Consider the following 72,089-nt stretch of genomic DNA (forward strand, 5'->3'; position numbering starts at 1 on the left):
GATCATCTCTGAGCAAATAAAGCCATAAAAGAAAAAAGCAAGAAATCAAATAAAGATGTTGGGCAGGGATCTAGTCTTCTATGCTGTCGTGGGAAGAACACTGAATTTGGGGTCTGATCGCAGGGCTTGGTCACCATGTTGCATGACCTCCAGGCCTAGAGTTCTTGGAAAAGTCATCTATCCCCTCCTTTTCATCTCTGAAAGTGAAAACAGTAAATCCAACCTCCCAGAGCTGCTGCGACTATTAAAAGAGGGCATTTTACTGTTGGTGCCCAAGTCGGAAACAAATGCACAGAGGATCTCTCTCCGCATTCCAGGGCACAGAGCACTGTGGGAGAGAAGCGCCCTCCCCTCTCCTTCCAGCTTTCAGGCCCAGGAATGAGCGAGGCAGTGGGCGGGAAGACAGGCATGGGGAATCTGGGGACAGATAAAGGAAACTCGTGATGGGGTGAGGCTGGGCTGAAGAGAAACAGATTGGGGAAGAGCTACAAAGGGAGGGGTCCACGCAAGGGGAGGGGGGCCCGGCGGCGAGGGAGGGTGGGAAAGCAGAGAGATGGGAGGGCAGTGTGAGAAGAAAAGCAGGCCGGGGGAAGAAGGATTGGAATGCAGAAGGAACTTGGGAATGGAGGAAGTATTGAAGGCGGGAGGTAAAGAAGAGAGGGGAAAATGGGGGTGCGGTGGAGACAGGGGGACCAGGCCTCCAAAGGGAAGAGGACTAGGGAGCAGACCGCGGAGAAATGAAGTGTCAGAAGCTATTGGGCACTGCGAGAGGAGAGGCCCGGGCCTGCAAGACAGCCAGCAGTTTTTAGCATCCGTCCAGACTCTAAAGACGCGTGGCCTTTGCCTGACCTCGAGGGTCAGGAACAGACGCCCTGTCTTTGTGGAGAGCGGTACCCCACAGAGAGAATGGGCCTCTTCGGAGCTGGGGCCTGCGCAGGCCGCACGGCAAGGCTTCTCTGGCCTTGGACTGAGCCCCTGAAGGCAGCGAACAGCCCACCTGGGTTTGGGGTCACGGAAGTAAAGTGCCACCGCAGAGCCAGCACAGACTGCAGCAGAGGCGCCTGCTCCCAGCTGTCTCTGGGGGGCGCCTTCGCCAGTTTCCTCCTTCTGGGGCTGCACGGTGGCTGGAGAGTGCACGGTCGCTGGAGAGGGCAAGGTCGCTGGAGAGTGCAGGCAGCTGGTCAAGACCCAGAGCCGGTGCAGCGCAGCGCAGCAGCGACGCAGAGTTAGGAACAGCGCGAGGGCTACCCTGGCGCTGCGGAAGACCCTTGCTCCCTCGCCGCGGGCTGACGGCGTTCGCTCTCCCCAACCCGGCTCCGCGCCCGGGTCCAGGCGCACAGCCCGCAACCCCGCGGGGGCGCTGCGTCTCCCCGCCACACCAGCGCCCGCGGCCCTGCTCCCCCACACCTCCTGCCCGCACCACCCGGCTTCTCCTCCCACCCTCTCTGCTCCCCTCCCCTCGGCTCTCACCACTCCCCTCGGCGAGGGGCGGGAGGGGGCGTGGCGGGGCCGGGGTTTGTGTGGCTGGGACCCGGCTCCTCGCACTCCTAGTCCACGGGAGGAGCCGGGCCCCGGCCGCTGTCCAGCCGCTCCGCGCCCCTCGCGCCCTGCGCCGCCGCTTCTGGGGAGACGCGGTCCCCCGCCAGCCATGGATACGCCCAGGGTCCTGCTCTCGGCCGTCTTCCTCATCAGTTTCCTGTGGGATTTGCCCGGTTTCCAGCAGGCTTCTATCTCGTCCTCTTCGTCCGCTGAGTTGGGCTCCGCCAAGGGCATGCGAAGTCGCAGGGAAGGGAGGATCCCGCGGGCGCAGCGAGAGAGTGGCACGGCCCGGGTGCCCGCCGAGCGCCAGGAGCCAGGGCCGTGGCAGCGGGAGGATCCCCGGCGGCGGCCGCCGGAGCAGCCCCAGGCGCACGAGTCGCCCGGACGGGGCCCGCGCGTGGTGCCCCACGAGTACATGCTGTCAATATACAGGACCTACTCCATCGCTGAGAAGCTGGGCATCAACGCCAGCTTCTTCCAGTCTTCCAAGTCGGCCAATACCATCACTAGCTTTGTAGACAGGGGGCTAGGTAAGTGGCAAAGAAGATGCCCTGCTTCTCTCCCCCTGGAGCTCCTCCGCCCGGGCGCAGCTCCGGCGCTGGCAGAAGCCTGCGTTGGTGCATTACCTTTCCGATCTGGACGCCTCCCCCTTTCCTTTCTTAAATTCTGGTTTTGTTCTTTTTTTTTTTTTTTTCTCCTGAGCCCTAGCACGTTTCTGAATGCACTGCCGAGTTTATGCCGGTTTGCAGCTCTGCCTTCCTCGCTTTCTTCTTCCCCGTCCTTTCTTTCTCCCGGTCTTCTTGCTCTGTCTACTGCAGAAAGCAGCTGGGTGGCCGCTCATCGGGCGGCTCGTGGACGGGAGGTGCAGGCAAATGAGCAGGGCTGGAGAAGGGTCTCTGCAAAGACCCACGGAATATGTGCCACAGGGCTCGGGGTTGCGCGGGGTCCGCAGTCCAAGTCCTGAGCAGCTGGGACCGAGCGGGTGGGGTCTGAGACAGGAGTAAGCGTTGGAAAATTCAGAATTCCGCTGCGCTGCAGGAAAAGCCTGCAGGAGCAGGTCCCGCGGCTGGAGGAGCGAATCCGCTGGCCGAGCCTGGCAGTGCCCAGGTCCCGACGCCCAGCGGGTTCTGGCTCCGCCAGTCCGCGCGCCGGGTGTGAGCTTTGCCAACCGGACGGGAGCCCGGGGCCCTCGGTGGTTTGGTTTTGTTTTTCTCCCTCTTAGCCGCTTTCAGGTCTCAACCGATTCTCTTCTGCAGAGGCAGGGGCAGAGCTTGCAGCGTGGGCGCCGGGTCGCGACAGCACAGTTTAGCGCGGCGGGTTTTATAGCACCTAATCCACAAGGGTGCACGGGGGTGCTCAGCCACCCTTGTTAGACAACACTCCTTTCTCTGCACTTCCACCAGAGCCTTTTCCCTCTCCCCGCTGCATGTGTGCGTATCTGCGGGAGGGAACCCCAGCGCCCCCTCCTTGCTAGTCGTCGCTTAGGTCCTCGGCGAGGCGAGTGCCCACAAAACTACCTCGCGCTCGCCCTGGTCCCAGATACTTGGGGAGGGATCCCTGGGCGCCAGAAGCTCAGCGCCTACAGAAAGACAAGGTGGAAGGAGGCAGGAAAGGCAGGGAGCTAAAAGAAAGGAAAGGTAAAAGGGGTGGACAGCGGGAGAAGAATGCAAGGGGAGATAAAAGAGATTTTAGACAGCGAAACCCTCCACCGTCCTCCTCAGACTTAGCTCTGCGCCTTTGACCTGTGCCTCGACTCCCCCTTCCAGTGAAAGTGGGGCCTCCCAGGAACCTGGGAACAGGAGGATCAGGCTGAGGGGGGTGCGCCGGTCGGGCTGCTTTATTGTACTTGCACGTTCTGGAAGCTTTTTTCCGAGCAGGCAAGTGCCTCGCGATCCCGCGACTCCTAGCGGCCTCCAGCCCCCGGCCTCCTCCCTCGCGGCAGCCTTGGTTTCGGGCATGAGTCCTGCCCACGCTCGGCTCGCCGCTGCAGTCAGAGGTCAGCAAGGTTCATGAGCTGCTGAAAGATCCCTAGGGCAAATTAACGCCGGGTATTTTATGGTGGTTTTAGGACGGCTAAAGTCACCTTTGCAAATACACGTGGCTTCCTCACAGCGCTGCAACTGAGTCCCGGCCCCAGTTCCGCCAGGGCAACTCACGAGCCAGCACCTCTCCAGGCCAGCGTCCTGCCTCGGTTGCGCCCTCACGCCGGCCCTTTACAGTCCCTTCTCTAATTCCCTAGTACAAAGTGAGCTTTAGGAATTTTGGAGAAAATTGCTCAAGAGTTCGTTCCCCCAGGGAATTCCCTGGGACCAAGACTAGGGGGCAATTGGGGGCGCATTTTCTTTCCCAGGAAGCGAAGTAGCAGGAATCTCCACCCCTCCCCCAAGTAGGCACCCCTAACTCGTTCGAAGTGCCCGGTAACTTTGGCACCGAATCAAGGGAACCTGCAGGCTGTTCCGAGGTGTCTTTGGAAGCCGGCGGGGGGCGGGGGGGGGAGGGGAGAGAGAGAGACGCGGGCGCACGTGTGTGCGTGCGTGTGCACAGGCTCGGGAGGGGTCTCTAGGGGCTTTAGGTCCCGCGTAGACTCCGACTCGCTTCGCCCATGCTAGCGGTGCAGCCTTTCCCAGAGCACCGAGCTGGACTCCCCCGGGCTCCGAGGTAGGGAAGGGCCTGGCTGCCTGCCCAGGCTGGGGGGCCTCTGTTCGCGAGCCAAGGTCTCCAGGCTAGCCGGACCAAGATCCAGACGTTCGGCTTCAACTCCGGAACACCGTCGTGGACGGAGCTGTGCGCGGTCGGTCCCCAGCCTGCAGGGATGCGGCCTGACCACCTGGACCGCAGCTTCCCAAGCGCGGTCTCGCCCAGGCCCTCAGGTCCCCAGGAAACGCGCAGGAAGGCAGTTCGTGGGCTGGGGAGGCTGTGGCGCTTGTCGCTCGCGGCGCGCGGGGGCGAAGGAGCCTGGAGCTGGGCGCTGGGGGAGGCGCCCAGAGGAGGGGTGCACCGCGCTACAGCCCCAGCCTGATAAAGGGAAAGCCTCACTTTCTCTCTCCCTGATTTTGATTTGATGTGTCACCGGCGGTGACCTCGGGCTGGACCTTCCGGGGCTTGCTTAGCTTTGGGCCCCTGATTGGAGCGTTTCAACTCGGCGATCTAATTGGGGTCTCATGTCATAATACATCAAACGGTGTCTAGTCTCCCGTGATGGAAGGGACCCGCCAGCCGCTCATCCCCCCACGCTCCTGGCTGGGACTTCCGCCCCCCTCACGTGGGGACTCCTGCGCGCGCCAAGCCCCCCCCCCGCTCCCCCTCCCCCACCCCTGGACGGCGGGGCCAGGAGGAAAGAGCAGCCGCCAGTTTAGAGCTGGGCCAGCCGCGCTGACTTGGCGCCTTGCCTCGGGTTGTTTAAATCGCCGTCGAGTGTGGCAGGCTTGGCTTGGAGGAGCAGGGGTCCCTCAGAGGGAGGGGCGAAAAAAGGAAAGAATTCCCAGCCTTCAATTTACTCCCGTACAGTATTGGTAAAAACCCTTCCTAACCAGAGAACCCAGAACACCCAAAGTGACATTAGTAGCTTGAGATGACGCGTGGAAGGACAGGAATCGGTTCTACCCAGAATGATTAAACAGCGTTTTAAGCCTATGCGGACGGCACGTTCTTTCTGTACTATTTAACCCGCCACCTCCCATCCCTGGCAGAGAGAACGTATTGTATGTTTTTGGTTACCTAGGACTGTAAACATTTTGATATAGATTATTTCATTTGCTCTAACAACTATGCCCCCCCCCCCAGTAAAACTCACCTGTTTTACAGGTGAGTTAATGAAGACAGAGAGGTTAAGCAAGTTGATTGGGGTCACACAGCTAGTAAGAGATGAAATTCAAATGAATTCTAGGCCCTGCAAGCTTAATTAACTGTGACGCTATATGGATGGCTTCAGGGGTTTCTAAAGGGTGGTGGCAAGAAGTGGAAGTAAAAAAAAAAAAAAATGACAGATTTCCCTTCCAGTCTAATATTCCTTGGCAGTCTCTTCAGACCCAGTTAGAAAATGGAGGGATGGAACTTGGGAGTTGACGGGCTGAATCTGCTTGCCTTTCTTCCTTTTGGATTGATTGGCTTGCAAAACAGGCACAAGCCGCGCTAGCCCTGATCTTTTAAATGTCACAACAGTACATGGTTCAGAACAGTAAAAATGGTTCTGAACCCATAAAGACGAGAAAGGCTGTGCACATGCGAGTTGGTGCAGTCGAGAGCAGAATGGATCAGGATGGATATAGAGAAATTACAGCTTGATGATACACCCCACGAAAAGACCAATTGTACTGGGGCAGTGGACCCCCAACCGCAGAGCCTGAGAAGGCGGACAATTAGAAGGTCTATGAATTCAACAGGACTGAGCCATAAGGGGGGGAAGGAGGAAGAGAGAAGCACAACTCGGATTCTCAGTGGCTATAGTGAGAAGCACCACAAGGGAGACTGAGAAAAAGAAAAGAAACAACCTCTCAAGGATGAGGAAACCAAATGAGTCTAAGACTATCTCTGTGACTCAGGTTTCTAGATCATTTTGAATTAAGAGTATTCTTTTCGAAAAAACTTTCGGTTATCGGTGCTGTTGTTGCAACCTCACTCTCAGACAGGAGGCCGTGGGGAAGAGATAAAAACCAAAACGAGATCCGAACATCCTTGAGGAACTTGGCTACCTAGAAATGAGTCTCAGGAGAGTTTGGCTCTGCTGGTTGTCTTCTCAGTCTACCTTCTGGGTCTTGATGACCAGGGGGGCAAGGCAGGACAATTCTGGGGGTAGCCCGGCTGGGGGAAGGCATTCTAAGAGCTCCTTAGCTCCTTCGCATTTGCTATTCCTCCGGCACCGCATACTTACGCAAAACAGCTAGTTTCTGGATGGACCTGGGCCGCAGAGTGGTGTCATCCACGTAGCAGCGCTGCTGCCCGACCCTGTTGTCGCTGGCAAACGGAAAATGAAATATAAGCAGGGAAGTATTTTAATGGGGACGGAGGGAATTCACAACTGTTAATTATTTGGTGACCTTGTATTCGATTTGTTTGAGTCCCTTATAAAAACACTAATGCAGACCAGACGGCCAAGTGAGGAAGCCGGCAGAAGGTTCCAATCTAGGCTTTATTTCCCCGGAAAGAGGGAACAGCCTTGGAAAAGGATTGCTGAGCTTTCAAGTGTGTGCGTGTGAGGGCGCGTCCGCTTAAGCGCCAGCGCGGGGTGTGCTTTGCCTTCCAGGTGCAGGATCCTCCTCCAGTCTCCCAACTTGGTGAACTGGAAGATCCTGGAAAAAGCCCGGGGGTAAGGGAAGGAAGCCTTAAACTGGAAGTTTGTTCTGCTCTTCACGTTGAAATGATTAAAACATTTTAAAGACCACAAACCAACCCCTTATCCATTGGCTTGCTAAGTGTCAGTTATTGTGGCCCCCATCCGTACTGCCTCAAGGGCTGCCTTACGAGACACTTACACATGCCGCCTTAGCCAGAAGCTAAGAACCCCGAGTGCAGAACTCTGGGGGAGGTTCCTCTGGCAGCGAAGGCTCATCTGGGAAAGGCACTGAGCGGTTTCCCCAGCACAGGAGGCTCTCCAGGCTCTGAGAGTTTTCGCCAGTTGCTGGTGGGGGAGGGGGTAAAAAAAAGGTTCAAATATTCTTGTCCTTTCTGCACATTAAAAAAAAAAAATTACCTAAGCACAGCCTAGGACAGGGCTCATGCCCCGCCAAGTGAGTCGGGACTTAAAGTCCAGGCTTGCGGCTGGCGAGGACGCGGGTCGCCTGGATCCTGGGGGAAAGCGGGGTGCTGCATGGATGGAGGTCCTAGCAAACCTGTTTTTCCCAGCTGAATCGCTCAGGGTTCTGGCGGCACAGCTGCAGGAAATTGGTGACGTCTTTCTGGGGCGGCCTTAGGGGAGTGAGAGAGAAGGGAGAAGACTGGAAAGTTGGGGAAAGATGGTTTGATAGAAAGGGGGTAGAGGGTGAACTTTGTTTCCTGCCAGGACCGCTCCGTGCATCAAATGACTCTGGGCAGATCAACAGAAATCCCTGTGGGCTTCTAGTGAAGCGAAGGACATTAGTTCGATAGGATAGCTCATCGAGGTTGGAATAACCCTGCTCCCACTATCCCCTCTGAAGCCGGGGGTGGGGGTGGGTGGGGGTGGGGATTCTAGCAGAGGCTGCAGGGGTGGAAAGCAGGAACGTGGATCCACGGAGTCATTTCATTGCTGGGCATCTACCATCTCTGTACTTCCCCCATCTCCCTGTTAAAACCCTGGCTGTTTATTTTTAAGCTCAAAGTCGGTTAAAGGGTGTCTCCTGTTTACAGGAATTAAATGTGTCCTCATTGGCCTAATGGGTTTCAGGGTTGCTGTTCCCTGCCTTCCAAGGCAGTCCATTAGCTCCGCTGGAGGCGAAGGGTTGGGTTCCCTGGGGTGAGGGGTTACAGATGTTTGGAGGGGACAGGCAACCCGAGGTGGGTGGCTGGGCTGTATTCAGGGAGAAGTGCTCCTTTCAGCTCGTGGCCTGCCTGCCTGGGGGCAGGTCGTGTTTTGGGGACCCATCAGTGGCTGTGCAGGAGAGAAAAGGGGCTGGTCTCTGGCTCAGGCCAGAGCTGGTTTAGCTTTCAGAGCAAGCAGAAAGCTGGAGCAGGGCCAGTGCTGAGGGCTGGCTTTGAGGTGGGACTCACATGCAGGTCCCATCGCTGATTTCATTGGGTTCTTTTAGGAGTGGATGCGAAGCTGTGCCTCCACTTTGCAAATCTGGCAGGCACAGAGCTCCCCGCACTTCCCAACCAACTGAGGCGCTCAGGCCCTGTGGGGATTAACAGATTGATACCACTAGACTATGACCCATAGCTGCCACCAGGAATCGCAGTTTGCTTGGTTATTTAGGAAGTCAGCCCCAAGGTGAACGCAGTGGAGGGGAGTTGCGGCCATAGATTCTTCAGAAGCCTTGCTCAGCCAGCACTTTAAAGAACCCTTCGTGAGGATTCCCCTGCACAGAATCCCACAGTGCTGAGGCTGAGGGGCAGCCCAGGACAATAGGCCATTTGAACCTCCCCCCCCCCCCACCCCTGGCAACCTCAGTTTGAACCTCCCCCCCCCCAACCCCCACTTGCTATCTGGGAGGGAAAACCACATAAAATGAGAACTTTTTTTTTCCTTTCCTACTGTTATCTGGGAGCTCTCAAGCCAAATGACCCCATCAGTTCCAGTCCAGAAGGCGGGTGTTAGAACTGTCCTTCTCTCTGCAACCCCCACCCCCCAAGAGTATTGTTTTCCTGGGGCCCCAGGCTGACCCACCTATCTAGAACTTGGCTGAGGGAGGGTGGCTTGTGGCCAGCTAACCAGGTCTGCACCCTATATGTGTGGCCCCAGAGGAAGGGCTGAGACCTGACACCAAGGACAGAGAGTGCAGGCTGCCTGTGCTTAATGGAAAGATGGGGAGAGAGGATCTGGCATGTGGGGATCACACCCAGCTCCTGTTTGGGTTTCATTTGTAACATTGTCAATTGGAGATTTGTACTCAGTGGTTGGGATCCAGGTTGGGGCTGGGGTGGGGGCTGGGATGAGAAGAAATGCCAGGTGTCCTTGATCTAGGCTTTACATCTCTGGCTCTCACACCCCTCTCAGACCTGCTCAGGAGATTTGCCCTGACTTTCATGGCAACTGTATAAATCAGTCCATGCCATCCTTGAGAGACAGAGGTAGTATCCTTGGAGTGCCTTTGTTCTTCTGCTGGGGGTACCCAGTACTCAGGAGAGTGAGCTGGCCTGCTGCTCCAGCCGAAGTGGAAGTGGCTTAATCAATGGATGGGGACTGGGGGTGGCGTGGGGAGGGGTTTGGGGGTTGTTTGCAGGAGCATTGAAGGCTGTGCTTAGGCTCAGAAAGCACCAAGGAGTTTTCAGTTGAGTAGAATTCACGGTTCCCTTTCTCTCCACCTCCTAGCCTCACTTGTTTGCCTCACACTGAGTCAGAGTTTGTGGTGGACCAAGTAGACCAAGTGCACTGGGTGCATCAGGCTTGGGAGAGGGTACAGAATCTCTTTCTGAGATTCTGTGGAGGAGTCGCGTTGGGCTCCAATGGAAACTGCTGGGCAAACTACTGGGAAAACACTGAGGAAGCTAAAAGATCCAGAGGGAATCTGGAGAGATGATTATGTGGCAAGGAGGCCTGTACCCTAGCAGACCCACTGAAAGGTCCTTTGCAGGTGACTCTTGCCCTGGGGGCTGGCCTGGCACTGCAGGCTTCCTCCCCTCCAACAGCTTTGGTAGATTTGCCTGGTGAAGAAGATCCAGAACATTACATCCACCCCAAATTGGCTCAGTGGACAGATCCAGCCCCACAAAAAGGGCATCAAAGAAACTGGTGAAAGAGGAGGAGAGGAACTAATTCCCTGGTGTCTCAGGGCTGGGTCTCCCAGCTAGGGAGCCAAAGGGGTTAGCATGTAGGCTGAGGTCTTGCCCGATCCCACAGAGACAGAACCTGCACTATCCTTAATGAGAGTCAGGCCGGAGGTCCTCTGTTTACCTGGGAATGTAATGGTGGATATGGCATGGCCAGATTGAGAGGATCAACGTGATGGGTCGAGGCTCCAGTCTGTATGGGCCTTGCCCTTGGCTAGACCTGAGCTGAGCATGAACTAGAAGCTTCTGCTTCTCTCTTTACCTCTTCTCCAGCATCTTTTCTTCATTCACTTCTGGAAATACTGTGGAGAGAACTGGACTCAAGGCATTTCCTCAAAGAAGCCAAGAGAGGAGGTTGATTTTTGCCCTATGTGGGTACAGGTAGTTATAGTAATACTGGCTGCATTCTTTGGGTGCTCCTATGTGTCATACACTGCCCTCAGTACTTGGACTCTGGCCTTTACCATAATGCTGCAAGATAGGGTTGGGTCTCAAATTTCACAGGTGGGACAAAGAGATTATTATGTGACCTAGTAGATCCATGGACAACCAGCCACTGAGTCAAAGGTTAGGATTCAAATCTGTCTCCTAGGCTAGATTTCTATGGTCATTCCTGTTGTCAGTAGTAACTAACATTTGCACACATTTTCAGATGTCTTCCCCCTACTTTTCTTCATTTGCCACCCCCCACCCCAGTATCAATGGGCGTTATAATTCTTATTTTGTGGATTAGAAAGTTAAGTTTCTTTGTAAGTTCTCTTTCAAATGTCCAGTCATTGGCATCTTGCTTGTTCTGCTGATTAGGAAGCAAGTGACTCTTGGAGACCAGGCACTCATGCCTTCCTTCCATCATGGACAGCATGACCTCCCAGCATTTCTACCACAGAGAACTCGAACCTGCGTGTCCAGGGTGATGGCACAGATAGTGGAGGCAGACTGCTGTCTCTACCTCTTCCTCTCTTTAGCAAGATACTCTCAAACTTTGTGTTTTAGTTTTCTAGTTCCTACCATGAGCTTGATGGTGCTATCTTTTAATCCCCATTAGTGGTTTTGAGGCTTACATGAGTTTTTAGAAGAATTTAGATAATACCCAGCACATAGTAAATGCTACACCAGTGTCCCCTACTATGCTAGTTATGCCGGCTGGGCAAGCAAGAGCATCCTGAGGAGGGTGTGTTGTGTGAATTGTTTCCAGAATCAGAGCCCTGGTGAGGCTCCTTAGCAATGGTCAGAAGTTTGCAAGACACAGATCTCAACAGAGGCAGGCCTCAGGGTGAGCATATAGGGGGATGCCCAGGAGGTCACTGTCCCAGGAAAGGGTGACTGTGGGAGCACAAATTACCCAGAGGACTTTGCACCCAAGGGCAGAGGACTGGTGACTCATTTTTTACTCACTGAGGACAACTGCCTCTTGCTAACTTTTGAAGTTTAGCACCTCAAATCAATGCTCAAAGTGAGGATCTAGGGGAAAATTGACCCCCAACCCAGACATGAATTTCCAGCTTGAGCTCTTCTTCCTTAGTGAAAGGGGAAAATTCCTGGAAGAACCCATCCCACCCTGTGTGGATGGCACTGATGGTGAATGTGAGTCCATTCCCTTCCTCTCTCTTTGAGCCACTACCCAATCGGAACCCTGGTGAGGGTCTTGGCTCTACCACTGAGGACTATGGTTGGAATTAAAACCTCAGATCCTGTCCCTTACTAGTTGCAAGGCATTGGGCAGATTAGAACACCTAGTAGAGCCCCAATTTTTCTATACAGAATGCCACAGTAGGATTGATCTCAGACAAGCAAGGTGAGGCTCCAGTAACCTAGGACATCAAAGCCCTGGGCACACCTGGAGCAAAGATGGAGCCTTGTAAGCCTTCCATATTGCTGCAGGCTCAGAAGTAAGGAGGTGGTGGAAAGAAGATGTGGAATTTCCTGTGTTAAAAAAGGTGATTATCCTGCCCCCACTCCATCCTCACCTAGGGGAGCAGGGGTGGGAAAGTCAGCTGTCCTCTCTGTATTCTGAGCCATCACTAGTCTTAGGGTCTGGGCCTTGGGAACAAAACACAGCTGGAAGCATGGGGGTGCACTGCTGGACAAGGAGACGGGGTTGGCTGGAAGCCTGGCCACTAGAAGTCCAGGGTCACTGCGAATTTAGAGGGCAGGAGGGCAATGCGCTCAGACGGAACACCAGGAAGCCCAGAGTTGGCTGCTGGAGAAAACAGAAAAGGAGTCACTGAGAACTGGAGATGCAGGGGTGCCTTTGGGGCCTGTGAGTGACAGTCCAAGGAGGACCCCCAAGACTGACCTCCAGCTGCATACATATTTCAGTGATTCTTGGGAAAATGCAGACCTGGACCCCAAACCAAATGACATGGACCCCTCTGCAGGGGTGCCTCTTTCAGCAGAAGTTATGTGTTCCTCTTTTCACCGCCCTCTCCAGGCTCAAGTTCTTGGGTGTTGGTTGGATCATTGGTGGGGACCATCCTTTCATTTCTGCTCTGGGCTTTGCTTCTCTAGCCTCCTCCAACCACTTACTGTGAGCAAACACACATGATTTTACCTGATGTTCCTCTTGAGCACATTGCACTCCTGCCCTCTAAATTTGCAGGCCAGTTTCCTCATTTAAAATGGGTATGATAGTACCTATCTTACTGGTTGTGAGCTCCTTTTCTCTTTCTCTTGTTTCATTTCCTTGTTTGTTAAAAAAAATCAATTCTGTACCTGATGTGCATGTTTGAGGTGCCTTCAACCTTTTACCAACTTGCTCTTAACCTACAATAGGCTGACCTACTTAGGAAAAACTTTCTCCAAATATGCAGATAATTTACTCCTCCCTGCCCCCCACTCCTTCTCAACTCACTGGCCAGGGAAAAGCAGATAAGCGCAAATCCAGCAATTGTATCTTGAAAGGTCCATTTGTCTAATATTCAACAAACACCAAGTTAACTGGGGTGTGAGCCAAGCTGTAAAAGATCCAGATAGATGCAAATTACAATCAAAACAAAAAGTTCCCACGATATATTACTGATCAATTTCACTATAAGGGCCTAACATGTAGGATTTGATCCTGGAGTGTAAGAAAGAGCCACAAACAGATTTCGAAATGAAAAGTGCATGCTTCTAGTCCAGTGCAGGGGAGAGAGGGTCATTTGATGCCATCCATCCTCATATGTAAAGGAAGCTTATGGGAGGGTGCGTGAAGGACTTTGAACCCACTGGAGACCATGGCAGCAGGGCCAGACCTTGCCATGTCAGCAGGTAGCATGTCTGCAAGGTCACGGGATGGTGTTGTGTGCCCTCCCTAGGATGGATGCCTCCTCTGGGCTATTTGTGTGATGCAAGGTTCCAAAAGCAAGTCCAGACAGGTGGGGAATTTGGACTATAGGGGAGCTACTTGGAGCAAGCCACTTTCTTGAACCCTCTCTTTAGGTGATAGTGGTTCTAGAGATTGGGTCTAGTGCTTGAAAGAGGAAAATAATGTGGGGGTTACTGTGGGGGGCAGGAAGGACCTGGGAGTGACACTGACTTGGTTCTGTTGAGTACCGCCTTAGACACTTTCATGCACCCTGTGCTTTAGAGGGTCCTGCTTTGTCCCACCAATAATGGTGCCCTCCCTACAGGGTGAGACTCCCAAGAGCTGGGCAGCATCCCCATATTCATCTAGATTAGTAATCTCTTGGGATCGCCAACCACCAGAATCAATACCATTTGGGAACTTACTAAAAATGCAAATGATCCCCACCCCCATCCCCCAAACCCTTGGGATCCAAGAGAATTTGCATTTCTAACAAATTCCTGTGTTGCTGAGGCAGATGTTGAGTCCACTGTAGGCTTAGTAGCTTTGAGAACAACTATTCTATTGTGACACCTGAGCCACAGTTTTGCCCAAATAGCCCCCCATCTACTTACAGAGCCTAGGCAACTCCTTCTTGGCTTTGTCCTTGTAGAGGCAGGAAGGCCACAAGGCAGGATCTCTATGATCAAGCAGACAGGTGAAAGAGGAGTTCTGGAGTCAATGGCTTTTCAGATTTTTACTGGGATTTTACCGGCTACACAGCAGGCAGGGGTCTGGTGGGGGCAGGGGTGGGGCGGGCAGGAGGATGGCAGGCCTCCTCGACCCCAGCAATTCTTTACTCTTTCTGGGCTCTCTCTCACGTGTTCTCTCACTCTTCTGCTGGGGTCCCTGTGACACCGTCCTTATAAGCCCAGTCTCTCAGCCCAGGTGTACCCACTTACATATGCCCACACCCTACTCCAGGTGCCCGCCATCAGGCATGCATTCAGGACTGCAGATCCCTCATCAATCCTATTGGCGGGAGGGCAGAAAAACCTGATACTTTTTTTTACCTTATCCTACAGTCCTCCTACAAATGGATCACACCACCAATGTGCGTTCCTGTAGGCCTGGTAGCATGGACTGTGGGTTACTTGTGAATGTCCATATACTTGCTGGTGAGGCCCTCAGCCTGTGGAGTGGAGCTTATATGGGAAGAGAAGAGACCAGGATACAAGCTGAAGCTGATTTGCACTCTTTCCCTGAACACTGGAAAGAGTCCAAGTGGGCTGATCTCACTAGAAAGATCACCAGAAATCCCAAGGCTCAAGAATCAGTAGCGCCCTCACTATTAATCCTTTCCTCAGTTTCAAGAACTGGAGAAATGTGAATAGCTGTGCAGACAAACCATTTATGAGGTCACACTTGAATGAAAACAAGAGTAGGCTGATCTCACCATTTTGTATGAGAGACAAATAAATACATCATTTTGCTTTGCACCTGCCTCCCGCCCCCCAACCAGTGACAAACTATGTCAAGAGTTGAGTAAGCAGAGATGGAAATGATTTCTCAAGAGAGCCCAGGTTTCAGTCCTAGCAAGTCTCACAAACACAGTTTGGACTACCTCCCTCCCTTCTACCACTGCCACTCCTGGTCTCTTTTCGGCTCCAGTCCCAGGACTATAGTGGAGAGACCTTGGGGCTTAGGGGATAAGTGCTCTACCTCCTGGAATTAAGCAGTCTTAGCTTTGGATCTCAGCCTCACTGCTTAGTAGCTGTCAATTCATTTTGTTTCCTCGAGTCTTGGTCTTCCCATCTATAAAATGGGGTCAGTAAGAGTATCTGCCTTACAGAACCGTCTATCTTTGTGACTAAAGATGGAAAATATGTCAGCCCTCATAGCCTTTAACTGGTGCAGCAAATGCCCTAGGTTTGTCACATCACATCTTCAGTTTGGGGAGAGAGAAATGTGAGAGGCAGGAAAATGAAGCCCAAGGCAATATGCACAGAGATCTGGGTGGTGGCTGAGCTTTGTCAGACACAGGTTTCTTTAAAGGAAGAGAAGAAAGTGTGCTGAATTACCACTGATTTTAATGTGACCCTGGTCGGTTTGAAGGTCTTGGCTTCCATAAATCAACTGCCTCCAGCAGCTTTTCCCTTTTCACCTCTAACCCTTCCCACAGCTCCATCTCAGGTTGGGACATGTGTGTTCAAGTGAGGGAGCCAGGCAGCCGGTGGTCAGCCCAGAGTGGGGACTGGGTGTGGCCGAGGCTCCAGATCCAGTGCCCTGGGGCTACATCTGGATAGGCAGTGAGGGGTCGGACTTGGGACCCAGTGACACTTTTACTATTGAAATCGACCCAAACTTTACTAGCTTCTGGGGAAAGCTTGGGGCTTTTGGGATTTTTGTATTTGCTGGGTTGTAAATATTTTATGAGAAGCAGCCCAAGAAAATCTGGTTAGCTTTCCGCCTTGCACACTGAAGTGGGGTTGGCTTCATGCATAAACGTGTCAGAAAAGAAGTCCAGTTTTGCCTTGGTCCTAAAGAATTCACCTTGGATTTGAAAAGCCTGGACTTCCCGAGTCCCTCCACCCAAACCCAAATTTCTTTTTCTTGCGTGTAACCCCAAATTTTATCTTCAGGATTAGGTGCAAAGGAAGAAAATTTTAGATTGGGTTGGTGGAGGAAGGGAGAATGTCACATAAGTATCTGTGACTGAGGTTTTTCTCCTTCCAGATATATCTATTTCTCCTTGACAGCAGGATCTTCTTAATGGTTAGATGTCTGGTCTGTTTGATATTTGCCCCTCCTGTAGACACTGAAAGCCTCAGTGCTCTTTCATGTCTTGTTAAATAGTTACTGAATTTTTCAAAGAAAGCTCTTCATTCTGTCTGCTTCTTGTTGGGCTTAAATGCTTCAGCAAACCTGCCTCCAGACCAGTGGGTCTGAAATTGGGCAGCACCTTAAAATCATCTTGGAGCATCAAAAGAAATGAACAACAACAACAACAACAACAAGCCAACAAAATCTTAATACCTGGACCCTATCTGCCAATATCCATTCAATGGGCTGAAGCAAACCCTGGTCCTGGTGATGTTTAAGTTACTTAGATGATTATAATGGGCAGCCAGATAGTGCACGGCTGCCCTGAATGTCTCTCATTTACTGACCAGCGTGTACCCTGTGTCCCTCCAGGTTGAAGGCACTGGGGAGAGCAAGATGAACAGACAGGTCCTCGCTCCTAAGGGCTAGTGGAAGGGGGAGGGGTGTTGCTGGGCCCGACAGACCACTAAGGAGGCAAATATAACCGAGGTCATTGTAGATAATGCGAAATGCCAGGAAGATAATAAACCAGAGTAAAAGTGGCCTGATCTCACTAGAAAGATAGTAAGCCAGGGAGCTTGCTTCAGATCAGGGTGGTCGGATGGCCTCTTGGAGGAGGTGACATCTGAGCAGAGACGTGAATGATGAGAACGAGCCATCTGAGCGGTGGTCCGGGGGAGCCGCAGTCCAGCTCGCGACCACAGAGGGCACATTAGTGGTTATGCAGGCTCCTGGGGGGAAACCTGGGAGGCCTCCGTCTCCGCTGCAGCCACCGATTCCCCCCTGGGAGTCCTGGGGCTGACTGGGCGGTGGGGGCCTGCCTTGGCGCGGCCCCTCCCCTCGCCTCGCCGGGGGTCGGGCGGGGAGCCGGGTGGTCAGGCCCGGGGCTGGCCCCGCTGGACTCCCGGCCGCCTGCCCCACGCCCTCCCTCTTCCTCCCGGGGCCGGCCGCAGAGCACCGGGCTGATCTCCCCCTTAAGTGAAACTGACTGTAATTATTTTTTATCTCACAGACGATCTCCCGCACACTCCTCTCCGGAGACAGAAGTATTTGTTTGATGTGTCCACGCTCTCAGACAAAGAAGAGCTGGTGGGCGCGGAGCTGCGGCTCTTTCGCCAGGCGCCCGCAGCGCCCTGGGGGCAGCCGGCGGGGCCGCTCCGCGTGCAGCTCTACCCCTGCCTGTCGCCGCTGCTGCTGGACGCGCGGACCCTGGACCCGCAGGGGGCGCCCCGGGCCGGCTGGGAAGTCTTCGACGTCTGGCAGGGCCTGCGCCACCGGCCCGGGAAGCAGCTGTGCTTGGAGCTGCGCGCCGCGTGGCACGAGCCGGGCGCCGCCGAGGACGAGGCGCGCGCGCCGGAGCCCCAGCAGCCGCCCGCCCCGGACCTGCGGAGTCTGGGCTTCGGCCGGAGGGTGAGGCCCCCCCAGGAACGCGCCCTGCTGGTGGTGTTCACGCGATCCCAGCGCAAGAACCTGTTCGCGGAGATGCGCGAGCAGCTGGGCCCCGGCGCGGGCGCCCACGGGTCGTGGCCGCCGCCGTCGGGCGCTCCAGGGGCCGGGCCGTGGCTGCCCTCGCCCGGCCGCCGGCGGCGGCGCACGGCCTTCGCCAGTCGCCACGGCAAGCGGCACGGGAAGAAGTCCAGGCTGCGCTGCAGCAAGAAGCCCCTGCACGTGAACTTCAAGGAGCTGGGCTGGGACGACTGGATTATCGCGCCCCTGGAGTACGAGGCTTACCACTGCGAGGGCGTGTGTGACTTCCCGCTGCGCTCGCACCTGGAGCCCACCAACCACGCCATCATCCAGACGCTGATGAACTCCATGGACCCCGGCTCCACCCCGCCCAGCTGCTGCGTGCCCACCAAATTGACTCCCATCAGCATCCTGTACATCGACGCCGGCAATAACGTGGTCTACAAGCAGTACGAGGACATGGTGGTGGAATCCTGCGGCTGCAGGTAGCGGCGCCTTTCTGGCTGCCTTGGCCCCGCAGGGGAGGCCTGACTGCAGAGGGGCGGAGGAAGAGCTGGCCTAGGAGGAGGCGAGAGGGTAGGGAGCAGCCTGGACCTGAGGCTGGGAGATGGGGGGAGCTCAGCCTGCCCAGAAGCTTCCACCTGCCAGCCCACAGGGAGACACGGATTTTCACACCTTGCCAGGCCACCGTGGAAAAACAAGTCAAGGAGGATTTCTTATATTTTTCTTTATTATTGTGGCTTTGGATTTCCTGGTGTGTCTCACAGGTTTTGCTAGGAGGTGGGGGAAGGGGAGATGCATATTTGTTTCTCAACTGCTCCATAGATCTTTTTCTTTTTTTTTTTTTAAATTATAGTTTAAGAAGGAAAACAGTGTGGCAGGAAGAATCACCGTTGACCACTTCTTGATTTGATTACTTTCTACCTGTGTAAGGAAGGTGGGGTCTTTCCGGCCATGTCATAGCCCATGCTTTGTGACCTCCCAAGCAGAAAGAGTTGAAACAGAGGAACTGATCCTGGGATTTGGAAAGCCAGGAAGGGCCCTGTTTTCAGAAGAGACTTGAGAGGGAAGAGCTTTGCGAGAAAGCTGGCATTTTTAGCCCACTAGTGTATTGCTGTGAGCTTCCCAGTCTTGCCCCTGGCCTCTCCCAGTATGGGGAACAGGCAGCCTGCGGTTCACTTCAGGGGACTCAGGTCACTGCCTTTACTGTTACATTTTCTGATAGGGAAAGGGGAGCTGGTATGGATGGAATGACAAGAATGAGTCCAGTAGAACCCCCTGAAGGATAATGAGAAACCACAAGGCCTGCCTCTGACCAGGGCTGACACAGAGGAGCAGTAGTCCAGGCTGCAGGTAACCCACCCCAAAGCCTTTGGTAGTGTCTGTTTCTAATTGGTTTCCTTGAATGGAATTTGCCAAAATTGACATTTCCTTTTAAGGGGACTGTGATTTCCCAGGTTTAAAAAAAAAATTGATTAGGGGTGAGAAGCTAAGGTAAGAGGTTCAGAGAAGGGGGAAATATTCCGAGAAATAGAAGGGGGATATCAGGACGGGAGAGGGTGAACCCCACTGGGGATGGGGAGAGAGATGCAGGCAGAGAGCAGGGAGGTGGATGAAAGGGGGCACAAGTCCCTATCTCCAGAGCTTCTTTAAAATCTATGTTCCCTCCCCTCTAGCTGACATTCCTGAAGGATTACCAGCCTGCAATAGCCCAGGGCTTCCCCAAAAGAATTGTTTCAGATTGTAATTACCAGTTAGGCAATGTTTTTAAAACCTGGTAATGAGAAACTGTGAAAAGAGCAAAGTATTACATTGAGCTTGGGGTGGGAGCTGAGGAATGGGCAGTGAAGAGTCAGGGGTGGAATTCATCGTCCCCAAAGAAGCAGGAGGGAACACAATGCAATTTAAATTCCCATTCCCAGATTGTTGAAAGCATGACTTTTCCCCCAACCTGAACCAGTATTATTTTCAAGCATTGTCCATACTTAGACCCTTTGAAGAATGAGCTTCTTTCTTATCTTTGACCATGAAATGGTTTACACAAGGGGACTGCTACCAACCATTGAAAAAAGATTTTGTTTTTCCTTAGTGGTTTTGCTCTCTTGGTCTAAACCTGTTGCTTGTTTGGTTCAGAGAACTACAAACTGTCCGAGAAAGGGCGAGAATAAAAATAAATGCTAATATAAAACGCTAAGGAAAAAAAAAAAAAAAAGGACTTGGCCAGAAGAAATAATTTAAAATGCACATTTGCTTTGGATGCACTGTTGTTCTGTTTAGGCTGTATATATTTGTTTATTTAAGGTGATTGAAAGTACAAAGAGGAAATGGACAGCATGCAATTCATCTTAATGTACAAAACGTTATATGCACTCAAATGTTATAATTTCTAATATTTTTAAAGTTTATATTCGAGTTGTACAAAGTTAAGCATTAATCAGATATTTCATTCTTTCATAATGTTATCATTTTCTTAAATATTATTACAAAATTTTAAGTCTGTCTAATGGAGAGTTTTTTTTAACTGACTACCTCACTATAATACAATTATTTACAACACTAAAGTTACCAGAGCTCAATGAATATTCAAAACATTTTTTACAGTACACTTGTCCTGATGATACTCAACCGAATACCGTATTATTAAAATCATTTCCCCCCTAATAACGCAGCCTGGTTTATATGGATCTATTTAGAAAAATCACATTCTTAAATTATTGTCAGTGGTATTTTGTTTCAGTATGCGATGCAATGTCTGAATAGGCACTGATTATTTAAAAACCCATCATTTAGAATTTTGCACTTTTTCTTCAAAACTCTTCCATGACTCTTTTCTCATGAAATTTTCGTTCATCAGATTAAAACAAAATCTTTGTCACTTTTAGGATAGTGTCATTCCAGCATCTGAAAAGCCCAACTAGAAATTGGAGGTGTTTTTTGGTTCCTTTAATGTTGAAAAAAGAAAGCTGTATGTTGGCTAAGCCAATCAAGATGCCAGTAATTACTGTTTACATCTGTGGCATACTGGAAGCAAAAGATCTGAAATAACTTTCTGCTTGTTCACTTGCTAGAAGTTAGGGAAACTATGTGTAAGTATAATTCTGAGCACTCACTATATGCCAGCAATGATGTGCCTCCATCATCTCATTTAAACCCCTCAGAAACAATTATTCCCATTTCAACGGAAATGGAGATGCAAAAAGTTTAAGATACTTGCTTGTAATCCTCCAGCCAGGAGGTGGTATTTAGGATTTAAAAGGTCTTCTTTCAGATGCTAGACCCTGAGGAGGTAACCACTCTACAAACCTGCCCCCACCATCTACCTGTGATTTCTAATTGATTCCTAAATGCCAGTGTGGGGAATTTGCAAATGGGCACAGATATTGGGGGCAGCCAGATGGCAGAGGAGAAGCTGTCACAGGGGCTACCAACATTACCTGCAGTTTTGGAATATGTGGATTGTGGCTGCTGGCATAGGGGAAGTTGAAAAATGGGTACGGATTGCAAAACCCTTAGTTCTTACTTTGGAGCTTGCCCTAGGAAACACACAGTTGAAACATTGCTGGGCTTCCACAAAGTCTCTGCAGTTTCTACAACTGCCTGGGTTGTAGTTCTTATGAGTTATCTTATTCTATCAAACTAGCAGTCAATTCACAAATTGGTTATGTTTTAATGAAACTGTTGTAAGTGGGTTGTTTTGAAATGAGAAGATTTTCCTATGGAAACAATGTTCATTTGAGTTTTCATGTCATTTTGCAAAAGCTTTATTTACCTAATTGGAATTTTTAAAAGAAAGCAATTTTGACTTCGAATTTGGGGAATAATCACCTGGGAAAGTGAAAAGAGGGTCTTTTGCTTTTCTGGTTGGAGGCTGTTTTTTTTTTAAAATAGTTGAGATTTGTATTTTTTTCCCCACTACTTTTTCAATATTCCTCGCCCAGTCCCCCCAGCTCCCAGCTGCTCATTTGAGCACTTCCAGCCCTGCATCTCAATGCCACAATCCAGAAATTATCCTTTTCTGCATAATTATTTCCATCTCCAAAGCTATTTGCCTCTCTTTCCTCTACCATGTTCTTTCTTAAGCCAGCCACTAGGAGAAACAGAATTGGAATCACATGAAGATATATCTCCTAAATCCTAACTCTGGAGACACTTACATTTTAAGAAGAAAATCCTGGTTATCTCAGATTCCCTGTGAGTGATGTGAAAGAATTCAGATCACATAGGAGGAGATTCAATAGTCAAACCACACACAATTTTGAGTGTTGTATGTGAGGTAGGCATAATGATACAGGACGAATGAAGACCCTTACCATTGTGAATGTTTTTGGTGCCCTCAAGGGAAATTTTGTGCAATGAAGAAATTATTTGTAGCTAACTTATTTTAAAATTAATGTCCAATGTATGAAAGAAAAAGTGTTGAATAACTTGGTTTTTCCCCTAAAGTTTAATGAATGTAGGTTCCATAAAGATGGTTTTGTTCATTGATATATTTCTGGTATCCAGAAAAAATGCTCAGCACATAGTAGATATTCAATAACTATGTTGAATGAAAAAATTTACAAATCCTACTTTATTTAAACACTTAGTAATTTAATTAAGCACTCAAGAGAGCCTCTGATTTATGTCTCTTCAATTCAATTTGAATGGATCACCCTCTCTTAATTCCAGTTGCAAGCCCAGTTGATACAAACCCAGTTAATAAACTTCCTTTAATTATTGTACATTGCCTTTATCAATTTGATATATTGACTTTCTTTTTAAATTCCTTCAAATTTCTCTAGTAGGAAAAACCTTTCCATCTACATAACCCACTCCAAGTAAAACTAATAAATTAAACTTCCAAAGAAGATAATTCTTAAATTCTATTAAGTATACCAATACTGTTTATACCTTTGACTTAACATCAGAAAACTAAAATTAATTGCTCAATTACTCCTTTAAACAGCTGTTATAGGTCTAACCTGTTAGATAACTTAGTAAACTACATTTTCTTATAGTCTGCAAACATTTTAAATAGTCTCAATGGTTTAAGAAAGTATTTTTGATATTAATACAAAGAGTCAATACTTTAAATTTGAGTTAATCTTTTTGCTTTATTTATTTTAGTAAAAAACACTAACCCACTACCAAAAATTACAGTTTTACAAGCAATGTAGGGAGACTGGATTGTGGCTACAAGTGTAGATGCGTCAGTCCAGAAAGGAGATGGGCTCTCCCTGGGACACTGACACCTGTCAACTCCCTTTTACTCATCTCTAAAACAACAGGGACCCCAAATCCACATAATTTATTATTTGGCCTTTCCTAGGTTCAAGATAGGCTATTAACTAATTTCCCCCCCTATTTGAGTAAATTGAGTTCCAGACTCCCCATTGAGAATGTAGCTAACTTTCTGTTAATCCACTAATTATTAAATCTCACATTTCTTTGATGATCTCAGGACATTTGTTTTCATCTTTGACTTTAAATTATTTTACTGCTACTTTATTGAGTTATTTTGCCTTTACACACTTCTTCTACAATTTCTTCTAACTTCATCATCAAAGGCTGGTACCAGAATTTCACATCCCACCCACTCACCCCCACCGTATTCTTCTTGTCTAGAAAAGTGATAACTCTAGAGATATTAAATGGCATCTAGTGGGAACTGTACACCCTTGGTTCCTTGTATAGTTTCATAGTCAAAATACTAAAGTTATATTAGTTAAAATATAGTAAATATGGGCCTCCCCGGTGGCGCATTGGTTGAGCGCTGGGTTGCGAAGCTGCCCGCAGCCCCTGCAGCGCCAGTTCGATCCCCAGCCACCGGTGAGGGTCCCACATGGCGCACAGACCTCTCCTGCCACCTACTGCTCCCCTCAGCAGTGTGTTTCGTCGGTCTGTCTGTTCTGCTTCCCGCTCTGGCTCTGGTGAATTCTCTCTCACCCTCCCGCACTTCTGACTGTACCCAGTGCTTGTATAAATAAATAAATAAATCTTAAAAAAAATATAAAAAATATATATAGTAAATATAGTTCCTATGGTTTAGTATTCACAGAACTATTACTACTTATTGTTATTATTATTACTACTCTTATTAGTAATATTTAAAAAACTCTAGTTATTCTTACAGAAAGTCTAAGCATCATTAATGGGTTCTTGGAAACTTTGATATTAAGTGAACCAATGTATAACAAAATCAATTTTACCATAGGCCAATTGATATAAATTAGAGTTAAGTTCTTACAGCATATCTCTGGTCACAGAGATATCACCAAACTTTTAAATAAAGACCAAAACACTTCTAACATTAAACAATGACTTATATTCCTTCATTCATTTTCCAACCCTATTATTATAGTTCAGGCTTGAGAGGGCCAGACCCTATGCTGGCAGCAAGGCAGGAACCAACCCTCTACGGAACATCCTTCCATTACAGGACCCCTCACTCAGAGTGGGACAATTTAGACACCCCAAGGAACCTAACCTGAGGAAACAGGAGTACCCGGACTAAACCCAGGCAGACATGGGGAGAACGGGTAGATTCCACACCGATGATGGCGCTGGCAAGAATAGGCTATCTTTTTCTCATCCAGGTTATAATGAGATGCTGTTACTCACAATGACATTATTTGAGGTTCTGCTGTGCTCTGCTTTACAGATGAGAACACTGAGGCTTAGAGAAATTCAATCACTTGTTTGGAAGAGGTGGGATTTAGTCTGGTAGACTCCTGAGCATGTTCTCATCCCCTCAGTCATTTGCAGTTATTTAGTAAGTTCCCATGACTGAAAGGCACAGTTTGAGGCTTTGGGAAACTTTGCAAATAGAAGTAGATATAATGAAGTTCTAAAATTGAGCTGAAACTCCAAGGCTTTGCAGATGCTTAAAGGCAGGCTGTTCTTGCTCCTTAAGTTCTGCTATCAATAATTTATTCTTTTTCCATTCCAATTCACAAGTTCTCTGGAAGTTCAATTTCCCTCTCCTCCATAACTCTTGAAGAAGCAAGGAGAATAGGATTAGGGGTTAAGCGATTCAGAAAAAGGCAACATTTGCAGCATCTCTACCATTCATATGTTCAAAATTACAAGGGGTGTAACGCTAATCCTTCCAACAAGTCCAAACCTATTAGAAATAAAATGTGTTTGATTTAAAAGGAGAGAATTTAATAAATACTTATACATTAGTGTCATCTGTGAATAGAGGCAGAATTCACCAGATGTGACTGAGAACGACCACATGCATGGATATTAGAAATTCCTGATGCAACTTTGTTTTTGAAAATTCGTCTTTCCAAATGACTATTCTTTTACCTCTGTTGAGAGCTCTTCCTCATGATAATTATTCAGTAGCAGGAATGTGAAACCAGTTAACACAATTTCCTTCCTCAAATCAGGTAGGAAACCAACAGTATGTGCCCAGGGAATTTTAAGACTAGTTTATCAGGATTATTTATTCTTGACCTATGACAATGACCAAATGGGATACATCAGTGATGTGGAGCTTCAGCTGTCCACAAGTCCATGTGGGATTACCCCTCGATGGAGCAGAGAGGATCTTGTGTCTCTTTTCAGAAGATTTGATGATTTACTTGGAAATGCCAAGTGACTTACACTAGCCAGTTGTGTACTAAACTTTTTTTTTTTTAATTCTTGATTTGATTCCTACATTGTTAGAGTTCTGTTATAATTTCTAGGGAAATGAAAGGTTTTAATTTGTTGGAAGAGAGGGACACTTGGCCTGGCAATGTCATCACTCCTTTTCTCTGATAGGAATACAGTAATTTACGTGGCAGAAAATTTACCAGTTTATGTTAAATTCATTTTAAGAGTCTCAGAGATGCAATTTAATTTTGAAACTTCCCTTATCTCCAGTTTTATACTTAAAATCTCTGATAAGGCAAACCATGAGATAATTAGCTTCTGAGTTATGTTATTATTTTTGCTCTGATTTGGTAATGCTTATTGGACATCAATATCATTCAAAATGTTAGAAGACTGAAAGATATTTAAAGCCCTTGGTTAGAGGACTCACTTCATAGTTTATTCACACCAGGAAGAACTTTTAATGTTACTTTAAAATTGCTATCTGGCATGTACACTTTTATCTTATAAAATGTTTGGTTTAGGCTTCAGCAAAACTGTGTGTTCATCCCAGATTTCAACTTTTATTGAGAACTGACTATTGAGTTTGTTGGGAATGAGTTAGCCGTGAACAGGAACTTTTGCCATTGTAGTGAGTAAATGGTTTTTCCAAATAAATGGCTAATAGTTTCATCAAAAAATAATTTTCTGTTTTCTAAAGTTTATTTGTAGGAAACTTTAATAGCTTGATAGGAAAATGACTTCTTAACCAGCACATTGGTAGTTGTTGCCTGGTTGGCAGTGACAGTGTCCTATTTTTTTTTAAAGATTTATTTATTTATGCATGCAAGAACTGGGGTGTAGGCCAGAGGTGTCGGGGGTTTGAGGGGATTCACCAGAGACAGAGTGGGGAACAGAACAGGCAGACTGACCGAAATACACTGCTGAGGAGAGCAGCGGGTGAGCCAGGAGAGGTCTGCTGTGCCATGTGGGTTCTCTCTGGCAGGCCAGGGATCGAACTTGTGCTGCAGAGGCTGTGGATTGCTTCATGGTGCTGTGCTTAAACCCTTGCACCACCAGGGAGGCCTAAGAGAGTGCCCTGTTTAGAACAGTGGGCCAGCATAGTGGTTGAAGAAGGTCCTTTTGAGGCATGAGCTGATGGCCACTGTATATTAGAATTCCTCCAGATTATTCCAGATCTTTGACTTTGGGCTTTTTATCTAATGGTGGGGTGCAAGTACAGGCAGATCTATCTCCTTTGTGTCAGCTTCTCCCAGTCTCTTGGTCTCAGGCTGTAGGTAGTCACCCATAATCATGTTTTTGGGTCCATGTAAGTCCACCCTTGATCTCTAGCAAGAAAGTAGCTGGTAGTTTGTCTCCTCCCCCACCCCCCACACCTCTGGCCTATACCCCAGTTCTTGGATGCATAAATAAAATAAATCTTTTAAAAAAATTGTGACTATTTTGGGGGTATCTGCCATTTGCCAGGTGTTATGCTTGACCATAAGACTATCGATTTAAATAGCAACTTCTCTGCGAAGGAGAAGACTTGCTAAAATCATTGTAGCACAATGTGGTTAACATTATTAGAGACGTGAGCAACATGCTAAATAAGCATGGTGCTTATTTAGCTTTCCTTCATATAAATGTGGCATTCCCTTGAGATTTTATTGAGTTATTCACTCTGATTATTAACCTCTCACATTGGTGAGAGTATAGTGTTTAGTGTGTGATTACAAAAGTATTTTTTTCCCTAATCTAAAATGTGCTATTCTTTTGGAGGACCAAAGTTTTGATACACATCATATTAACCCTGCTGAGAAAACTGACCTACCTAGACTCTGTATTTTATCAGACTGTCTTAAAGGTTATGAAGTGAGCATTGTAAGAAACTTTGCTATATTCCCCTTGATAAAATGAACTCTTAGAACAGATATTCAGATAAGCCAATGCAGAGAATTCATCTTGGGGTCAAAAATGGGGGAAAAAAATTAGGTCTATTAGTTAGGATGAGGTTTGTCTCCTTAAAACAGAAAGCCCCAACATAATAGTGCTTTAAACCAGATTGTTTATTTCTCTTTTATGAAAAAGAAAAAGGAAAAAAAAGACATGAAAATAGGCATTTCAGGATTTGTATGGTGACATCTTGGTCATCAGGGAATTTTTTGATCATTTAAATATGGTTTCCATCCTCAAGTTTGCCACAAAGTCCAACATAGTTGCTGAAGCTCCAGTCATTACATCCATGTTCCAGTAAGCAAGAGAAAGAGAAAGAAGCAAAAAGGGTGCATCCCAATCCCAACAGCTTCATCCATTTTAAGGTGCTTTGTGAAGTGTCAAATAAACTATGATCTCACACTGACTAGAACTCAGCTGTGGAGCTTTACCTGCCTACAAGGGAGAGTAGAACAGTAACTTTTAACATGGACACACTTATTGCTGAGCTCTGTAACTGAAGAAGAAGGGAGAAAATGGATCTTGGGAGACACTGTTAATTTTCAGGTCAATGGGCATGAATATAGAAAACCAAGTTGGTTTTTAAGAGTGTTGGCATCAATTCTTCCACCTACCATGGGCTTGCCAATGAGAATAGAGAATGGAAGAGGAACTGGGGGTGTAGGGTGATTTATTGTTAACGATCCAGAAAAATTTGCCTACTCTTCTCAGTTATGAAGGTGATTTATCTCTAATGCCATTAAGCATTACTATCCACTAATATTTTAAAATATTCCTTTGTTGTATTATTTGGAAAATTGTGACCCTATGAGGGGAGAAAGCTCATGCCATGGGGGCTGAGGGGAGAAGCTGTGTGCTCTGGAGAGTGCAGTCAGTTTTCTGAGCCCCAGAGCAGCCATGGAAGGGTTAATAGGTTAGTGCATATGCAGCATAGAAGATGAAAACCAGTAGACTGGGATATTACTTTAATTGTGTTGACACAGATGCATTATTCGTGAAGATTTGTAAGAAACTTTTAATTTTTCAAAATACTCTGCTTCTTGCTTTTCAAATTCCATTTTACTTATGTATGTGTCATCTAGGCTGCACTCTCACCAGGGGAGAACAACAACAAAAAATACTTTTCTTTTCTTTGAGGTCTTACGTTCATGTGGAACATTTTTATGGTGTCAAAAACGTGCTGCTTACCAGTGAGGGTTCCCCAAAGGAACTGATTTTCAGAAAATTTCTCAAAATTTGGGCAAAGCACTCATCATGCAGGAAGAGGGAACAAACAATTCAAACCTATTAGCTTCCAAGAAGAGCAGGAGGTTTTGCATGATGATATTACCACAAAGAATGAAAAAAAAAAAAAAGTAACCATTGACTGACCACTAACAATAAAACAGGAGCAACGCTAAGTGCTCTTCAGCAGGCCGGCACTGCCCTCCCCCCATGTCCTCCTTGCTACTTGTACTATCTCCAATTCACTGATAAGAAAATTGAAGCTCAGAGAGGTTAAATAGAATGCCTGTGTATGCAGTCAGAAAAAAGGCAAAGCTGGCATCCACACCAAGCCATTTGATCCCAAAGCCCGCGGCAGTCTTAACCACTATGTAATATTGTCTCACAAACATCCCCAGAATCTGCTCCATCTCTTATCACCGACAAAGCCTTGGATTTGCTGGTAGAGGAAAAAATGCTTGAAATCCAACTGGGCTCTCTAGTATCTGTTTTGACAGCCGAAATTAATTGTTCATTTACTGAGCACTTTTTGGCAACTCTTTCTAATGACCCCAACTGCCATCTCCTTCCTTTTCAGCTTGGCTGGGCTCCCTGGTGCAGAGGTGATAGGGAGCCAGGCAGGCCAGGAACTGGTGATGCAGTGGGCTGGCAGGGCTGCAGGCTTTAGGAAAAAGGAAGTGATTGTTCTTACTCTCTGGAGTTGCTGAGAATGATGGTGGGCATTTTCTGACTCTCTGATTAGAGGGGGAGCCTCACAAAGCTGATTAAACCAAATGTGATAATTGAGTTGAGCCTATCTCACATCTTTGTGTTTGTCTTGCCAAAGTGAGATGAAATGTCTTTCTCGCAGTCCACCTCGAGCTCACGGGAAAGGCATAGAGCCTTCCTTCCTCTGTACTGTCCCCCAGTGTTCACCAGAAGAGGGAGCAGCTTCTGTTGGAAGGTGAGAAACACAGAGCAATTGTCAGACTGGTCACCTATCCTCATACAAGCTCAGACTTTCAGGATGAAAAACATGAGTTAGGTTGAAAAATGCCACTGAGAATTAAAAAAATCACTAATATTTCCTGGTAGCTCTGAGCTCCTGGGTACCGTTTTGGGCAACTTGATTTTGAGATATGCAGAATCTGCCCCCAAATGTATATTTGAGGATGTTGAGAAAACCCTTAACATCCTTGACATTGTTCTTGTCAAGACACACATGTGCTAGTGTTTGAACTATGCAGAAGGCATGAATCCTATGTGCAAGGTTCTTATAGGTTAAAATATGAAAGAAATTATGTAGATAACACCATAATTTCTCTCTCTCTCTCTCTCTCTCTCTCTCACCTATTTTCTCCATGTTTCCTTTTTTTTTAAAAAAAATTAATTAATTTATTTATGCAAGCACTGGGTACAGTCAGAAGCGCTTGAGGGTGAGAGAATTCACCAGAGCCAGAGCGGAGAGCAGAGCAGGCAGACTGATGAAGTACACCGCTGAGGGGAGCAGTGGGCGGCAGGAGAGGTCTGTGCACCATGTGGGACCCTCCTCAGGTGACCGGGGAGCAGCCAGGGATCGAACCGGTGCTGCAGAGGCTGCGGGCAGCTTCGCAACCCAGCACTCAACCGCTGCGCCACCAGGGAGGCCCCTCCGTGTTTCCTTTTTTATGAACAATGCAGAATGTAAATACACGGAGAAGGTAATGTTGGACTCTGGGTAAGAATACTTTATCCTCTAATTCCTCATCATCATGGCAGGATTAGGAGGAGAAACATACATTGAAACGATAAAAGGGAGGCCATTCCTATAGGTGAGGGCTGGATGGAAGAAGAGACAGAGAAGGGGAAAAAATAGAACTAAGTCACCACACTCTGCTTGCTAGAAGATGGAATAAAGAATTTAAATCAGGTCAATTTATGTTAAGCTGCAAGAGGAGGAATATGAATTTGATGCTAAAAGCTGTAGGGACTTAATGCAAAGAATTGAGGCTGAAATGAAAAGTAAGATGATGTGAGCAATCTCAAATAATGGTGGAAGCACTGGATGGAAGTGATGGTTCCTGGTAGAGGAAATTCAAATTACACAGTCATAGGGCAGTCATATGAACTAATTGGCTAGGAATGGTCCCAGGTTATATCTACTGCTCAGGTGAAACTATTAATATAGCTCCTTTGTTCACTGTCCAAGTGGTTAGTAAATGACATAGCCACCCTAACCTTAGTTTACATGTGGTTCATTGTCAAGGAATAAACCACTTATATACCTTTGCATATGGAGGGGGAGGGAAAAATTTTGGAGAGATTATTGTCAAACAAAAGAAAACAGGATGATTGGAACAGTGAAAAGTGACCCCACTGGGGATCTCTGTCACAAGGGCAGCAGGCAGTCAGCGAGGGGAATCTCAAGGGAACAATGCATTGCTCCATCTAATAGCAAGATCACCAGGGACAGCAGCTATAAAATAAAAATGTTGAATAAACAATAAATACTTGGAGGAAGGACATTGTGTGCAGATAAAGGAAGCAGCAATTGATGTGACCAGGGGACAAGACCAAAGCAGGAGCATGAGCGCTTGAAAGCATATTCCATTTTCCAAGGAAGAGATGTCTAGAAGAAGTGTGGAAGGTTGTGGATTCTTATTCCTAGTGATTTGGATAAAGAGGCTGGAAGAAAAAAAAATATAGAGGTAATGGTTTTAGGGAAGGAAGAGGTGCAGAGCAGATAAATTTCTAGGAATAGAGGGCTGGTCTCACTGCCAGTGTGTACCAGGCACTGTACAAAGCATGGGGTCAGAACTAAGTAACACATGGAGGCAGTTCTCATGGTGTTCATGGTCTGGTATTTTAAGCCAATCACAAATAAACAGTTATAAATCAGAATGATGTATGTCGGAGGAGCACACTCAGGAGGAGCTTAAATCTGTAGGGAGGAGTCCTGAGGGGGAAGGGCTAAAGCCAGTGGGAAGAGTCAGAGATATTTGGTAGTTGCAGTAGGACATTATTCCAGGTGAGGGATCAGTGTGAGCACATGTAGGAAGACACACTGGAGTGCAGAGTCTCTCTAGGATCATGATAGCAGATGAGGGCACATGAAGAATGGTCTTGAACTCAAAGCTAGACCATATGAATTCTAGCCCATGGCTCACCATGAGAAGTTATTCAAGAAGGGGACTGTTTCACAAATCAATTGTGAGTGTTGGATGGAAGGACAGATTGAAGGATGGAGAAACAGAACAAGGGATATGGATGAACTGTGAGAAAATTCCTGATATGGCAGAAGGAATAGAGAGGAAGGGATGGAGTTAAGGGTCATTTGCAGAGTCTAGTTAAAAGGTCTTGAGGGCAATTTGGATGTGGAAGGTGAGGGAGAAAGAGGATTCAAATATTTTGACTATGAGGAAATCTTTAGGAGGGTGGTGAAAGGAGACAGCCCCAGAAACAGAACTTCAGGGATGTAAGAAATGAGTTTGGTGAAAGAAAGCAGAGACAGGTTGAGAGAGCTTAAGCCTGGAGGGGTTGAGATGGGGTGATAGTGTGATGTGGGGAGGGGACAGAGCACAGGAAGGAGAGGGAGGGGGTGGGCATGCTGCCAAGGCTGAATGAAAGTGGTTTTGTCTTGTTTCTTAAGATGGATGGGGAAGCCTGGGTATATTTGGTTTTGATGGGGTTATAGAAACAGAAGGAAAAAGCTGATGAAAAATGAGAGAGTCTGTGGTTGCTAGAGAAAGCAAACAGCAGATGTTCCAGTTCTCTTACTAGGTTTTTTACTAGCAGGTACTTCAATTCTTGAAGAGGATGCTGTTGAATTAAAATCTAGGTAAAACCTGGCTGTATGTGGGGATAGTGATGGAGGCAGAAAAAGGGACATTGCCAAAGAGGCAAAGAACAGCCAGGGACCACAATAGAACTAATGTGTTATTCCATAGGGATGAGGCATCAAAAATATCAGTAACATGGAAGAGAACAAAGCGGGTATGTGGAACCATGCCCCAGGAAAAGATAGAAAAACCAGAACACAAGTCTAGGGTGCTAGTGGGTGTTGGTTATTGCCACCTGGCATTTATGCAATTATGCAGTCCATTACATTTGGACTGCATAATTGACCTACTTCTTGAGGTGAGAATTCCCTCAAGGGGAAACTACCCTTATTCAATGTTTAGCTCAAGTGCTTGGTGTTTAGTTGACTGCACCCAGCACTGGAAAGTGGTCTAATCTTAACAGTGGATTTCACCCACTGGGCATGGTGATTGGGACTCGTGTATGCACAGAACTAGGGAGTACCAATTCTGGAAACTAGGGATTCATTATTGAGTTACCATTGCTTTAATGCCAGACTTGATCCCAAACTGAAGTTGCTACAGACACTTTGCTAGCTAGAGGGGAGCGCCTCCAAATGTAATGGACTGCATAATTGACAGAAGGAGAGAGAAACTAGGTCTTCATGCTATCTTGAAGTTAGCTCCAGCCTTATTATAAGAGCAAAAGATCAATCCAGGCATTTGAATAGAATTTTCTTACTTGCCACAGAAAGAGTTACATCTGATAAAAAGATGTAGATGGAATGATACAGAAGTACAAAAAGATGACTAGAGAAGGGAGATTGTTGACTATAGGCAGAAGCAAAGAGATTGCTGGAAGTCACAGAAGTAAAGTGGATAGGAATTGAAAGCAAAGGATGACCTGTCTAGAGTTAGCTGGACAGTCAACAGCTGAAGGGTATTCTTGGAGTGTGGACATCAACCAGGAATTAAAGCTGCCCGGGGGATTCGAATTTTTTCTTAGACACACAAAGAGAACAACTTGTAGTGATGATAATCATACTCTGGAATACTGATAGGAGCCCATTCATTTACTTGCTTCATTTATTTGCTCAATAAAGCTTCACGAGGGATCTGAAGGTGGAAAAAGCATAGTCTTCTCCCTAGAAGTGCTTCTTCAAGACCGGGCAGTGTCAGATGTCATCATAGTGCTGTCTGATCTACAGATGGGATGAATCCATGAGTGTGAACTTGGAGGGAGTCAGAGAGAGGCATCTACATGGCCAGAATATGTTAATAAGGCTCGTGCAGCTAACAGATGCCTGAAATGACTGGTCTCAACATTGGCAGTCTAGGTGAGCTTTAAATTCTCTCTTGGAATCTTGGTCCCCCATTGGAAAAGAGGAAACAGATGAATGTGGTCCTTTCAGTTTTGCTACTCTGTTTCTCTTAAATGAGAATGGACATTTGCTGATGAAGTGTGTTAACCTCTGGTTAATGTAGGATGTCGTTCATTTAGACAGTCAGATGTCGATTTTGAAAGCTGCTTGACTTTTACAAACTGGTAGCATTAAGTATACAGTTCTTTTTTTAAAATCAGTATATTGACAATTTTGTGTACCTCGGTTGACAGGCTCATCCTGTTTGCCTCTCGGAGCAGTGTGTCTAAGCAGCTGCAACACATATTTGATGCAATGAAAAATCAATTTTTTTCTTTAAAATAAACACCAACTTTTCTCTTTCTGTACGCCTGTCCAGATGATCAAAAGCCAGATAAGGCCGTGAAACAAATTCCCTTTTACCACTTGGCAATGTAAAAATACTCCTTGATTCCCAGTGAACCCTCCCCTTTCATTAATGGAAGCGCAGTTCTTATCTTGATGTATGTGTAGCTGGTCCTTTTTCAGTTCTGACAACAAGAAAAGTGAGCGACAGAAAATAATGGAGCCCTGAAATATTGCTACCCTAATATTTCTGAAATTACTCCTTTTTTTCAGCCAAATCCATCCAGGTGTCATGTAGAGAAATGAAGAGCATGAGTGGTATCTGTTAAGTTGACACTCTACAAAGTTTTTTCTTTTAAATAGTCAATGACTATTGAATCACTGAACAGTCTTAAACACTTTTCAAAGAACAGGTACTGTTAATAGAATGAAGAAGACAATTTCTTTTGCATTTCAGAAGTTTCTAACCTAAAAAAGGCAAAAATAATTAGAAAAGTAAGAACCAGAGTGGCATCAATCTCAAAATCTGAACACAGAGAGGGTGCCTGAGTTTCCTCGGCCATGTGCCACTCTTAAAATATGTGGCAAGCAGAAAAAAAAAAAAAGTATGATTCTCTTGTTCTGCACACACTTTGAAGTGAATTAAAAATAAAAACAAATTCTCCCCCTGAAGGGAGCCTTGCCTACCCAAGCTGTCCAATCTGATCATCCCAGGGGTGCCACGTTGTGGTTGTGTCAAGTGATGAGCAAAACAGGCTCGGACCAGATTTCCAGGCATTTCAATGAAACTACAGGTAGTTGGTTTGTTCCTTGTGTCATCTAGGATGGTTATAAACCAAGAACTATGACATATTTGCTCAAGCCCTGTGGCCAGATCCTTAGGCCAGACAAATTAGTCTTTAAACAGTCTGAAACAAGCAAGGGCCACAGAAGGGAGGAAACAATGGGAGAGGATCATCATGATAAAACATCTGCAGTTACCTAGATAACCACCAAGGCTCTGTCATGATCAGGTGTCTAAAACGCTAGAGCTGTTACAGGTTACAGGGTTCCCAAGGATTCACTGGTTGGGTGGGCTCTGCCATGAGCACCCTTCTCATTTGCAAACTCTGTTAATTTCCTTAACCACCTTCAAGTAAGCCACATCATTGTATCCTCACCCAAAGTCTCCGACAAGATAGCCAAACGCCACTTTCTCTCTCCACTGGTTGGTGGAGGCCATTAGTCACAAATTTGCTCTAATTTGCTCCTGAAACTTGTAGCTCACAACTCTGGGCCAAATGTTACAGACTGTATATTTTTATCCCCTCTAAATCCTTGTGTTGAAGTCCCCATAAGATGGGGTTAGTGCTCCTATGAGAGGAGGGGGAAGCTTCCTTTTTCTCTCTCTTTGCCATGTGAGGATACAGCAAAAAGGCCTCTGCAATCTAGGAAGAGGGCTCTCACCAGAGACTGAATCAGCAAACACCTTGGTCTTGGACTTTTCCGCCTTCAGAACTATTAGAAATAAATCTTTCTGCAAACTACCCAGTCTGTGTATTTTTGTCACAGCAGCTCAAACTGACTAAGACACCTGAGCCACCCCATCCTGATCTGCCTATCTTCATTTCTTGGCCAGCACAATACTAATTTTCACCAGCGTGTAGTCAGCCTGGTACTTACATCTTAACTGATTTCTTGATGCCAGGTTTTACCTTACCTATCAGCCTAGGCAACTGGTAATACTGAGCTCTAAGCCAAAACTCACTTGTTAACACTCAATGCTGAAGCAAGATGATGGCACATAACCTAGGTCATGCTGCTAACACTATTGCCATCTTTTTAGGGCAGAAGTCAAAGTGGATAAACAGTTCTGCTCTGAAGAACAAGAGCAGCAGCTACTACAAAGAAAAGATCCCCAGCAACATCAACACATTCTACCCCATGGACTCAATTACCCAAGAGATCTTCAAGGGATTTCCTCATGTAAGCAGTTCAGTGCTAAATGCTGTCTGAATGCCTCTACTGCTAGAGCACAGGGAGAGGGATGGATGAAATGGAATTCATGGGGATGAGAGTAATGAGAACACCTTCATCTCAGAAAACTAGTAGTATCTGGATGCCACAGGAAAGAAAATGGGAATTTCAGTGAAGCCAAGAGGATTCCAGAAAGAGGGCACCTCTCCCCAACCACCTTAGTCTTCTCAATTCACCTAGTTTTCAACAAGGCCCTATTCCTTCCATCAGAATTAACATTTCTGCTTCTGTTTTTAATTTGTTATACTGGGAGAGGTTTGGGGAACTAGGGTACTTTTCTGTTTCTTCTCCTGGGGCACTGGAGGGCTTCTAATATGCCCACTAAAATTCAGTAAAGTATTTTCACCTGGGGCTTTTTCTCACCCAAGAATCTAATACAAAGGACCCATAATTCAGTTGGCCACTGATTTGAGCCCAGATTATGGTCAAGTCAAAAGAGGATCAAGATCATTGACTCTTAGCAGGTAGAAGCCCTGGGTCTGTCCTGACTTCCTCCTTCATTTACAGTCTCCAGGCATTTCCCTGATCTTTCTGAGCTCTCTACTCTTTGTCCCCCACCTTGCATCAGGTTTGATGTTGATAACAGTATCCCCATTGTTGAATTCTCCCATGAGTTCTGCTCTAAGCTCTCGTTTTCCTCTGGAGGAGACTTAGTCAGTGGAGGTGACCTGTAAACTTTACCTGTTTTCATGGGGCTGCGAGGAAGTGGGAAGATTGGAAACTGACTGCCTTGATCTCTAAGCCTTTAGAGAGGATCCCCTCTTCCTCTTTCCTTGCTCATCATAAGCCTGAAACAAGGAAAGGAATGCATCATCAGCTTCAAAGAGAGTAAATTTTTCTTCAGAGGAGGGGGGTTGTCAGAGGACAGCCCCTCCCCCACCACTGCTTTGTCAATTCCTCCCTTCTAGCTCCCTTCTGTCATCTGTTCTCCTGTCACTCAGAGTCTGTTTTGTGTGGCATTTGTGGCTTTTTGAAAAGATGATAATGTTCCATGATCCAAGCCCAAATAGAAAGAGAAAAAAAAGGAAAGAAACTGAGATAATGTACGCAGACTCACCTCTTTCACTTTCATTTAATAAGTTTTCACGAAGCATTTATTACCAGTTGGGCATAGCACAGGGAGGGAAACACACATGACATTGCCTGTGACAGCTGATCTTTGTCCTTAGGGGGGAGTTGAGGCAGATGGGAGCTAAAGAATGGGCTCCACTTTGGAGGACATGGGTGCTTGGTCCCCAACTGGGACTACAAGGATGGGAAGTGTGTTGGCATCATTTTCTGCGACCTTGCAACTCTTCAAATCCCTCTGGGAATATTGAAACTCCCAGCTTAAGCAAAGCTGCCTTTGTTGCATGGGTCATAGCTGCTAACACACACCTTTATATACATTTCACTGCTTATTCTAAAACAGGGGTTGTCCACTGGGGGAGGTTTTTCCTCCCTTCCCACCTCTTTTCATCATTTAGTAAGGTCTGCAGATATTTTTGGTTGTCATAACTGGGATGGTGAGGCAGGGGAGCAGGGGATGAAGGGGTAATTATTATTGGCATCTAGTAGGCACCTACAGATCAAGGATGTGGCTACATATCCTTCAATATACAGATCTCCCACAACTGAGAATTATTGGGTTCAAAATGTCACTAGTACCGAGGCTGAGAAAACCTGTTCCAAAGGCGGAGACCCCGACCCTTCACTAATTGTGCACTGATAATAATCACTAACATTTGCCAAGCACTTACAAGACAAGCAGTGTTCTCAGGGCCTTACATGAGGGATCTCATTCACTTCTCACAGCAGATTACAAGTAGGGTCTACAATCACCTGCCTTTTTCAGGAGAGGAGAGTGAATAATGGAGAGATTTAGCAGCTGAAAGTCCCCAGGGTACAGGACCCTGGGTCACAATGGGACCTCAACTGCCTAAAGGCTCACACTTAACCTTCCTCAGGTAATAGGCCCTGCCCCTCTGGTTGCTGACATTGTGTTTCGTTGGGAGGTGAAGTTGTTTTTCTTTCTTCCCTTGGGTGAACACAGAAACCAAGAACAGGGAGTAAAGGAGAAGGGACTCTACAACTTGTCCTTACAATGAAAATAATGGTGTTTCCTGCCGTGCTGGAGTGGGTGGGAACTGGTGACCTTGACTGAAGAACCTCACCTGAGCAGATGGGACCTGAGCTAATGACAGAACTAATGTGACCGACACGCCACTCCTCCTGGACCACACACACCCTGCGCCACTGACGTCCTGGCCGCAGAACGGAGGTCCGAAGCATCAGCCAGACATGACCCGGAAGGCTTTGAAATACCACGTTAGGAAATTCTTGGCAAAGCTTAACAATGGAAACCGTAAGCAGATTCTAAATTACTATTATCATTAATCGGTGCTGACATTAAACAACCCCCTCCTAAGTACTATTCAATCTTTGTCCCTTTTCATTCCTCTCTCCTAGATTCCCACAGGCCTCCTCAGAGTGGAGGGGACCTCAGCTGTGCCCTGGTGTGTGGTCCTCAGCAGAACAATGGAGGCAAAGTAATCCCTGACAGAGCTGGCTGGGACCTTGGACATAAAGCAGAGATGGGGGCACAGCCTGGACCCTGCAATCTGAGAGAGGACGACAGGGAGCAGTGCAGAAAAGGATGTGGGAGAGAGGCCAGTGATAAAGGGGTGCCACACAGCACAGTGATCCTAGATGGGAAAGCACAGACAAGGGGAGCTAGGTTTGAGTTCATACACACTTCGAGTTGTCACTTTAATGGACTCCAAGAGAGGTGCAGCGCTCTCCGGGTAGCTTGAGAAAGCAACTGCAGGGGACAGAAGGTTTTTAAATGCCCTTATTCAGGAAATGTATTTGTAAGTTATTGTTTCAGAACATTCTTCTTTTAAGTAACTATTAATTATAGTCAGATTTTATTCACTTTTGATATGCCTGTGGGTGTTAGGAATTGCAAATGGCTGGGCCACATTTGTGATTGGTCCACTGGCTCATTCATTTATTTGGGAAATATTTGTTGAGAGCTCACCATTCTGAGCATGGAGCTACAGCTGTGAACTCTAACTAGAGCTGCAGAATAAACATGGCCTTTCTTTTGTGGAGCTTACATTCTAGAGGAGGAGACAGTTGATGGTAAATAGAATAAAGAAATGATTTCTGTGCACATAACAGAATGGCAACCTATGAGACAGGAGAAGATTTTTGTAAGTCACTAGCTTCCTTTCGTGCATATCTGATAAGGGCTTACTATCCAAAATATATAAAAATCTCCCACAACTGGATAAGAGCAACAAAAGCCAAAAAACTAGTTTAAAAAATGGGTAAAGTTCTTGAACAGACAAAAAAGACAGGGCCTCCCTGGTGGTGCAGGTGGTTGAGCACAGCGCTGTGAAGCTGTCGGCAGCCTCTGCAGCACCGGTTCTATGCCCGCCGGCCTTGGAGCAACCCACATGGCGAGCAGACCTCTCCTGTCTCGCCTGCTGCTCCTCTCAGCAGTGTATTTCGTCAGTCTGCCTGTTCAGTTCCTCGCTCTGTTTGTGGCGAATCCTCTCACCCTCCCATGCATCTGGCCTATATCCTGGTTCTTGTATAAATAAAATAAATCTTTAAAAAAAGACATATAAATGGCCAACAAGCACATGACAAGATCCACCAGAGTACTCACAACCACAATGAGCTACCACTTTATACACTTATTGAGATGGTTACGATTAAAAAAACAGAAAATAACAAGTGTTGGCAAGGCAGTGGAGAAATTTAGAACTCTATGTACTCTTTGTAGGAATGTAAAATGGTGCAGCTGCTATGGAAAACAAGATGGCAGTTCCTCAAAATGTCAATGTAGCATTCCCATATGATTCAGCAACTCTATTTCTGATTAAATAATATGCCCAGAAGAATTGAAAACAGGATCTTGAAGAGACATTTACCCACATGTGTTCATAGTAGTGCTATTTACAATAGTCAAAAATGGAAGTAACCCAAGTGTCCACTGATGGATGAAAGGATAAATAAAATGTGGTACATGCAATCTATGAAATATTATTCAGGCTTAAGATGGAAGGGTATCTGATACTTGCTACAACATGGATGAAATTTGAGGACATTATGCTAAGTGACAAAGGATAGTCACAGAAGGACAATAATGCATCACTCCACTTATATTGGGTACTTAGAGTAGTCAAATCAAAGAAACAAGCATTAGTGTACAAGAATAGTGGTTGCTAGCTGCTGAGAAGAGGGTTGTTGTTTAATGGGTATAGAGTTTCACATCTGTAGGATGATGAGTTCTAAAAATGGATTGCATAGAAAGTGAATGTACTTAAGAACACTAAACTGTACATTTAAAAGTGGATAAGATAGGAGGTTTTATGTTTATTTTACCATGATTAAAAATAAGACAATAAGTAAATGATAACAGTTTTGAGTGTATGAAGACAAAAGCAAGCAATGTGGTGGGGAGTAAATGTTCAGGATGGAGCTGGTGTGCAACTTAAAACCAAAATGGTCTTCAGTGTGAGTTCACCGAGAGGGAGTCATCTAAATGAAGACTTGTAATTGGTGAGGTTGTGAGCCCAGTGGAACTGGAGAAGAGCATGCCAGGCAAAGGGTGCAACTAGGGAAAAGCCTTAGGTGGTTTGGCATGTTTGAGGGACCGAAAGTCAGGGAGGATTGAGTCTAGTGAGCAAGAGGGAGAGAAGTAGCAGACTGTTTTTGGTCTTGGAAGCTGCTGTAAGGATCTGACTTTTATCCAGAGTAAGGGTGAAGCCACTGAAGGATTTGAATATAGAAGAGCAAGGAGTTGACTGATGTGTTAATGGGGTCAACCCATCTGCTCTGCTGAGAAAGGAGTCGGGGGGTGGACATAAAAATTAGTCACCACACCAGATGGAGGTGACAGCATCAACTATTGATAGAATGAAAATTTTGTTGGCCTACACCCAGGTGGAAGCAGTGGAGGAGCTGCAACATAACTAGACTCTTGAGAAGATTTAAAGGTAAGGCCTTCCTGGTGGCTCAGGCAGTTGAGCCGCCCAGTGCTGTGAAGCTGTCCGCAGCCTCTGCAGTGCCGGTTCGATCCCCACTGGCCTTGGAGCAAACCACATGGCGCGGCAGACCTGCTGCTCACCTGTCTCACCTGCTGTTTCCCTCAGCAGTGTATTTCAGTCAGTCTGCCTGTTCTGTTCCCCTCTGTCTCTGGTGAATCCTCTCACCCTCCTGCACATCTGGCCTGTACCCCGGTTCTTGTGCAAATAAATCTTAAAAAAAAGATTTAAAGATAAAGTCAAGTGAATTTCCTGATGAATTGGAAACAGTATGAAAGAGAAAATGGAATCAAGGATGAAGACCCTAGGACTTATGTCCTGAGCTACTGGAAGAAGGAAGGTACTGTTAACTGAAGTGGGGAGAGAGGCAGATGGGGCAGGTTTTGAGGAGAATAGCAGGTTCCTGGCTTGCCGTGGTAAGTCAGAGGTGATGATCACATATTCAGCAGAGACACTGATGGCTATAGGGGCCTGGAGTTTGGGGGGAAGATCTCAGCTGGAGAAGTCAACTGGGAAGTCGTCACTATAGAAATGGTGTAGGTTGAAAGTCACAGGTCTGGAGGTCACCTTCAGAGTGATTGTGATGGAGATGTGAAGAGACCCTAAAATGCACCCAGGATGACCTAGTATTTATAGGTTCTGAGAAAAGGAGGGACCAGAGGCAGGAGACAGAAACACAAGTCATGTTGCCCAGAACCCACAGTAACTGCACTATAGAGAATCTCCAAGCTGGAGCACAGGAGACTGCATTTTGGAGAGATGGAAAAATTCAGTCCCAAAAGGGAGAAGTGATGTGTTCAAGTCACATGGTTAATCAAAATGGAAAGTGAGCACTCCTCCAAGGAACGTGCCTATTTAGGAGTCAGAAACAGGCTGCCTAATGTGGTGGGGACCAAACCTTTGGCAGAGTCAAAAAGTTCTTTCTTTGAAGCTCATCTAGGCCAACATGTAATTAGACAGTACTTTGCAAACACTATAAAACTGACAATACAATAAGCAAAGTCAAAGGAAAGAACAGTTCACTGTGGATTCTGGTGACTTCATGGGGTTGAGCAGTTAATAAGCTGGCAGCACTAGTACAGTTATAAATTTAACTTTCAAATCTGCTCAAGCCTATAAAATGTGTCTCATTTCTACAAACTGCTTTAAATGACCAGACCCATCAGAATACTTGGAAGTATTTTGGGCACTCATGTTGCAGAAATCCTCAACATCCGCAAGGTAGAAGGAACAGTATTTTGCAACCAGAGGTTACCTGTAAAATGAAGCCTTGAGAGACAAGAATTGTTTATTTTGAGACAGTGTAATATATAACATAATGCCACTTAAAGGTTTTTTAATAGTATTCAATTAATTCATTGAATTAATTCTTTGAATTCATTTAATTAATTCATTGAATTAAGAATTCAATTCCATTCTTAATATATTGCATGCCTCTCTCTTGGTCTAATCTAGCTTCACAAAGTTAAAAAAAATTGATATTGTAAATGTTTTCAGTAAATTCTCCATTATATTTTCCCCCTCTGCATAGGTACTATTTTTTGTTTCCTTCTTTTCCAATAACTGCTCCATATCTCATAGTCTCAGACTTTCCAAAAAACTTGGAAGAGGGAAGACATTAAAAAGCCAAATCACTCATAAGACTATTCTCCCGAATCAGTAGCCACCACCAGTGTTTAATATGCTTACTTCTTTACTTTTTCCCCTGTGATCAATTTCTTTTAAACTATTAGTGATTATATAAGTATACTATTTTAGGTTATTCATACTTCTCATCCAGCTGGGCTGTTCTGGATCAGTTGAATCTAGAGAAATACGTGACAGAGCAGAGAGCAGAAAAAATAAGAATCTCTCCTTGACTTTGGGTTTGAAAAACCAATGCCCTTAGGCACGAAGGGATTATAGACCTAAGCAGTGAGAGTAGGATTTGAGAAGTATAGAACCTTTCCTTTCTTTCTACCTCCTACACACACACACACACACACACACACACACACACACACACACACACACTCTCACACATTTCCTGGGAGAGGAGAAAGAAAACATAGAAGATGTTCAGGATTGCAGAGGAGGGTCCTGGGCCCTGTTCTGTGGGTTAATTTACAGGTAAATGGCAACAACTCTAGACAGAGAGCAGAGAAGCTTGTTGCCATTTTCCAGGTGGGTTTTGGGGAAGTGACAAAATGAGAGAACAGAAATTAGTGCGGTGTGTCCAGTCAGCAAGGCCTAACGAGTCTCACAGAATGTCCTCTTCCTCCCTGTGATTTGGAAGCAGCAAAATGATCCAGGATTGGATTCTCCATATATGTCAAGCATCCTTTTGATACTGAAAAGCACCTGGGAGAAAGGTAGAAATCCTGAATTCTGAGCTTAAGTTTCTAGCACTCTGAGGATCATATCTCAAATGGGAAATTAAATTATTGAAGAAAAAAATTTCACCGTTGGGTTTGAGGAGTAAAATATGTACCTGTTGCCCATTCTATAGAATTACTTTACATCCTAATTATTTTCCATTATCTTCAAGATTTCTGCTTGAATATAATTTTTAAAATGGGCTTAATATTTTATTGAGTAGATATAATAATTTTGTTAACAACCTCTTATTAAATACTGGTTGTTTCCAATTCTTTTTGCTAATATAATAAATGTTGTATATCAATATATACTTCTGCTGTGTATATGCATTGTAGTGAAGGGTTTAAAATAAATTCCAGAAGTGTGATTATTGATCAAAAGGTATGACACTTTCAACTCCCATAATACATATTGCCAAATTCCTTTCCAAAAGCTTTCCAGAAGCATATATACTTTCACGTGTCATCTTGCAGAGGTCATTGTTAGAGTTAAACATTATGTCAGTATCAGGGCCTCGCCGGTGGCGCAGCGGTTGAGCGCTGGGTTGCGAAGCTGCCCGCAACCTCTGCGGCGCCAGTTCGATCCCCGGCTGCTCCCCGGCCACTGGAGGAGAGTCCCACATGACGCGCAGACCTCTCCTGCCGCCCGCTGCTCCCCTCAGCACTGTACTTCGGTCCTTCTGCCTGCTCTGCTCCCCGCTCTGGCTCTGGTGAATTCTCTCACCCTCCCGTGCTTCTGACTGTACCCAGTGCATGTATAACAAAACAAACAAACAAACAAATAAATAAATAAAACATGCCTCTATTAAAAAAAAAACATTATGTCAGTATCAAATGATTACTGTTTTAGAATTGAAGAAGAGATTTCACTGGTTTAGGAGCAATATATATTTGTTTTATTCTGTGCTCATTTGAGAAAATTTGGAAAATATAGAAAGGCACGAAAAAGAAATAAAACCACCAGTGATCCCAATACTGGAAGCTGGCCACTGTTCACATGCTGAGGGAAATCGCCTAGTCTTTCTTCCTATGAGTGTGTGTGTCTATTCACATACAACTCCTTGTTCTTACATTTTGCAGTTTTGATTCCAAATTAGTCTCAAATGGGAATTTCTGCCTATAAAATTATGTAAAGTTTTGATTTCACAATGCCAGGAACACTTTTCAACATCATAAAATATGTTTCTGAAGCAGTCAGGTACACAATTATTCATGTCCTGAAAGACTTGCAAACAAAAGTCTCCATCACAACTTGCTGTTGACATGATGGGAAGGAGATGTACACATGTGACGCTAGCCCTCAAAGTGTGCAATTATTTGCAGAGTAGTTTAGTGGAATGAACTATGTCACCGAAGTTGGAAAATAACCTTTAGATTGGTAATCTTTGAATTAAGCAATGTCACTCGTAATGTGGGTGGGCCTTATTCAACCAGTTGAAGTCCTTAGTAGAACAAAGACCGACTTCCTTTGAGCAAGAAAGAAGTCTGCCTGTGGATGCATTTGAACTCAAACTGAAACTTTTCAGGGCTTCCAGCCTGCTGGCTACCCTGGGGATTCTGGATTTGCCAGGATTTCTCCATAATTGCATGAACCAATTTCTTAAAATAATCTCTCTCTCTCTCTCATCCCTTCTCAACCCCTCCCAACACCCCTCCCCCCAATGCTGTCAAATTCTAGGTAATACAGAACATGTCCAATTTAGGATGGGATCTCCTTAAAACTGTCAGTGATCATCTAACTTTCCCTCTAGGATTCCCTGTAGTTTTTAATATTCTTCTACAAGGCTCCACCCAAACACTACTGAACATCACAAAGATGTTTTCCCTTCAAATAAAAAAAAAAATTACTCTTTCCCTCTACTTCCCCTTGTCTCATCAGATGGATTTCTAAGAGTAAATCTGACAAGGAGGGGGTGTTTAAGTTTCACAGTGAGTACCCTGCCTCCCTCTCTCTCTGCCGCCTTTTACCATCCCCTCTCACACAGATGCGTCCACCTTCTTGTTCCTTGATGAGGCTTCTTCTAGGCTTTGCATTTGAGGCTCACGGTGCCTGGAACAATATACCCCAAGACATGCCTTTCTGTTTCTTTCTCCACACTCAACCTTGGCTGATTAGGTTCCAGGAAGTTTTATAACACTGCTGATGGAGTAGCTGTCCAGTCACTTGCAAGCATGTCACTTTGCTTTATTTTCTTCCTTACAGGTATTTCTTCTGTCCTAACTGATTTCTTTATTTGTTTACTATTTTTCTTTCCCCATCTGAAAGTCAGCATAGGGAAAGTCTGTCTGTCCTTTTCTGTCCTTTTACTATTGTATTCCTTGCACATAAGACACTGCCTAGTCCAGAGCAGGAGCTCAGTGAAGCAACATTGAAACAAGCAAACTTAAGAATGAATGAACACATACATTTTATCCCAAGTGCTCAGCTGGGGCAGGTGTGTGATATCCTACTGGTGAGAAGAGAATAAATTGCTCATTTTTGAAGGTGCATTAACTCTTTCAGTCCCCTAGGGTATCATTTAGTTCACTGGAACAGTAATATACTAAACAGTACCTTAGAGGCCTTAGAGGCCTAACAAAGTTAATGCACCTCCAAAAGTTTCTAATTTACACCAGGGAGCAGTTTATTTACCCAGCAGGGTTTGACCTAATAGGTCTTAACTCCATTTAAGAGAGTCATAAGGATTTTATCACTTTTCCACCTTCACATTTCTTACCTTTACATTTATCTATCGAATACTGTTGTCAGTGGGTGCCCATGTGTGTGCGCGTGCACACACACACATATCCATATTGATACCATGACCCAGGAGGATATTGCTATCTTCTGGTACTTTTATAAGAATTTCATATATATTTTAGTTTGTATAATTGAAAAGACAAGTCTGAATATTGCAATCCACTCAAATAATGTTTTTTAGCTTGTTGGTCTATGTTACAAATAATCCCTTAAATTTTATCTTGTTTTTAATCTAATAATTAGATTACAAATGCTAGGGAATACAAAAGATTCTATGCATTTAGGTCTCCAAGCTTTATCTATAATATGCAAATCATTATTTTATTTCTTATTTTTTTTTCTGATAGCAAAGCTACTTCCACTCTTAATCTTGGACACTTTTTCTGAGGTTTTCCAGATTTAGCCTAATCTTTCCTCTTTTACTAATAATTGTCAATTCTGCACTGTTTGGCATGTCAAAAACATTTCTTTCCCTCCTGAGTTTATTTATTTAAAAATCATTCGGACCTATTCAAGCTATAGACATATCTTATTTTAATTATGTCACACTGTTGTTACAGAACCTGGTAAAATATTTTTCTTAACTCTGGGGTAATATGGTATGATCACTACCAGCAATAGGTACAGAGTTTTTGATAGAACAGGTTGTAAGTAGAAATTTCAAAAAATGATAAAACCCATTAATTAAGAGCTCTCTAATTTAGGCCTTGTGATAATTCATCCTGAACTGGGTTTAAATATGTCTTTATTGTAGATGAGGGGTTTGCTAAGCAAATAATAGTGTAAACCAGAGTGGCAAAAACAAGCTACTTTTGAGAACATTAGGCTAGTACAGTAATATCTTGATAGGGTCATTGACTCTTTTGTATTACAAAGTTTGTTGTTGCTACACAGTGTAAAGATCATTTCACCTTTTTCTGTGTCAGCTAATTTGGTAATTGAATTCCATTTAAGACTATTACATTTCCTCAGATAATTTATTGTAAACAGTAGTTCAGCAGATGCTGATAGTCAGAATACTGGGTCTATGGACGTTTTATTATTTATTTATTTAAAAAGTCATTTATTTATGCATACAAGAGTTGGGGTATAGGCCAGAGGTGCAGGAGGTGAGAGGATTCATCAGAGACATAGTGGGGAGCAGAACAAGCAAACTGAATGAAATACACTGCTGAGGGGAGCAGCAGTGGAAACAGGAGATGTCCGCTGAGCCATGCGGGTCACCTCCCTGGCCAGACAAACTAGTGCTGCAGTAGCTGTGAATTGCTTCATAGTGCTGATGCTTAACTCCTTGCGCAAACAGGGAGGCCCCAATGGAAGTTTTAAAAGATATTTTCTAGGCAGATTCATGGTTTAGTGAATTGATTCATTCTTCTAAAGGTGACTAACAGCAAAAAAATCAGTAAGATCAAGCAGCTATGTATTTGAAAGAAACAGATTTTATAAAATCATTCAGACTTTTCATTAATTCAGAATTTATTGTTCCTATTAATGAAAGTGGTTTCCTGTATTATTAGAAAAGCCTTTATTTTGTAAATGAATTTTAAAAGTGGCCTTTTCTATAGTATTCCTTTTGTGACTTGTTAAAAATAACAAATCGCTCAAATTTTATAAAGGAAATACAAATAGTGTTAGAGGGGATTGGGTGAGGACTTGCCAGGGCAACCTTTGTTGGCATCATCATGCAGAGATTGTCCTTCCTACCTTTGGATTTTCTACAGGTGGTAACAATATTTGAAAGAGCAAGTGTTTTACTTTGCTAACTTGATGCCGGCATTCTGAAGAACTGTCCCTTAAGTCCCTAGCCATTTAATGGAATACTCGCATTCGACAGTCAGATTGTAGCCTTGGTTGGTGCCCTGTTTTCTGATTCTGGCTCATATTTTCAGGTGTGGAGGTGCTATGGAAATTCACAGTTCTTTTCCCCTACAATGTCGGGCGAAATGAACGCCCTACAATGAACGCCCAAAATGTCGGGCGTTCATCCAACACTGAGGATGAAAAACGATATCCTGAAAATGGTCTTGCCTTACAAATAAATATAAGCCAGTTTGTCATTAACTAAGTCTGAGTTGCTTTCTATAATATAATTCAGATCTTGTCTTTTCTTTTTTTAATATTCATTTTGACTTCCCAAGGATGAAAGACACCCAAAGGGTCTAGAACTTATACACTAAGGATCCCAGATTTGGTCAGAAGATGGGAAGAGTGTTAGAGAAGAAATAGCAAATTGCAATTTCTTTATTTAAATGGGATTGTTTACAACAAAATGATGTATTTGTTGCTCCTCCACACACTCTATCTTAAAATATTTGAAGAACACTTAATTTTGCATAACCTCCATAGCTTTCCTTAACTGATGCTTCATTTAAATAAAGTTTTAAGTTATGATGAAAGTTAATGCTGATTCAAGCATAATTAGATTGAAAACAAGTCCTTGTCATCTACACAGACACATACAGTGCAAATGAAAAATCCTAAATGTTACAGTGTTGCGGGAAATTGGGGCATTATTCTGCTTTCGTTTATTATTGAATGCTCTATGCTTCAGGGAATTTGTTATATATTTATGGGTAATTTTTTACAAGATTTCATGACACTCAAGAAATATGTAAATACGTGTGAAAAAGCTGTAGTTAGCCTCAAGTAACAAATAGTAATTGTTATTTTAATCTCATATTTGAATTAGCCATAATCTTTTGTTTGTATAGCCTTGAAAAGCTATAAAAATCAGTCATTATAGTTTAATTACTAGCCATTATCCTGGGTGGCTAACTCCACTTCCTTCTAAACAAGTTCCTTCTTTCATTTTTTTTTTTTTTAAATGCCGCTATTGGCATTCTCTAACAATAGTATTATGCTGTATATAGCAGGCTTTGCAAATTATACTGTAGCGTATTTGTATTTTATATTTTGTTGGTTCCTCCTGGTACCAGAAAGGAGCTTCTTCTTTTCTTTTCTTTTTGAACCGGCCTGTTTGCTTCTCCACTTCAGGATAGAATCACACTTAAGTTTTACATAATGACAGAAGTTGAATGTTTCCTGCTCTAGTGTTTATTTAGTAAAACATTTTACATTCCTGGAGAGATACCAGTCTGTCATTAATGGATTCTTGGCTTTGGGCCAATAGCTAATAGTTTTATTGGTCCTCATAACATAGCTATGTGATTTTTGTAACCACAAGGGGCTCTTTTCCGTGATTTTCCTTCCCCCACCCCTCAAAAATAACCTAACAACCCAGAGATAAACCAAGTTTAAGAACAGAGTATTTCTCTTTAAATCCTTATCTACTCCTCTTCATTCATTCTTTTTGCTTAGAGGAAATTCTCATAATATCTTAGAGTATTTTTAAACAAGGGTTGGGGCTCAATTGTTCCATTCTATTCTCAGCTTTCTTATTGTCCCAAAACTCATTTTCTCTGCTAGGTGGTGCCTATTTACCTGTCTAAATAGGGAAAGGCAGAAAGTGTTATTTAAAATATGGGAGGTTGTCAAGCTATATTTGTTTTAAATATTAAGAAAGTGGGACCAGCATTTGGAAGTCTTGAAATCAAGTACCTAAAAAGAAAGGTTTTACAATTGGGTGAGTGTAACTGGGTGAATGTGTGTTCTGTGTGTGTGTGTGTGTGTGTGTGTGTGTATGCATGTATTTAAGGGAGATAGGTGTTAGTTGTGAATTCAAAACCTGCCATTTGGTCCTGACTTTATACCAGGCTATGTTATGGTTTCCTTGTATGCCCTTGTCTGTTTCCTCCAGGCTACTTTTCCTATTCAGAACTTTCTCCTCCAACACCATACCACCATGTGTTTTAAAATGGAAGTTAAAGTACTTTGCGTCTCTAAATTCAGTTCAAACTCAATCTTGTCCATAACACGTAAGTTACTATGCAGTTTTAGTATCAAAAGTCATCTTAAAATAAGCTAGAAATTATGATAACTTATAAATCAGAAATAGGGACAACTTAACTGGGTTTTAAAGATGATAGCTCCCCTTTGCCTTAATATCTACTAAACAACAACCACCAAATGATAATTACTCCCAATCTCCATCCCCACTTCCACCCTATTACAATGACAGATAATGCATTTTAGCCTATAATTTGCAGCAATTTTTTCTCTACTTTGACATGTAGCAGGGAAAACCTGCACGATACTGCATTGTGATTTTTAACTAGTTATATACTAACTTTCTCAAACCACCTGAATTCTCTTCTGACAGAATTTTAAAGGATGTATAATATTCAATCATAGGAATTACACTATATTCCTACACTCAACTCTCTTCCTATTGCGAACATTTTGATTTTCTTTTCCTTTGTAATTGTGAAGAATGCTGTGCAGAAATCCTGTCTGAAGTCTTGGCCCCTTTAAACACAACTCCATAGCACATTAAGTTCAATTGATGAATATTCACTTCTGGCAGTTAATTCCACGGAAAATATGTCTTCTAGATGAGGAAAAGGTTCTAATTAATTATTCAGGGAGGTTTTCTTTGTTGTTCAACTGGCAAAGTTACTGCATGACAAGTACAAATGCATCTCAGGGAGCCGCACAGCTGGAAAGCAGTGAGCCCTTTGGTGCTGCAGGTCAAGTTAACTGCGATGTTTTCAAACAAGATAATGCCAGTTCAGTCAAATGACCCAGAGCAACATTGTATTTTGCAAAGCAATTCTTTGACAAATGAAACCAAAGAATGTTTTCCATTTTTGAAAACAGCACTTACAAATAAATCAGACTAATAAATACTACATAAAACAAGACAGCCACATAGTAAAATGTATTAGAAAAAAACAAGGGAGATACTTCTGCATGAGGACATTTCTAATTAGCCATTATTCTATTTTCATAATCGCTTATTTTAGGTTTTCTGCGAAATGATCTATTTTATTATGATGTTAAACACGATGTATGGGTTTTTGATACTCAGTCAATGTTTTTTTTTTTTTTTTTTAATGTGGTAAGATTACTGTCAGTCTGTTGATTTGCTCAGTTGATGCCTGTAAGTAGCATGTTTCTATTATGGAGTCTGGACTCACTCTCTCTTCCTGTTAACCTCAGAGCCAAGTGTATTTGGAAGCTGCATGGAGGAATAGACTCAAATTATTGCTCTTGCTGTTTCTGATTATTAAATTAAGGCTGTCAGTTATCAGATCTTAGGGGGAATACTTTCTTCCCTCTTGGATATCAGTGTGACTTTTGTGTAAGTTCTGTTCATTTCGCCAAGCCCTGCTATGAATTTGGTTAATTGACTTGGTTGATGGTTAAGGAAAACCCCTTCCAGCAGGCCAGCGCCAGAGTAGCCTCTCTCGCCAGTTACTTTTATGTGGAAATCTGTGGAGACCAGATGGATTTCACTGCACAGTGACACAACTTGCTGTTCACAGCAGTCTCCAGGTCTCTGGTAAATCCCACACTGGCTTTCTAACTGGCTGGAAGAAGAGAGGGTGATGACTTTGGCCATGGCTAACACTTTAGTTTGGCTTTTGCCCAAGAAAGAGCTCTTGGAGAGGCATAGTTCCAAAATCAGAGGCTGGGGTTTGATTTCCCACACCACCACGGAGAACTCCCATTCACCTGAACAACTATCTAGAGCAACCTCAAGGTCTAACCACACAGCCAAGAGAAGAGGGAAGTCTGTGTTTTCTGCTAGGAGCCACACCCTCATCTTCATCTCTCCCTTGGCACTTAGTACCAGGTCGTGTATATGGGAGTTTCTCACTGAACATTGGTTGAATGAATCATCAAACAAATCAATTAGGTTCAGGTATTAGAAGCTGAAATATATTAAATGAGTCAAGTCTTGTGCCAAGACTAGAAGTCTATCGTTTTGCTCTGTGACGTGTGAGGCCACAGGACACGGAGATAAAGGGATTGTAAGGGCTTCCTGAGTACTGTGGTTCTGGATCTGCCATCAACAGCAACCTGGGTGGGTGACTTGTTTTGAAGAGCAGAAGGTGGCCACCTGGGCTGTGGGGGATTGTCACTACGCAGGGCTTGCTATAAACAGGAGTGTTTTAAAATAGCGGAATGATAACATGAGGGATTCCACAAATGACCATTTCTCCATCGAGTTCTTTCTTCTTAAATGGGTTATGAAGTCATGCTCTTGTCTCTGCACTCTCCTTTCATTTTGAACTCCCGTCTCAGTCTGAACAAGGATTTTGCAAGCTTTGAAATATGTCAACATAAAATAAGCTTTGAGACAGCTTGAAAAATGTAAGATTCATAATGGACTCCACTAAAAATATGGTTTGTTAAAAAAACAAACCAGGCTCGATCTTCCTCACTTGGAAAAACAATCAGATGGAACTTGAGCTATCACTATCCTTTTATAGATTTCCTGCACAATGAGAAGTTAAGTATTTCCAATGAAAGCAGGCATATTTGTGATGTTCCTTTCAACCACTTGCCCAGTGACCTCTGTGACCTCTTCAAGTTCTACTTGACATCCTTCAAGGCCTTCACACAGGCTACCTATTCCATGAAGCCTTCCAGACTACTTCTCACATGACAACCTATTCATCAAATTTTCTCTCAGCTGAGTGGCTGATATTCTATTATAGAGTCATTGCTATGTCCCCCAGCTTCCTAATAGGCAAGGTCCCTACTGGTAGGAAGGAAGTCTTTTACTTAATGTTTTAGCACAACAAATGTTTGTTTCTTATTCATGCAAATGCTGATGTTGTGTGCAGGGGCATGTTAAAGGGTTTTGGAGAACTTCCCTTAGGATTTAGGCTTCCTCTATGCTGAGACAGCTTTTTCTCTCTCAGGATCTTCCAAGCCTGGCAGAGAGCATGTCCAGGGGACTGCGGTTGTTCAATGCCTGGGCCTGGAAGTGACACACATCACTTCTCATTTGAACTGCAAAGTGGCTGAGAATTCAGCCTAACTGTAGTGTGGGCTGAAAAAAGAGAAGGAAATTATATGTAGGTGATGCTGGGTTGCACCTACTACATGGCTAAGGTGACCCCCAAATAGTTTCCTTAGCACCAGTCTTTCCCATTCCAACCCAGTGTTGAAAAAAAAAGGCAAATCAGATCATTGCCTTTTCTGAGTCATCCATTACCTACAAGGCTAAGTTCTGAGAGCAGAGTCCTAGAATCTGCCACCTAGCCCACAGTTGTCCCCTAGTTGCTCATAGAAGCTGTTTTGTCCTGTCTGGGTATGTTTACATGGGATTCCTTGGGCACAGAATAGTCTTCATCTCTGTCCACCTAGAAAATTCTTGCTTGAGCTTCCTTTTATTTATTTTTATTTTATTTATTTATTTTTTAATTTTATTTTTATATTCCCCATACAATTACAACCCCCTTATTTTGACGCCAATCCCTCCTTTCTGCGCCCCCCCCACCAGAGTGTCTCTGGTTCATAGTTGTTTGTTGATTTTGATATTTTCTTTCTTATAGTTATTCATTTTCCTGGTCCCTTATTTAAGTTTTCTAGATTCCTGCTATGAGTGAGACCATCCGGTATTTTTCTTTTTCTTTTTGGCTTATTTCGCTGAGCATGATCCCTTCCAGCGCCATCCATGTTGCTGCAAATTGCATGTGCTTATCTTTTTTGAATGCTGAGTAATATTCCATGGTGTATATGTACCACATCTTCTTGATCCAGTCATCTATTTTTGGGCATTTGGGTTGTTGCCAAAGCTTAGCTATTGTAAACAGTGCTGCTGTAAACATAGGGGTGCAGGTGCTCTTTGGAATTGATGTTTCTGTGTCCTTTGTGTAAATACCTAGGAGTGGAATTGCTGGATCATATGGAAGTTTTGAAGCATTTCTCCCACCAGGCTAAGGGGTCTTTCCCACTGAGGAGGCACAGATCCTTCTATTCCAGCCCTTCTCACACAGTTGTCATTGTTTCTATGTCACTCTCTCCCATTTAACCTGGCCTTGGCTTCAGGAAGATGCCACATTCTCCTTGTTGCTGAGTCTAACATTGTGCCCAGCACCTAACAGGCCCTCAGGACATATTTGTAGGGGCTACTACATTTAAGTTAAATATACATGATTCTCAACAAGCAACTATAAACCAGAGACACACTACGGGGACGGGGTGGGGAGAGGAAGGATTAGGGTGAAAATAAGGGGGGGTGCAATTGTATGGGGAATATAACCAAAATGAAAATGCATACATTGTGCAAAAATGAAAAATGATGTAAGAATTATATAAAATAAAATATTATAAAAAACAAATATACATGATTCTACTAATATAAAAATAGTAAGAGGCTTTTGGTCTGTTTTAAGACTTGTGTGGGTTTGGGGTGCTTGATTTGGTGAGAAATGATGGGGTTCGGGTTCGGGTCAGGGAACTGAGTTTGCATTTTTCATCTAGCACAGGCACTTGCATGGGTGGAACTGATGCTGGCTATTGGAAACAGGTGCAAACACAGGAGGGAATGTAGTTTAGAGGCTGGTAAGTTTTGTATTTTATTTTTGGTAGAAGAACTGGGATATAGGTCAGAGATGCGGAGGAATGAGAGGATTCACCAGAGACAGATTGGGGAGCAGAAAGGCAGATTTACTGAAATACCCTACTAAGGGGAGCAGTGGGTGAGACAGGAGAGGTCTGCTGTGCCATGTGGGTTAGCTCCCTGGCCAGGGATCAAACTCAGGCCTTAGCCTGAGACTTAACCCCTAGGCCAAGAGGGAGGTCCTAGAGGCTGGTTAGTTTTACCTCAGTCATTTTTCAGGACAGTCTTTATGTTTTTTACCACACTGATTTTCAGTGCTCATTGGACTATATTCTCTCATGCTTTGGAAAACATGTCTCTAATATTTTTCTAATTTTTGACTGTCTCCTACTTCCCTGACCCCTGTACCTGCTGCTCCCACACATTAGTTAGCCTCAGCCTTTACACCCTGAGCTCGATGTATTGAAAATCCACCCCTTATGTCCACTTCTGTTTTAGACCTTAATTCAAGACTCGTCTTCTCTAAGAGGCAACACCTGATTTTCTTAAATACGTGGGTAGGGGGTGTGCCACCCATCACCATAATTACACAAGTTGTTTGAAGCCAGCAAGCAGCATAATTTAGCTGGGGAGGCTGGGGAGTATTGGGAGGTCAGTTTGAGGAGTCAGTGAAGGTAAGAAGGGTGAATGTTAGACTGAAAAGTTTAAGACAGAGATTTTTTATCCCTGAGGCACAATAGATAGTATCACTGGGGCCACTTATTAAAAAAACAAAGCAAACACACCCAGGCTCCACCCACTGGGGATTTGGATCTGCTTGGTCCAGCCCAGACTCAGGCATCACTATTTCTAGAAGCCACCCAGAGACTTGCAGACAGGTTTGATAAGCTCATTTGTCTGCAGAGTCTTTGTGTTACAGAGCAACCCCGATATAAAACGAGATGCCTGAGTGTGGGTCCTCACCCGTGCGCTTCAAGGGGACTTATTAATGCTAAATTGCAGACACACACAAAAAAGTTAATAAAAGGTTTACTTACAAGGGAAGGGGAAGTGGGGAAATGAATAACTCAGGGAGAAAAAGAGGCAGATAAGTTCATAAATGCATCCTACCCGTTCCGGTGACCTGGAATCCCAATGACACACTGAGCTGGTGAAAAAACCACGCGCTGTCAGGCCAACAGAGCGAGCCCAACTCACATGGCTGGTTATATCCAGAGAACCTGGGTGCTTAACTCCACCTTCAGGTCCTCGCAACCCTCCCTTGGGTGATCATGGGATTTGTAGTTCCCAGTGTCTTGCTGGAGTGAGGGTGGAGTCCACAAAGCCTGCATGAGTTTGCTCAGGACATCCTTTCCTCTTAATATTTGTAATCCAGGACCTCCCCGGTGGCGCAGCGGTTGAGCGCTGGGTTGCGAAGCTGCCCGCAGCCTCTGCAGCGCCAGTTCAATCCCCAGCTGCTCCCAGGCCACCGGAGGAGGGTCCCGCATGGCATGCAGACCTCTCCTGCCACCCACTGCTCCCCTCAGCAGTGTACTTCGGTCCTTCTGCCTGCTCTGCTCCCTGCTCTGGCTCTGGTGAATTCTCTCACCCTCCCACGCTTCTGACTGTACCCAGTGTTTGTATAAATAAATAATTAAAAAAAATTTGTAATCCATGGGACAATATCAAAAGCCAGGTGGAGACTGTCATTAGTACTGGCCACTAATGGGTATTATTATTTCCACTGTGATATTTCTCTCTTCTGTTTTCACTCTCTTATTTTTTTCCCCACCCAGCATCTAGAAACGTAAGGATTATCATATTTTGTTCAGCATTTTGAAGGCTCAGTAGAAGTGTCTTAGGGCTCCAGTCACTCCTATCTTTTCCAGTCAGAATGGATGCATATGTATGTATTTTAAATTGGGATTCTGGCTAATGTTTTGTTTGAAAAATAAATTCTGCAGCTACAAAACATTTCAAAGACACTGTCTCTAGTTCAACTACTCTGGAGATCCGCTTTTTTGAGGTTGTTGCAGGTCATGTACACGGATTATAACAAGGTGAAGATTAAAGTGTGGGACAAAGCAAGAATGAGATATTGAGCATGGCTGGGCCAATTAAGTAGCCATGCCTGTCACCTTGGCCCCTGACCTCTAGGAGCCACCCTTTCTATATCACAATAATACTCACATCCTATTCTCAACTGAGAGTCAATTGTGATTGAGTATGTGTGATAGCATGCCAGAAACACCATACAATATACATGTAAAATACCAATGTTAACATGCAGAAAATTGTCTCCTCTGCGCTGATTCAGACAGAAAAAAATGACTTCAAACTACGGTCTTTTGCAGGGAGGGTGGTATCAAAATTATAAGTCAATTTAAGAGAGTAGAAGTTTCTCATTTATTGAGCATCTAATCTGTGCCAGGCACTGTGTTCAGTGCTGGGGTTTCCATAGCCAACAAGATGGACAAGGTCCCTGCCCTCCTGAGATCTGAAAATGGACTCTGGGTTCAGATAATGTCACAAAGGGGTTCCTGATGCCAGGTCTGCTAGGGCCATGTGGCCACTCGAGACTCATTTAGAGGCCAAAATTCCTGTGAGTTTGTAACTCTATAGTGAGATTCCTTCCTTCCTTGCCTGTATTAGACTGTTTTAGATTTGTGCTTCCAAGCAGCAGGAAGAGGCAGGAAGACTAATTTTACGCATTCACTCCATCCTAGAAAATCTCAGTGCCCCTGGCAGCAATAATGATATACAGTTGGTTTCAGGGGTTAACTTTCTGAAATATGTTGTCACCACCTTGGGTTCAAACTTCAATGATGTGGAATAAACTTAGATATGGATAAGCAGAATTACTTCACATTAGTAGCAGTTTTTCCTCCATGGCAAACCCTTGAAATTATGTAGTCAGCAAAAAATAGGTTAGACTCCTTGTGTTTATTTTCCTTTGCATTAGATAGCAATATTCCAATTTCTTGTGGGAATCACCCTTCCTCTCTCTGTCCTGGAGTTCTGGTAGATATCCACTCTCATGTTCTGGAGTAGACATGTCAAGCAGGCTGGCCAATCAGGGAACTGGATTCTCTTGGTTCTGGATAGGTTTTAAGTCTAATCAGAGTGAACTCCAACACTTCAATATGTACTTTCTTCTGCTGGGGTTTCAGAGGAGCATGGATGCCTGAACTGCTGGGTGCCTGGCTAGAGAATGCCTAAAAAGGGGGACATCCATAGGAAAGTCACTCAGAGAGACAAACATGTCCTCATGACATTGTGTCACCTGATTCATCTGGTCCTGAAACCAAGCTAGCTCTGAAAGTTTCTAATTATACCAGCAAATAAGTGTCTGCCTCCATCTTCATTTTGTTGTTAATTCATAAGCCAGTTCGAGTTTGCCTTTATAAATGACCAGACACTGAAAAAGTCTGAACTAATACAACAGCCTAAGCCCCATTCACTCATTCAACAAGTATTTATTGGCAGGCAATACTTAAAGTACAACAATATAACTGGGCTAAAATGAGTTTGTAAATAGAAATATAATTTTTAAAATGGATGACTAGGACCTATAGTTGTAATTAACTTGGATTCATTTGGATCTTTGAAAGACCGTTTCTGTAAAGTGGTTTAACCCAAGAAAGCTTCCAATCTGCAGACACTCTGTGGGTCAAAAAGTTTAGATTAAGAGTATAGGTATGCAGGGAGACATTGCGTTAGTGGATGCTTTAAATACTTGCACATTGGTTTGACTCTTAAGGTCTTGGTTTTTAATAGATCATATCATGTGAAAGTTTCACATTATCATTTGGAGGAAATTCAGATATTTTGAGATGGAGTGATATCCAAAGATATTCTCTGTTTCTGGGAATTTTGGTTTCTACATCCTGTGTTGGTTTGCAAGATATGTGTATGAAACTCTCTTCAGGGAGGACCTGCCATACTGCACAAAACTGGCTCACAACCACTACTTTTTTAAAAATCCAAAATGACAGGCAGGAAGATCTGCTCACATGAGCATCCGTCAAAGCTCAGGAGGTATTTGAGTTCATGGTTGGTTCATTTATATTGCTGTGGAGCTGATCAGTTTTCTGAGTGCTCTCGGCTTGCTGAACTGAATGATAAATTTGTACTGGGTAACTATTGCATGAACCAATTGCCAGTATCACATCCAAAAACAATCCCTGAAATATTCACTGGTGCTTTCTATTACATTCTATAGGACATTTTGTAGTTACGCTTTGCCATATTGTGTTTCACTTTGCCATATTAACCTATATCTCATAACAGGACAAAGCAGAATGTAGGAGATACAGAAGATGAATTAAAAAGAACATACATTAGGACCTCCCTGGTAGCTCAGGGGTTAAGATGCAACCTATGACACTGTCCACAGCCACAGTGGCACGAGTTTGATCCCTGGCCAGCGAGCTGCCCACATGGCACAGCAGACCTCTCCTGCCTTGCCCGCTGCTCCCCTCAGCAGTGTATTTCAGTCAGTCTGCCTGTTCTGTTCCCCACTCTACTTTGGTAAATCCTCTCACCCTCCACAACTCTGGCCTGTACCCCATCTCCTGTATGCATAGATAAATAAATCTTTTTAAAAAGAAGAACATACATTAGTATTAGTCAATTTAGATATTTTAAAACACATTCCATATCATTTGATCAAAATGTTGATTTTTAGCTTAACTGCAATATCATCATCACAACCACCACAGTTAACAATGTTCCCTAAATGTCATGGATATGCAATCTCTTTGAAAATTGCCCACTTTGTCTCTAAGATACCTTTTTACAGTTTCTTCAAATAAAGATTTAGTGTCCATGTAGTGCATTTAATTGTTACATCTCTAGTCTTCTTTCACCTATATCAATCCCCCACTCCCCTCCCCCCCAACTCTTCTCACCCCCTCCTCAGGCTATTTATTTGTTGAAGGAATCAGGCAGTTTGCTGGTTGCTTCCTTTTGGTACTAAACTTACTTTTTTCCTTTTTTTTTTATAGATAGATAGGTCTAGGAGGAAGGAGATTCATGTTTATTTTATTCAGGCAAGACTATTTGAAATGTGGGGTATTTTCTTATTCTATCATGTCAGGAGGCATATAATGTATAATTGTTCCTCTTTTATTTATTTATTTAAAAATATATTTCTAAAATTAAATTTGTCAGTCATTTACATGTCTATTTAAATTTGGGGTTCCATTTTTACTCCCCCATATGTGCACATGCTCACTCACCCTCTGCCAAACTTCCTGTGTCAATGCTTGTTCCCTGTTGGCTTCCCCTGTCCCCTTCTCCATGCTCCCTCTGGTAACCATTACATTTTTCACTAAGTCTAAGATTTGTTTTTGCTGTATTTTGCCAGCATATGTCTTTTTGTAATTTATATTCCACGGAGAAGTGAAACCATCTGATATACCTTTAACTTTCTAGCTTATTTTACTTATAATCACCTCAAAATCCTTCCATTTTGTCCCAAAAGACACTATTTCACCTTTTAATAGCTGAGTAGTATTCCACTGACTATATACTTTACCCATTTCTTTATCCAATCATCTTTCAATGGGCACTTACGTTGGTTCCATGAGTTGGCAATTGTAGATAGGGTAGGGGTACATAAGTATTTTCATATTCTTTGGGTAAATGCCTAGCAGAGGTACTGCTGAATCATATGGGATTTCCATTTTTATTTTTTAAATAAATCTCCTTATCATTTTCCATAGAGGCTGCACTAAATTACATTCATTCCCACCAACAGTGAATGAGTGTGTGTTTTTTATACCACATCCTCACCAACATTTGTTCTTTCCAAGCTTTTTGATATGGGGCATTTTCAGATGGGTGAGGTGATATCTCATTGTGGTTTTGATTTTTTTTCTTTATAAGTAACATTGAACAAATTTTCATGGTCCGACAGGTCATCTGTCTTCTTTAGACTGAAATGCTTAGATTTTTGCCCACTTCGTGAGTTGGTTGTCTTTTTTTGTTGTTGTTGTTGGATTATATAAGTATACTTTCTATATTTTGGAAATTAGCTCCTTGTCAGATATCTTCTCGCAGTCTGCAGACTGTCTTTTAGTTTTTGTAATGGTTTCTCTTGATGTATAAATTGCATGTCTTCTAGTGGTACTAAGATAGAACAATAGCTTTGGGTAGTATCAGCCTCATTCATTCATTATAAACTTTACCCTCACTCATTTAGTTAATTATTTTAGTATCCTTTGAGGACTGTTGCTTGCATTCATTCTTTCATTTTAGGTTACAAGATGGTGCTTTATTCCTTTTGTTTTATTAGCTGGAAATTTTCCATAAAGAACTTCCCTTCTGTCATGGATGCTGTAACTATATACTGGGAAAAAGGAAGTAGCCAAACATTTCCAGGCCTGATTGACTTTATATATGGGGATTCAAAATGTCATCATAGCCTGCTCTTAGAGTAAGAACACACAGGGGCTTAGTAATAAGTGGAACCCTAGCCCAGATCTGGTTCAAAATTTGTCTACTGGGACCAGAAATATACCTGTACAAACTCAGTAGTTGGCACAACCTGAACATTGGTTCCTTGGCTTCTGGAACATGAGCTGTTGTAATGGAGAAACCAAGCAGATGTTTCTGAAACTACACATCCTCTTCATCCAAAATAGTAAGTAAAAAACAATATTGCTTCCCAGGGTATGGAAAGATTATTGCCACCTTTGAAGATCTAACACATGCAAGGGTGGTGGGCCCTATTATGTCCACGCTTAGTTTAATCAGTCTGACACAAAAACCAGATGATCATGGTAGATTACAATAGATCAGCATAAATCCAATCAATTAGAAGCCCCAAATGAGGTGGCTCTTCCAGATGTGCTATCTTTGTCAAAGCAGTTTGACCTGGTCTTAGGGCTGTGGTATGTAGAAACTATTCTGGGAATATCCCTCTCCCCATATAACTTGGAGCAGACAACAGGGGGCATTTACAGTCTTTCCCCAGGGCTATGCTAACTCTCCTATCTTCTGTCATAACACAGTTCAAAGAAACCTGGGCCATCTGGACATTCAGAACATAACACTGATCTACTCTCCTGATGACAACATGCTAATCTGACCAAATTACTAAGATATGACACATATAATAGAGCATTGATATGTAGGCTTTGGAGAGTGAGAGATAAACCCTAAGAGATTCAAGGGCCTGCCCTACCAGTGAAACTTTCAGTGGTCCAGTGATTTAGAAAAATGCCAAGACATACTCCTCAAAATAAAGCACATTTTACCACCTTGAGCACCAGCAGGCAGCAGGTGTGTGTGTGTGTGTGTGTGTGTGTGTGTGTGTGTGTGTGTGTGTGTGTAGAGGGTGGGTGGAGTATGACCTGGACTTAGGATTAATGCTAGGAAGGAAGGAGCACTGTTGGTGTGGATTCTGTTGAGGGAGAGGGCAGAGGAGTGGTGGTCAATGAACCCTGAAAAATTTGGCAATTTGGGATGCTTTTCCCTGTGCAGTCAAAAATAAACATAAAATTTTGGAATCTCTGGAAACTTAACTACAATCACCCCTGATCCTCACAGGTTACTGTCTTCAAGAACTGCCCCCCCACCGCCCCATTACCAAAAACCCTAGATGTATAAGTCCCTGCTACCTGTGCTACTGACCAATTTGTTATAAATCAGGATTCCCATGATCTTCTCTTTGGTTAAATTAATTTGTTTGAAAATCACACAGAACCCAGGAAACCCTTTTACTCACTAGATTACCAATTCATTACAAAGTTCGCTAAAGGATAGGATAAAATAACAGCCAGATGAAGAGAAACATAAAGTGAGGTCCTAGAAAAAAGGAGCTTCTGTCTTTATGGCAAGGTGGAAATGGTCTGGTTCCCCAGCCTGGAAATTTGAGGTGACAAGACATGGGTCTGATTGATTAAATCATTACTACTGGCAATTGAGCCCCACCCCTTACCCACTACCTCAACTAACCCTCAGCCTTAGGTGTTTTCCAAAACTTACCTTCATTAACATAGACCCATTAAGAATAATAAAAGATCACTTTAAACTTTTACGGCTCTGAAGTTTTCTCAGGAACTGAGGACAAGAGAACAAATATAACAGAAGATGCTTCCATTGCTCTTATCACTCAGGAAATTCCAAGGGTTTTGGGAGCTGTGAGCCAGGAACTGTGATGAAAGCTAAATATATATGAGAAATATATTTTGGACAATAAAAATAAATCACAACATTGCACACATGGAGCAGAGATGAGCTGTCCCTGCTGAGACCTGCCCAAATGGCAGAACTGTGAGCAAGAAAATGAGTGTTGTTGTTTTAAGCCACTGAGTGTTGGGATGGTTTGTACTCAATCACCAAAAGAGGTACTCAGCAACTCTTTGTTAAACTGGACTGGATAAAAGCCTGACCAAAAGTCATATGAGAAAAGTAGACAGAAGATAAAGAAAATAAAACTGCTCACTGAATCAACAGATACTTTATTGTCTCCTTCCAGATCACAGTGAATCATAACTTGGCCAAACCTAAAAATCAATGGTGTCTTCATAACTACCCCTCACTCCCAGGGTGCTTTTCACACCCTGACCCCAGTAGGATTTATAACCTTATTTCTCATGGCTGCCTCCTGTGTGCGCTATGGCCTAGCCCATCCTGAACTTTCCAGGTCTCTTTCTCCTCTGCACGGAATTCTATCCACACCTGACTTCTCAACACCTGCCACCATCTATTTTACCTCCTCTACCCTGTATCTCACTCCCCAACCCCTTCACCTCTAGTAACTTCTTTTGTTTATCAATGCCCGCTATTTACTTTTTACTTTGCTCTATCAATTCACCTGCTTTGTTTCCTTATCTTGGTGAAATCATCCAATAATATCTTTATCTTTCTGACTAATTTTTTTTATGTAATTCCCTCCAGTTGCTTCCGTTTTACTGTAAATGACTGAATTTCAGCTTTTCTGATAGCTGAATATTCCACTGTGTGGCTATAGCACGTCTCCTTTAAACACTCACCTATCAGAGTGCACCTAGGTGCTTCCTCATCTTCGCTATTGCAATAGTGCTGCAATAAACATTGTGCTTGTAACTCTCCAGGCTGATTTTTTCATATTCTATGGATAGATACCCAGAAGTAGGATTTTGGGCTCATATGGTAGATCTATTTTTAGTTTTTTTGAGGAAGGTCCATCCCACTTTATAAAATGGCTCCACTAATTTACATTCCCACCAGCAGTGCATACGGTTCCCCTTACCTTTTCATTTTTGGAGTGGTTTGACTTTAGCTGTTTTAATCATGGAAGTTGATTGAATTAAGTATCCCCTTGCCACGCTGTCATGCCCTCTTCTTTTTCTCCAACCCCCCTCCCCCATTTCAGGATATATAATTCTCCACTGCAAATAGCACTTCATTGCCTTTAGAGGAGTAATAAAGGGTCAACAGTTGGGGTGGAAGGACAGTATGATGTGAACATTAATTTTTTAAAATAATTTCTCAAAAAAGACTTCAGACTAAAGAGGTATTTGTGGATAGGTGGGGAGGGAGAGCAGGGTGGGACTAAGAAAGAATAGAAATCCTCAGGTTTTGATCCAGAGGGACTGATAACTACTTTTTGAGGCGATAAAAGGAATCCGGTTCCTTTTTACCCACGTTGAATGTCCTTGGGTGCATTGGCTTCAGCTGGGCCCCACCCTCATGCCAGATGCAGTTGTTTATTTCTAGCTTCTTTTAGGAACCACATTAGAGAAGACACACCCCTTGGGCCCCTTGAAAGAGCCTGTAAAAATGAAGGCACTCCCTTGTAAGTAAAATATCCCTGAATGCAACAATATTTGGATAATTATAGTCTCCCAGGAGCATAATCCTTAAATGGCTGAGATAATTATAGCATCCCAGGCCTGTGGCACTTCTCTTTTAAGAACCTAATCCCAGGGGCAGAGGGAAGTGGGGACCCCAGGATGCTTATTCTGCTGAGTCCCCTTAGCCGACAGCCTGTGATGAATCATTCTGCTAGAAAGCAAGGCCGCTGAATCTTGCAACCAAGAACTTGTGCACATAAGTTCGGAAAAGAGTGCAGCACAAAGCAGAGCACGGGCGTGAGTGCAGTTACTGATGACAAGTAGAAGGCAACGCTGTGTGCAGACAGATGAGGTGAGAACTGATCCAGTGGGACCGCACCTCTGGTAGTTATTAGAACCCTGACGATTCATTCTGGCACAGTCTTAGGCAAAGAGATCAAGTCAAAATTCATGATTCATGGTGTCACTGTTATCTACTAATCTAGCCTGCGAAGCCTGTTGGGGGGAGTGTGGCATATTAGTCATGTCTATATTTGATGTCTCCATAAGACAGACAGCAAAGAAGGACAAATGTGCTCTGTGCTGTGTTTCCAATACTGGGCAAAGAGCCTCTTTTCATGTCAGGCAATGCTGGCAAGTGGAAATAAGCGGGGATGGGTCGGTGTAGCCTACCAGCCTTGCAGAGAAAACAAGACAACATGCGTCTTCGACAGAAGGGCAGTGAGGGGCCTGTCTCATGAGTGGCAGTCTCTGCCAAAGGACGGGAAGGCATTCCTTCATTCCTGGATGTCTCCCGCTTCATGACCTGCATTCTCTTCATGTGCTCCTGAGTGAAAGGGGCTCTTTGAGTGATCTGAAGTCATTGTATAATTTGTTTTATCTGCTAGATTGTAAGCTCCTCCAGTTTGGGAACCATGGTTGATAAGACAGAGGAGCATATGCTTAAGCCTGTTACGTACTGTCTCTGGGACTTACCCCAGGGTTTATGGGAACACGCTGCATTTTCCCTTTACAACCTGCCACTGTTTGGTTCCCACAATTAGAAGGAGTTGTTATGACTCACTTTGTTCACAGGGCTCCATTCTTTCGAGGGTTGGCAAGGAGACTTTCTCTAGTTTAGCTGACTTCTGTGAGCCCTGGGATGATTTTTATAGATAAGAATAATAAAACCCTTTAATGACCTCTATTTCCTAAGCTGGTAAAAGCAGAGATTGCACAAATATATCTCTAAGATCCCTCTGAGTTCTACACAGTTTTTATTTTTATTATTTATTTTTTTAAAAAAGATTTATTTATTTATACATACAAGAGCTGGGGTGCAGGCCAGAGGTATGGGGGGGAGATGAGAGGATTCACCAGAGACAGAGGAGGGAACAGAACAGGCAGACTGAGTGAAATACACTGCTGAGGGGAAAAGCGGGCAAGACAGGAGAGGTCTGCTGTGCCCTGTAGGTTGCTCCCTGGCTGGTCGGGGATCGAACTCGTGCTTCAGAGGCTATGGATTGCTTCATAATGTGGTGCTTAACCCCTTGCACCACCAGAGAGGCCCCAGTTTTTATTTTCGATCCACATCCTTTGCAACATTCATTTCTATTCATATTATTTACTAGTATTTGCCCCCTTTTGGTTTGCAGACGTATGCTGGACACTGGAAGAAGACAAAACTAAAGATATGAGTGTATTTTGCCTTTTCAGAGATATTCTGTATACACAGGATATTCAAAGAATAATAAATACCCAAGTCTCATAAAGCACAGCCATATATCTGGGGTGCGTTATTATGTGTTATTTTACCATCTATAGAATTAACATCAGGTTTTGTTTTTGTTTTTGTTTTTTTTTTTTGGTGGGACCCTGGCCAGTGGCTGGGGATTGAACTGGCGCTGCAGAGGCTGTGGGCAGCCTCACAACCCAGCGCTCAATCGCTGTGCCACCAGGGGAGGCCCAATATCAGTTTTTTTAAACATAAAAAGTATTTTCCCCAATGACATCTTTTTGGCATTGTTCTGCTAATCTCTCCGTGTTTGTCCTTCTGTGACTGACGTATTTCATTTGGCATTATACCCTTAAGTTTCATCTAAATGGTTGCATATAGCAAATTTCCCTTTTTTAAGTCTGTGTAATATTCCATTGTGTGTAGTCACCATATTTTCTTTCTCAATGACTATTAGGTTGTTTCTACATCTACATTTTTACATAAAAGTTTAGCATCTAGAGGATGATGGTTTGTTTCTTCATTGGATAAATTGTGTTATCAACATTTAACTTTAAATGCTTTAAAATTTTAGAAGAAAAAAAATTAACGATCCTTAACAGGAGATGAAGGCTACCAAAATCTGGCTCTGTCTGTACCTCTAGCTTCATTTCCCATCTTTATCTTCCTGCCCTATATGTTCCAGCTTTACTGAACTCCATGGCGTTCCCACCCACACCAAGTTAACTTCATGTCTCTGCTTTTCCTCAGGGATTCCTTTTCTTTCCATTAACCTCTTCACCAAGGCAATTCCTATGCAAACGTGAAGACTTAGTTCATGTGTCACCTTCTCCAGGAAGTCTTCCTAGAACTTTTATCTCCTCCCCACTCCCTATACCTCCCCTCTTTTTCTTGTTTGTACCCTATCATTTTAATTCCTGTAATATAGTTATCTATTGCTGTGTCTGTAACTGCCACTAGACCTCAAACACTTTGAGGGCAGTGATATTTCACTTGTATCCTCAGGGTCTAACAAAATGCCTAGGTGAGTCCTCAGCACATATATGTGGACTGCATTAATGAAAATTAATTAAAAAAAACTAATTTATTTCCTTTTAACTGAGGTAATATCAGGGTACCCTCATCAGGTGTTACCACCATAGGGCACCCACCACCCACTCACCCATATTCCACCACAACAGACCACTGTGCTTCTCTCCCTCTTTATTCTTTCCCCTCCCTCCTTCTCTTCCTCTATGTTGCTGTTGAGGATTAGCTTTTGGCTTGTCTTTATTGGACTTTAGTTTAGTTACTTTATATTCCACATATTAGCAACACCATCCAGTATTTATTTTCTCCTTCTGACTTATTTCACTTTGCATTATCCCTTCAAGCTCCATCCATGTTGCTGCAAATGGCACAAGTTTATCTTTTTTGATCACTGAGTGGTATTCCATTGTGTATATATACCACATCTTCTTGATCCACTGATCTGTTCTGGGCATGTAGGTTGTTTCCATGGTTTAGCATTAGTGAATAGTGCTGCAATAAGCATGGCAGTGCAAGTTTCCTTTCAAATTAGTGTTTTTGAATTTTTTTGGATAGATGCCTAGGAGTTGAATTACTAAGTCAAACGGCAGATCCACATTTAATATTATGAGACACCTCCAAGCTGCTTTCCCCAAAGGCTGGACCAGTTTGAATTCCCACCAGCAGTGTAGGAGGGTTCCTTTTCTCCACGTCCTTGCCAGCACTTGTTTCTGGTCTTTTAGATATGGGCCATTCTCACAGCAGTGAGATAGTATCTCATTGTGGTCTTGATTTGCATTTCTCTAATAATAAGTGATTGTGACCAATTTTTCATGTGCCTGCTGGCCATTTTGCAGACCTCTTTGGAGAGATGTCTGTTTAGTTCTTTTGCCCATTTTTTGATTGGATTATTTGTTTTGTTTTTGTAGCCATTTAGGAGTTCTTTGGATATCTTTGATGTCAGGCCTTTCTCAGATTTTTAGTGTGCAAACATTTTCTCCCATTCAGTAGGGTGTCTTTTCATTTCAGTGATGGTTTCTTTTACTGTACAAAAAGCTTTTTAGTTTGATGAAGACCCAGCTGTTTATGTTTTCTTTTGTCTTCCTTGCTTTTGGGGATGAATTCCTAAAGGTATCGCTGAAGCTTATGTCATGAACTGTTTTGCCTGTTTTCTTGTATGTATTTTATGATTTCAGGTTTTACATACACATCTTCGATCCACTTTGAGTTGGTTTTGGTGTGTGAGTGAGATTGTGGTTAGGTTTCTTTCTTTTTCATGTAGCTGTCCAGTTTTCCCAACACCATATATTGAAGAGGTTATCATTGTCCCAGTGTATGTTTTTGACTCCCTTATAGATTGAAAGTTACTTAATTTTTTGTGACCATTACTTTCCTCACCTGGAAAATGGGAGCAGTAATATCTTCTTGACAACTTTTCCGTGAGGATTGAGAGAATTGAGGGTAAGTGTAGGTTAGGTCCTGCAAATGAAAGGAGCACAAGGAAAGGTGAGCCTGATTCTTACCAATGAAAATGCAGTGGATACAAGCAGAGACATCTATGCTCTGATTGTGGGCCTGAAGTCATAGTTGAATACTGAAGCCTGAGGGTTGTCATTCCACATCAGCAAAATGACACAAAAGTTGGGTCCTAGCTCACACACACAATGACTGACAGGTGACTGTCACAGGTGACTCACAGATTTTTCTTTTTATTGTAATGTCTTTTATCAAGATAATGTTGGTTCACCAAACTGTATATGATTTTGAGATACAGGTTCACACCTCTTCAATTGAATGCTGGCACTTAATTCTATCTTCCTACAGGATCTGTGGTTCTCTTGAAGGTAAAGTAAATGGTCCTGTGTGAGGCAGCTTCAAACACCTGTCCAAGGCACCTTCCCCAAATTGCGATATTGTTTGCATTCAAAAAGAGTAATGCTATTCTGGATTTGTATAGTTAAGCCTCAATTACAGAACCCCAACTACTTTGAACCCTCAACCAAGAGCTAGAGTTCACTTTCCAAAGAAAGTTTAATCTTAGAGTGCATGAACCAAGATCAGGATTTTAATAAAATAAACAACTAAAAAAACTGAAGAATAAAACCCCAATGAACAGACAAATAGACAAAGATTCAAAGGACCATTCACCAATGACTTCCAGAGTGTGGTTTGATTTAGTCCAGTGTTCGGCTCAAATGTCTACATCTTTGATAATGTATAGAATGAAACCACTTGGGTTCCAGCATTAGTGAAAACTGAATTTAAGTCCTAGTGTTTCCATTTATTATTTTTGAGATATTGGACACATTATTTTAACTGTGTAAGCCCCAGTGTACCAGTGTTCTCATCTGTAAATTGGAAATAGCAATGATAAGGACTTTTTTTTTTGAGAATTGACTAGGATAGCAGTTTTCATTGCTGAACCATGTTCGAAAGATATATAGAGGATATGTTGAATGAGCTGCCAAGAGTTAAAATAATCTTTAGAGTTCCTGCTAACCTCACCAACATTTCTCCTATTGAACAAAATATGTTCCTCTGAGCAGTTAGCTCAATTTAAAAACAACAGTGTATTGGTTAGTATTAGTTGTTAGCTGGTATAATAAATTACAAAAAACCAGCGGCTTAAAATAATACAAATTTATTATCTTACAGTTCTGGAGGCCAGAATCTAAAATGGATTTCATTGGGTGTCAACAGGGTGGTAATTCTTCTGGAGACTCTAGGGGTGAATCTGTTTTCTTGCCTTTTTCCAGACATGCAACATTCTTGATTTGTGGCCGCATGTCTCCATCTTCAAAGCCAGCAGTTTTGTGTTGAGCCCTTTTCCCATTGCCATCTTCTGGTTCTCTCTTTTCTGCCTTCATCTTCCACTTATAAGGATGCTTGTGATTAATCGAGCCCACCTGGATAAGCCCAGCTCGTCTTCGTCCTCCAGGGTCAATTGATTAGCAAGCTGCATTTCTTCTACAACCTTAATTCTCCTTTACAATGTAATTTAACATGTTCTATTCATAGGTTCTGAGAGCTAGGATGTGGTCATTATTGGCTGGAGAAGAGGAGGACATTATTCTGCCTACTATAAATCTTTGGCATTTTGCAGCACAGGTACTAGTGAAAATTGGCTAATGGAGATTTTATTTATTTTTCCTGTGACAGTACTTTACTTGATCAGTATGGGAATGATATTTAAATATTTTACATGAGTTTTTAGAATTAATGGTCAAGTAGAGGGGTATGTTGAAAGTATGAGAGAGAACATGCGTGCATCCAGAAAGTCATCTAGAAATCAAGTTCACTTTCCTATCTTGCTCCAGTCTTGGGGAATTGGTTAACTTCTCCAAGTCCATTTGTGAAATTCTGTGTACCTTTCTGTACTGTTAGTACTGACATAAAAGAAATCAAGTATAATTTGAGTGGTGTTTCCCTAAGGGTAGACTTTAAGGTGACTGATATAAGCCTGGACATTTTGTGTTTTATGTGACAGGAAATCTGACTCAAACTGAGTTGAACAATAAAGGGGAATTTTTATCTCAGAGAATGTGCAGGGTAGGTCAGGTTTCAAAGTGGGTGAATAATCAAGTTTCCAGTTTTGTTTCTCCATGATTTTCCTGATTCTGCTCCCCATCATTTATCAGCTCAATTCTTAGGTTAACCTACTTCATGATAGTATAAATGATTTTAACACTTTGGGGATTTTATATTCCAAAGTGTCCTCAGATTTATTCTGATCAGTTCAGCATATGTCACATATGCCACATGCCCATCACTGATCCAATAGTGATGGCCAGAGGAATGGGATGTATTGCTTGATTGCTTGATCCAACCAAAGCTGGAGTTGGGGTGGGTGATAGATGCATATCTATTAGGATGGATCTTATTCTATGATGGATACCTGGGAGGGGAGAAGATATGACATGAATGAAAGTCTTGGAGGGTTGATGGATTTGGGTCCACCAATAACAAATATCCACTATAGCCATGAGGGACATTGTTATTTAAAGGACATGATTTGTTGAATTGGGTCAATTCAATGTCTTAACTATATCTCAGAAATATGGAAGACATTGCAGAAGGTTTCCATGATACCAAAATAATTGTGGAACAGATAATCACAAGCTTCATGAAATTGTGTCATCTAAGTTATTATTATCTCCTTTTGTTGAGGGATTATATGTAAAAGAATTGGCTTCCCAACAATACCTCAAGGTTTTAGAAAGAGATTGAGACCTTTTACATCAAGTTCCAGCAGAAGATTAGCGGTTAATGGTAGTGTTATAAAATACGCACAAATCTAGATCTGTTCATAGTGTGTACAGATCTCTAAAAAGTTTAAGTGTACAATCTTCCCCCCATCTCATTTCATCCCTTCCTTTCTGTTTTAAAAATAAAGCTACCAATTTATAAACAACTTTCATACCAAAGGCTTGACCCCTTGGGTGATAAGTGACAAGAGAATTGTACTAATGGACATTTTAAGAGTCCTACATCGGCAAACGCACCCTGTCTCAAACTAGCTTGGGGTTATCAGTATAATCTTTTAAAAATTACTTTCTAAACAAACTTAACAACTAAGATGATTGGTATGAGGGAAGAAAAGTTGAAGCCAAAAATATTTCAAATGTAGCTTTAAAAAGAATAATGGAACATACATTACTGATCAGTTTCTGAGCTCTGGACATTTTCCTGTTTTCTTTGTAGAGAAGAGGAGTTTTCATTCACTCTTGTGCCTTTGACCTCCTGCCACACATCACAATCTTAAAAAAAAGTAAACACTGTAAACAGTATTCCGAATTATTCTTGCACATGGCTTATATGTGTTGGCAAATAAGATAAACAGATTCTCTCCCATGAAGCAGCTTTTATTTTAAATCAAAGTTTTAACTCTATCTTCTAGCTAAATTAATGGATTGGCTTCATGTGCTTTCCTACTCTTCCTCCTGATACCCCAAAAAGGAAGGTGGAAATATTAAAGGAAGAGAAATTTAAACCAACTCTCAGAAGACTATACACAGTTCAAGGAATTTTGCCTGACATGACAGGATAGAGGATGTTACAACATAAATTATCTACTAAGAGGGATCATGATGAGGGACCAAGAAGGATGTTGATGGAAAACAAAACAATTGTCCCCTCTAAGCCTTCTCCTGTAATACTTAAGAATTTAGAGGTGCCAGGAAACCCTGAGGATAAGCATGAGTTATCGAACCAAAAACAGAAGACTTGTTGAACTGAAATTTTGTAAAGTGAGCAAGTGAATCCCAAGATCTCCTCCCTGATGCTGTGTAAGGAGGGAATTATATCCTTAATTTTACTGAAAATGCAATATTTGGAATCACT

General features: G+C 43.8%; 1 protein-coding gene across 1 annotated transcript; it reads left to right on the plus strand.

The window, feature by feature from the left end:
- Positions 1–1,648: 1,648 nt before the first annotated feature.
- Positions 1,649–17,986, plus strand: GDF6 (growth differentiation factor 6; the record flags this gene model as incomplete). The annotated part of the gene is made up of 2 exons (XM_084230794.1): positions 1,649–2,069; positions 17,043–17,986. The coding sequence occupies 2 exons, from the start codon at positions 1,649–1,651 to the stop codon at positions 17,984–17,986; spliced, it is 1,365 nt and encodes a 454-aa protein (XP_084086920.1).
- Between the last annotated feature and the right edge of the window lie 54,103 nt (positions 17,987–72,089).

This window comes from Talpa europaea (assembly GCF_964194135.1).
Source record: "Talpa europaea genome assembly, chromosome: 3".
Classification (NCBI taxonomy): domain Eukaryota; kingdom Metazoa; phylum Chordata; class Mammalia; order Eulipotyphla; family Talpidae; genus Talpa; species Talpa europaea.